At 47.9% G+C, this 71226-nt stretch overlaps 1 protein-coding gene across 2 annotated transcripts; it reads left to right on the forward strand.

The window, feature by feature from the left end:
• Positions 1-5414: 5414 nt before the first annotated feature.
• STX2 (syntaxin 2) lies at positions 5415-36188 on the forward strand. Of its 2 annotated transcripts, XM_075535060.1 has the most exons (11): positions 5415-5630; positions 12793-12867; positions 18193-18292; positions 19604-19678; positions 24739-24812; positions 25382-25490; positions 26334-26407; positions 26509-26646; positions 27920-28030; positions 30229-30342; positions 34137-36188. In XM_075535060.1, the coding sequence occupies exons 1-10, from the start codon at positions 5601-5603 to the stop codon at positions 30307-30309; spliced, it is 867 nt and encodes a 288-aa protein (XP_075391175.1). In that variant the 5' UTR covers positions 5415-5600; the 3' UTR covers positions 30310-30342; positions 34137-36188. The 2 variants fall into 2 exon arrangements, with proteins under 2 accessions (XP_075391175.1, XP_075391176.1); XM_075535061.1 differs by lacking the exon at positions 30229-30342 and having other exon boundaries at positions 5416-5630; positions 34137-36186.
• The last annotated feature ends 35038 nt before the right edge of the window (positions 36189-71226 follow it).

Raw genomic sequence — 71226 nt, forward strand, 5'->3', positions numbered from 1 at the left:
TGGCCTGATTGACAGCTGAATACCCCCCACTTTTGTATGTCTTCAAGTTGACATGAAATTATGTAACTACCACACTGCCGCTGTACAAACACAAAACCCTCACCTCAAACCCCGCAATTAAGGGGGTTTTTAGGACTCTAAATTGGTTCTGTTGTATCAATTACATTGTCTGGTAACCTAACACAGAGAAAATAATTACGATTATCTGTCTACCAACACCCCTCACCAATCCCACCACCAGAGTCCACTTGGGACATAAGAGTCCCACATAGATGAATCAAAATCCACATTACTTCAAAGCATTTCCCCTCTGATTTCAGTGTCCCTTGATGCAGTGGATAAGCGAGTGCTGGACCACTAATTGAAAGGTTGGTTGTTAGAAGCCATCGGTCACTGGCAGTTTGCTTCCATAAAGATCCCAGCCTTGGAAAACCTAGGGAAAGTTCTGCTGTGCCCTATAAAGTCACTATGAATTGGAATGGGCTCAACAGCAGTGGGCTTGGTGTGGGTTTTGATGAAATACATGGTGTCAACATAAAATTCACAGTAGAAAATAATTTGGTTGTGAAAGGGTTAAGAAGACTTGATTCTTTGTTGGCTTTTTAGACTAAGAGAACATTTTCAGCATGTATTTGTTGAAAAAATGAAAGTGCTGTTCAGCATATTTGTTGATGCTGTTAAGTTTTATTTTACCAATTGTTTCTCCTCAGTCTGATTTCCCTGGGGAATTTTGTTGTTGTTGCTGCTGTTTTCACTGTTAGGAGAATACGACTGTTCAATCTTTCAAACCATTTTTTCAGCAAATTTTACCATGTGTAATTTAGCTGGGATTTCCCTTTAATTGCATGCTAATTGTTCCAGAGAGACTCATTTCTTATAAATTGATTAAAGACTAGTGATTTGCACCTTTTGTTTGCAGGGAAGAGAATTAGGACAAATCATAGTTTCTACTGGCAGAGGCTGGATCACTGAGGCGTAGTGATGGATCATTTGGTTCAAAGTGACAGAGGCGGTAATAACAGATCTGGGGTTCAAAGTCACGTCTGAACGTCCATTCCTTTATGTTACAAATATGCACTGCATACCTACAATATGCCAGGAATGTTGTAGGCATCTGGGGTACAGCAGTGAACAAAACAGACCCAAATCCCTACTCATCTGGGGTTCATATACTTCAGAGTTTGTGATCTGTAATACTGTCCACTTTCCACTCATGGCAATGTATCAAGGCTTCTCCTTTCTAAGTGAAAAAAACAAGAAGACATCCAAGAACTCTAGGGTGATTTGTGTCAGGTACGGCTTGATCCAGGATCTCCAATGCTGGAGTAGGGCTTGATCCAGGATCTCCAGTGCTGGAGTAGGACCAAGTGTTTTTGCCACCCCCAATTCCATTCCTTTTTTATTAAGTTTCCACCGAGTCATACGTATGGGAGAACTAGCTAGTGAATAAAGGACATGAAAGAAGGACCAGAGAGTTTATGGTGTTGGTGAAGAATACTGGCTACCATGAACTGCCCAGAAAAATGAACAAATCTCTCTTGAAAGAAGTACAACCAGAATGCTCCTTAGAAGTGAGGATGGCAAGATTTTTATGCACTGTGTACATGTCAGGAAGGAGAGGAAAGTCCCTGGAGAAGGACATCATGCTTGGAAAAGTGGAGGGTTAGTGAGAAAGAGGAAGATCCTCAAGGAAATGGATTGACAGAGTGGCTGCAGCAATCGACCCAAACATATCAAAGTTGGTGACCATGGCTCGGGAGCAGGCAGTAGTACACGGGTTTCTGAGTCAGAATCAACAGCACCTAACAGCCACAGCAAGATATTTAACTCATTCTTAGATCAACTCTGCTATCATTGCCTCCTCTCCGCTCCTCTTTTGCCATCACTGGGTCAAAACAGAGAATCTTTGTTTTGCTCACATCCATCACATGATTGCTTTTGCTGTAAATTATGAAAAGTGTATCGAAGTCATAAATTAAGAAGACCCATGTGCATCCCTGGCATGTCCAAGTCTAGGTCACTAGCTCTTCTCTCTTCTGGCTGGCCTGGTCTCTGCTTCTCCTACTCCATTCCTAAATAGGAACCCACTCACACCCCAAACCCAATCCAGGAAAGCTTCAGCTCTCTTGCTTTTGTTTTTACTTTCTGTTGGACTCTTACTTCCTAAGTAGATTTACTATGGCTGCCTCCTCTTATCACTCAAATCATAGCTCAGAGCCAACCTCCGTGTGAAGACCCTGGGCCTAGTAAAGAGTCTAAGATTATACAAGAGGTCTGGCCTTTACCCTCTGCTCCTTGCAGGTGACCTCTGCTTGCAAGGTGGCTTTGGGCTGGCTAGGTAATAGCATTGAGCTGTAAGTGGGGGTTGGGTTTAGGGCAGGAGACCGAGATCAGCCACTTGGACAACCCACTGCTGTCAAGTTCATTCCAACTCAGAGAGACTGTATAGGACAGAATAGAACTGCCCCTTTGTGTTTATGAGACTGTGTATATCGATGGGTACAAAAAGCCTCATCTTTCTCCCATGGGGTGGCTGGTGGGTTTGAACCATCACCCTTATGATGAGCAGCCACAGTACCATCAGGGCTCCTTTCTGTACTGCACCTCAAGGAAAACTTTGGGCGCCTAGCTTTGTTCAGTGAGCATCCCTGGTTGGCAGGACCCCAGGTAGAACACAGCAGATGCTACACATTTTTGGCTCCTGGATCTGCCCCTTGTATTTCTTCTTTCGGCTAAGTTTAATCTGTATCCTTTCCATGTCATGAAGCATAATTTAAAGACAGGAGCCCTGCTGGTACAATGGGTTGAGTGCTTGGCTACGGACTGAAAGGTCAGCAGTTTGATACTCCCAGCTGCTGAGGAAAGTGTGGAAGTTTGTTTCTGTAAAGATTTACAGCAGTGGAAACCTCATGGGGGCAGTTCTCTGTCATACAAGGGTCGCTTTGAATCACATTCAACTAGACAGCAGTTCAAGTCTGGTCACGTTGGTGAGTAGGACAGTGTTCACTGAGCTGCGTGAGTCATCCTAGTGAATTCTGGAAGCTGAGGAGGACTTAGGGAACCCCTGCACATTGTAGTAAGTGTCAAATGTGGGTGTGGTCTTGGGAATGGTTCACTGTAACTGCAATTGGCCTCAACTCTTGGCATGTCCTGGACCACCCATCCACTTTCTTTCTCAGCACAGTCAGCCTCACCCCTTTTTCTTCTCTGACTAATCTGTGCCCCTCAGCTCCTGACCTGTTGTCCTTTGTGGCACCCCGGCCACTTGAGCATATGTGAGTTTATTCTGCTGCTTTATGTCTACCACTTCCTTACCTCTCTGGTATTCACTCCCGAGGCTGGATGTGGAGTCTTAAAAATAAGGCCATGTTCTGCACCTGTGCTGCACCCAGCCCATCTGTTGCTTAGTTAAATTTGTCAAAACTTATCACATGATTTTTTTAAACATGTGCAATTCAGGTAGATTAAAAAATAGACTTTACTTTTTAGGGAACTTTCAGGTTTACCAAAAGCAGAGAGTTCTCATCTCCACCTGTTGTGGCTTGAATTATTATTATGTCTGCCCCAAATCCAAGCTGACTCACAATGATTTGGCAATCATGCAATGACGTGATCATCCTCTGTGATGTGACCTGGTGTGATCAGGCTTGAATGTTAAGGGGACTGGGGTGGGATGCAATGCCCTTACTCAGGTCACAGCTTTGATCTGATATTGGGGGGGGGGGTTCCTTTCACCTTAAAGGAGAGAAAATAATGCAGAGAGAGGGGGACCTATTAACTATCACTGAGGAAGAAGAGCCAGGAGTGGAGGATGTCCCTTAAGCCCAGGGTCCCTGTACTGAGAACCTCCTAGACCCAGTGAAGATTGATGGCAGGGACAGAAAGCCTTTCCTCGGGCCTGGTGCCCTGAACTTGAGCTTCCAGCCTCCTAAACTGTGGGAGAATAAATCTGTTGGCCAAAGCCACCACTGTGGTATTTCTATGACAGCAGCCCTAGATCTCCAAGACTAGTCTGGAGATGCTACTCATTAACTCCAGGTTGTGCTAAGCTCACTGCCGTGGGTTCATTCTGACCCACAGCGCCCTTATGGGCAGGGTAGAACCGCCCCTGTGGGTTTTTGAGGCTGTAACTCTCTATAGGAGCAGACAGCCTCATCTTCCTCCCCAGAGTGACTGGTGGGTTTGCCTGAGGACCTTGTGACTGCACTCTAATGGCAGGGCTCCTTCCTGGTGCTGGAGCAGGGTGTGTGGTGTGTTATAAAGCAGAGAACAGGCTCAGGTGCACAGAGAGAGGGGTGTCTTGATGATGAGGCCCCGGATGGAGTCAGGCTGCACCAGCTAGCTAGGGGAAGCTGGGAAAGTCAGGGATGGGGGGATGGCCCACCCCTAGAGCTCTGGGTGGGAACATGGCTCTGCTAGCCCTGGGTTTGCCCCTCTGGCCTCCTGGACTATAAGAGAATGGTTTTCTGCTCTGAGCCACCCCCTTTGAGGGGCTTCGGCTTGGCACCCCAGGAGACCCCTTTGCCCTCAGCTTCCCCTGTTGTCCACAGTGGGTTTGGAGAAGTTGCCAGTTCACATCCATCAGTTGCTCCTAGAGGCTGTCTGCTCCCTCAAGGGTTTAGTCTCAGAAGCCCTAAGGGTTGGTTCTACCCCATCTTACAGGGTCACCGAGAGGAGGAGCCTCCTCCACGCAGTGGGTTTTGTTTTATATTTCTGCACCCCGTTGCTTACAATCCATGAGCCAATATGGCAAAATTATTGACTAACGTTCATAGTTGACATTGGGAGTGGCTGGTGGTTTAAAATTTCTGACCTCTTCGTGTTGCAGATGGCCTGTTTTCCCATAAATAAAACCAAGGGGCGTGTGTGTGAAAGAAACAGCACCCATCAAGAGGAATAAGTGGTATTTGGATCTGAGGGGGCAATTGGAGAGAGGTGGCAGCATAACTGGACCCACGCCGCCGGCAGGTCCGGGTTCTAAGCTGCCCAGGCCCTGGCCATTTACGCAGCCCCACCCCTCCCATCCCGCTCCCGCCCCGTTCTCTTCTCCTGGCCCCGCCCCTTACTTAAGGCCCCGCCCCATCCCTGCCCCTGCTTTTGCCCCCTTCACTCCAGGCTCCGCCCCGGCCTTGGACTTCTTCCCACTAAGACCACGCCCACCCACCCAGGGTCCCGTTATCTTCTAGGCCCCGCCCCTCACTCAAGGCCCCTCCCAATCCCAGACCCCGCCCCTATTCCCCAACTTTGCCTCCTTCACTCCTTGCCCCTGCCGGCTCACTTACTCCGGCAGAACCCATCCCGTCCCACTCGTGCCGCCGCTTCACTTCCAGCCACGACCTCCCACTTCAGGCTCCTCCCCTTCGTGCCAGGCCCCGCCTCCGGTCGCGGCATTCCCGCAGGGAGTTCGCGGGCGGCGGCCGCGCACGCGCACAGCAGCGGTCGGTTGCCGTGGCAGCGCCGCCCGGAGGGGAGGAGGGTGGCGGCCGGGCGGGCACTGACCGAGACTGCTGCGACTGAGGCGACGACGCGACTGAGTCCCTGCGTCCGGCTTGCCTCCGGGCGGGCAGCGTGAGCGGCGGGGCGCGCCGCCCGGCCGGGGAATGCGGGACCGGCTGCCGGACCTGACGGCGGTGAGCGAGCCGGCCCCAGCAGATAGCGGTTTGGGCTGGGCGGGTCCAGCGGGAGGCCCGAGGCAGGGAGGGGCCGGGCTGAGAGGAAAGGGGGCTCCAGTTCAAGGAAGAGGTGGCCTGGGTGGAAGAGGGGGGCCCCAGGACAGGGAAGGAGAGGTCGAATAGGGGGTCCCAGGACAGAGAGGGAGGGGCCCTGGAAGAGAGGGTCCCAGGCTAGGGAGGGAGGAGCTGAGGGGGAGATGGGCTTCCAGGCCAGGGCGGGAGGGGCCGAGTGAGAGGGGGTCCCAGACCAAGAAAGGAGGTGCCCTGGTGAGGGAGAACGGGTCAGAGGGAGGGGCCCAGATGGAAGGAGGGGTCTCAGATTAGGAAAGGAAGAGAGGGGTGCTCTAGACCTTGGAGGGAAGGGCTTGGTTGGGAGGGGGATCCCAGGTCAGGGATGTAGGGGCCGGAGTGGGTGGGTAGAGTCCCAGGGGGCTTCCCAGACCACAGCCCCTCTCCAGGCCCCACTCCCGCTCCCAGTGGGCACAGCTGGTGACCTCACTTCCTTGGCTGGTAAGGGGTAGGCTCATCTTGCTCCCATGCTTGCCCCTTTGACAGTACTACCCAGATCTCAGCACTAATCTCCTTTTTCCGGCAGGACCCCCCACTCCCTGCTCCACCCCCGTTGTGGGAGAGAACCCCCTCTTATGGGTGGGAGCACCCTTTTCTGTCAGCTTTACTGCCCTTATCAGGGCCAGAACTTGTGTGTGTGTAACTGCTGCAGGGCCCACCCTAGGGTGCTGGCAGGAGCGGGCGGCCTGCCCTCCACTCTGCCCCGGGTCTCCCTCGCCTATCTTGCGCTTTGTGGGGTGCTCAGTAGATGTGTGGGTGAGCAAGTGTGTGTGCTGGCTGCTGGGGGTTGGGGAGCAGCTTGTCTCTCATGAGCTCCCGGTGGGCAGTTTGCTCTGTGTATGTGTTTATAGGCGGACCTTAGTTATTGTATTTTGCAGATTCCATGTTTTTTTTTAAACACATGGAAGGTTTGGGACGACCCTACATCAGGAAGGTCTCTGGGCGCCCATTTTACGGCAGCGTGTGCTCACTCTATGTCTGTGCTCCTTTAAGGTTGTTTCCACATCTCTGTCACCATAAGGCTACCACATACTTCATAGACCGTGTCTATGCAACGTTCAGTTCCCCCGGGGAACCAAAAAGCGCAGGTGTCCGGCTCCATTGCCACCTTCGCCTCACTGCTGGACCTGACCTGGACTGCAGAACCTCTGAGGGCTGCCTGTAGCCACAGTCTCTTTTGGACATCTTTATTTAGTTGCCCCTTCCCTCTCAAGGGTCTGAGTTTTTGTACCAACACCCGTGCTTGACCCCCTTTTGCTGACTTCCTGGCCTGAAATGCTGGTTTTGGCATGTTCATTGGGGATGTTCTGCCCCCATTGCAGGCCACCGATCCACTCTGCTTGCAGATGCCGGTTCTGTGAGCCAGAAGTGCCAAATCCAGAGTGGAAGCTGCTCAAACACTCCAGACTGGGAATGTTTTCGCCCAAGGAGCTAATGATACCCCCCCACACACACCTAATTAAGATCATGGGTAGTAATTACTGCTGCACTTTCCCATTTTGTTAGGTCTTGTACACTTCTAGCCTCTGCCACCTTCAGCGGGGACTGGAAGCCCGCCTGCCCAAGGGCATCCCTGTTAAGAGCCTAGGATGCCCACTCAGGACCCTGCAGGACCCGCACCTGAGTGTTTCCCAGGCTGTAATCTTATAATGGAGCCCTGGTGGTGCAGTGGGCTACACTTTGTGCTGCTAACCTCAAGGCAGGCAGTTCAAACCCACCAAGTGTTCTGAGGGAGAAAGATGAGGCTCTCTGCTCCTGTAAAGATGAACGGTCTTGGAAATGCCAAGGAGCAGTTCTGCGCTGTCCTACAGGCTTGCCCTGAGTCAGAATCAACTGGACCGCAGTGGGTTCCCCCTTTGTGAATGGTCAGATGTGCCGAGCTTTGCTGTGGAACCCCGCAGGTGACTGAGTCCTGTGCTGTCTGACTGGGTGCCCCAGGATCGGAGCTCAGGTAATTGTGAAATGAAGAGATGTTGACGGGGCAGTAAGAAGTAAAATAAGTCTCAAAGTGGCTGAGTGTGTGTTCTAGAACTTCAGAAGTGGCCCACAGAGTCTGATACTGTCCTGTGTTAGGTGATAAGACTTAGCATATCAGTGGAGGTGTCTCATCCTGGGTTGATTTCAAAACTCCCAAGACCCACAATTCCCCGACTGTAAAGCAAGGATAGTAGCAGGGGGCTTGCCTTTGTCTTCAAGGCAGGGGGTGCACCTGAGGTGATCTGCCTGTGAAGTTTGGGAGGAGGTGGGAGGAAGCAAGTGATGGGTATTTATAAGAGCTCTGCTATTTACTGTCTTTGTGCATTCTCAGGAAGTTATTAAAACCAAAACCAAACGAAACCTTTTCCCGAGCATAGAATGTTAATTTGAAATGAAGTTTGAGATCTTTCTTAATAAATTTTGACTTTCAAAACCTATCTGAGTTGCTAGATAGGAACATTTCAGTGAGATCCCCCACGCCCTGCGGCCATCCAGAGTAAACCGTCTGCCCAGCAGCGTGTTTCTAAGGGTCTGCGGTTTTTCTGTAGGCGAAGTTCAGTGTTTCAGATCGATTAGTGAGCACACCTCATTTGCACTGTCAACACTCCCAGCTTTGTGACGCCTCCGAGACGTTCCCCTCCTTCGTTCCTGATGCTTCCTCCTCAGGAAAAGATTACTCACCACCTCACTCAAGGGGACCCACCACCTCCGGGGACTCCGGACTCTCCTCTACCCTGTAGGTCAGAGGCGAGGCTGTCAGCCTTTTTGGAGGGCGACAGCCTCATCTCGCTCTGAGGGCTACCAGCCTTTCCATTAGTACCTAAATACTTAACCACTGTGCCACTAGGGCTCCTTTAGGTTAGCCAGGGTCTCCCGGTCCCTTTGAGCTGACTCCGACAGTGACGGCATAGAGCTACCCTGTAGGGTTTACTAGGTGGTCGTCATCTTTATGGGGACAGATGCCAGCCTTTTCTCCTTCAGAGTCACTGGGCGGGTCCCAACTGCCAGTGCTGAACCACTGCACCACTAGGCCTCACTCTGAGTCAAAAACCAACACAACGGCCACATTCTAGGAGATGATGACCCCAGACGTGGTTCGGTTACTTCAGTTCCAGAATTCTTGTATGCAAAAGAATATGCTTGCTGTGCTTGAGACTAGAGGCGCTACAGGTCACAGCTGTGGGGCTTGTTTGCGTGATGAGAAACACAAGACTGAATAGACAGATTGTAAACTTACACAGCCCACACACAGAAACACAGGGCTGTACCCACAAATCTCATCCACTACCCCGAGTCCCGTTCTGAAATGGTAGATTTTTATGGGAGCAGACAGCCTCCTCTTTCTCCCTTGAAGTGGCTGGTGTTTGTGAACTGCCAACTTTGTGGTTAGCTTATCACCTAGCCCACAGCACCACCAAGAATCTCCAAACACAAACACAAACAAAACCCATTGCTATCAAGTTGATTTTGACTCTAATGGGATATAGGCACCTTATAGGACAGCACAGAGCAGCCTCTGTGGGTTTCTAAGCCTGCTAATGTGTACAGGAGGAGACAGCCTCGTCTTTCTCCCTTGGACTGGCTGGCGGGTTTGAACTGCTGACTTTGTGATTAGCAGTCCAATCCTTAACCCACAGCACCACTAGAGCTCCTTATAATAGCTGTGTGGTGTTCATTTCCAGATCTAAGGGCAATGAGACTATGACAGTACTCTAATCCTTGAGTGCAAGGCTTTGAATTTCAAGTTCAAAGCTTTATAGGGCAGGACAAACTCGACTCAGATATATTCAAGTTATTCCTTTGGCCACACAGTAGCTCATGTCCTTCGAGATGCTATGCAGTAAAGACTCAGTCCCTAATTTTAAAACAAGAATTCCTTTCTCCTTAAATTGTTCACTGAAACAAAATACAAAGTGCGTCTACCCTGCTTAGCATTTTGTGTGCAGCGCCATGGTGGTGGTAGTGGGTTACATGCTGGGCTGCTAAACATAAAGGAAGCGGTTTGAACCTGGAAAGGATGGCAGGCAGCTTCCATAAAGATTTGCAGTCTTAGAAACCCACAGGGGCAGTGGGACTTAGTGAATGACTTGACAGCAGACGGCTTTGGTTTGTTTTGTTTTGGGTAGGTGTCGTGTAGAATTTCACAGTGTACTCAGTCCTGCCAAGCTTTTACATTCCATTGATCCCCTGCAACAGTTTCCCACAGCGGGAACCTGGGTTTCTCTGCTTGCTTCCAGAGATGTATCCCTTTTGATCTCTGTAAGGCAGCAGTTCTCAACCTGTGGGCCCTGACCCCTTTGAGTCCCCCGATTCATAACAGTAGCAAACTTACAGTGATGAAGTAGCAACGAAAATAATTTTGTGGTTGGGGGTTCACCACAACATGAGGAACTGTATGAAAGGGCCGCGGCATTAGGAAGGTTGAGAACTCGATTTTAGCTTCCGGTCTCTGAGTTAACGAGTCAGAAATCGAAATGTCAGCCCTCCATCACACTGTCCGTCCTCCCTGGTGGCCTCCCCACATATACTGGGCTATAGCTCCAGGTCAGCACTGGGCTCCTGAAATGCCCTCGCCCCACTGCCTGCTCCCAGCCCCCTGCCCTGCCTGCATGGGGGCTCACATTTCTGGCAGTCCCTCAGAAAGCCTGGGCATTTCCTGCATGGTGTATGAACTCGAGCCCTGATAGGCTCACCCTGAGGTGGGGCTCTGGCCAGGCTGAAGCAATGTTCTCATAGTGGCCAGGTCAGAGATGCCCACCTTGGGGTGCTCCAGGCCACCTCTGGGTACTGGCCGACCCCAGGGAGGGCCTGAAGTTTGCTTTGTGTAGGGAGGCTCTGTGACAGCTTTGGCCACCAGCCCTGGCTGGTGCAGGGCACCACTCATTCCAGATCTTTTCCTGCACGTCGCCTTAGTGCCTCCTTGTTGGACCCGCCGTGAAGCTGTCTGCCGAGTACAACTGACCATTGAACTAAACAGGCACTGGAAACTGCCCCACACAGTCAAAAACCGACATGTAACTTCATTTCCACCAACTTAGCTGCTGATCGCCTCCTGTTTACTGGATGCCACACTGAGAACACACACAATCAGTGAACAAAGGTTCACCACCAACTCCATGAAATGCACTGCGGTCTAGCTGGCTGGGACTCAGAGTGGCCCTGCCTCGGCTTCCCAGCCCACCTCTTCCTCCTCTGGATGGAGAGAGCGAGCCAGCATTTCTCCCAGTGGCAGGTGCACTGGCCAAGAATCAAACCCAGACCCTCAGGGAAGGGGAGCATGCCACTATGGACACACCACTGCCCTGCACTTCTACTTGGGGCCCCAGAGGTGAGGGGGCAGAGCTGAATCTCAGTGCCGGGGGGCGGTGGCAATGGCGGGGGTTGGTGGTGGGCTGTTCTAGTAGAGTTGGTTCTTTGCCATGTCTGAGCCCATTGTTGCAGCCACAGTGTCTGCCCATCTCCTTGAGCGGCTTCCTCTTTCACTGACCCCCTACCATGCGTGGTGTCCTGCAGGGATTGACCACCTGGCAATCTTTATATTTGCATCATGTCATTGGGGAATTTGGGGTGGGTTCTGACTCACTGTTATGCCCCATGCCACAGTAAAGCTGCCCATTGGATTTCCTAGACTGTAGTCTTTACGGCAACAGATTATTGCTAGGTCTGTTTTCTGCAGAGTGCGGGGTGAGTTTGAACCACTGACCTATTGGTGAACTTTTGGCTGGCATCCCAGTGCTTAATCATTCTCTCTCTCTCTCTCTTTCACACACACACACACACACACACACACACACACACAGTGGGGGTCAGGATTGATCATGAGATGGATGGCCATGGTCCTGAGTGGACACAGGAGAGGTTTTGTAGTGCTTCCAAGACATGCTTATGTCCCAGGGATCCTCATTCCCAGACTCTTCCAGGCTCAGTGTTGGTGGATGTCTGTGTCCCAGTGATTCCCTCGTTGTGAGAGTGAAGCTGTCACCTCAGGCCTCTGATGGGCAAAGACTTTACTTGGTGTTTCTAAGAAGGGAGTGGAAATGCTGCGCCCCACTACCACCTCAGCTTCCCCCCACTACCACCTCAGCTTCCCTCAGGCTGGAGTCCCGCTGACTCACCGGGTATGGCCTCTGCTCCCCCATGCTGCCCAGCCTCACCAGCCCTCTGCCCATCTTCTCTCCAGCCTCTCTCCAGCCCTCTGCCCATCTTCTCTCCAGCCTCTCTCCAGCCCTCTGCCCAGCCTCACCAGCCCTCTACCCAGCCTCTCTCCAGCCCTCTGCCTATCTTCTCTCCAGCCTCTCTCCAGCCCTCTGCCCAGCCTCACCAGCCCTCTGCCCAGCCTCTCCAGCCCCTCTTGCTTCACTGGTCCTTACTGCTAGTCAGCGTCCATTTCCTCAGGTCTTCATTTATTGTCTCTTCTCCCCTGGTGCTGAGGACTTTTCTTTTTTCTCTTCTTTCTAATTGAGAATTTTTTTCAGTCCGTTTATTTGGTTCTGACTCCTGGAGACCCTGCCGGACAGTGCAGACTGCTCAGTAGGGTTTCTGAGGCTGAGTTTCTGTGGGTACAGACGATCTCATCTTTCTCCCACTGGTTGATGGGTTCAAAGCCCCGATCTTTTGGTTAGTAGCCCAGCCTCTCTGTCTGACCAGGGCTCTTATGGGATGTGCTGTGCTGACCTGTCAGGTGTGAGAAGGAAGGGTTCTAAAATGCACTCTGTGGAGAGCAAATGTTTTGAGAATGATGAGGGTGAGTGTACAAATGTGCTGTACACAATTGATGTAATGTATGGATTGTGATAAGAGTTGTATGAGCCCCCAATAAAATGATTTGAACAGAAATACAATGCATGCTGGGCTCCATAGCTTCACACCCTCTGTCCCTCTACAGTCTCTTCGGTGACAGTGCAGCTGAGTTCAGTGGCAGGCGTGGCAGTGACAGTTCCCGTTTAGTCGAAGAATGACTTGAGGTCTTGTAGGTATCGAGCAGCTGTTGTCTCTCCATGCACTGTTGAGGCTTGAATTTATAAAGGCTTTTTAAAAAGCACTGGAATCTTTCATGTTATATTTTCCATTTCAGTGTCGGAAAAATGACGATGGAGACACGAGTGTTGTGGTTGAAAAGGACCATTTTATGGATGAATTCTTCCATCAGGTAAGAGCTGTTCACTGATACACCCATCCCCGCTGTCAGCCTCCCTCTTTAGTGCTGATGTAATGGGGTTGGTGTAACTGCAGTTATCAAATGGGGCGCTGCTGTAATCATCAGTTAAGTGAAGCATCGTAGACATTGCTGTGTGAATCACATACATTCCTCTAGTCTTTTCAGTGCTCCGGAAACACTGAGGAGAAAAGCCAATTGTTGTTGCTGGTGATCGCCTTGGCAGGTGGGGCAGGAACAGTGGAACTGGGTAGGTGGCATGCAGCAGCCCACCCTCTTCCCGTGAGAGCTCTGCTCCAGCTCAGGGCCCGCTTGGCAAGGAGGGTCTGTCTGCTGGTGATGCTGGCCTTCTTCTTGGGGGTGTTTGGAGGTGCTGGTAGATAGTACTTGATCTTAGGGCCTTCCCCCAAGTCATCTCTGTACACAGAAGCAAGTGTGCGCTGTACTGCCAGGTTGTGTGGGTTGAGTTGGGTGATCCAGGCCACAATTCTCAGTATTGTACTCCAGTTATTCCTCTGATGTAAGCTTTATGGGTTGTAAATCATCACCTCTATGATGGTAATGAGGCAGTTATCTTAACGAGGCAGGATGCAATCAATCTACAGGATTAGATTATATCTAGCTGAGCTCCTTTGAGATATAAAAGAGATTAAACGAGTAAGCAGAGATGGGAGGGCTGGACTACCACCTAGGAAGAAGAGCTTGGAGCAGAGCACGCCTGTTGGACCCAGGGTCTTTGTTCTGGGAACCTCTTAGACCCAGAGGAAGGTTGATGAAAATGAACCCACAGAGAAAGGCTTTCCCTATATCTGGGCCCCTGACTTTGAACTTCTAATCTGTGATAGAATAAATTCCTATTTATTCTAAACTGCTGCCTTGAGTATGGATTACAACTTGGTGTAAAGAAAACCAAAATTCTTACAAGTGGACCCATAGACAACATCACGGTCATTGGAAAAAAAGATTGAATTTGTTTTTAAGGATTTCCTTTTCTTTGGATCAACAAGGGAAGCAATAGCCAAGAAAGCCAACAACTTATTGCAAATTTTTGCTTCTTAACATATGGGAGAGCAAGGGTATTGTGTTTGGGTACTTAGAGAAACAAATCCACAGAAATTCATGTATAAGAGAAATTTTTATATAAAGATTAAGTGCACATCAAGAAAACATCCCAACCCAGTGCTGCCCAAGCCCACAAGTCCAACATTAACCCATATGTCCGACACCAATCCACAAAGTCCTCCTCCATTTCACAAAACACACACAATGATGCCGACTGCAGGAGGAAAGCCAAGTCAGTGAGCGTATAAGCGTCTCAGCACTGGCAGGAGTCTCCACACGGCGCTCCAGTATCCAGGGCTGCATCAGGGTAGGTCCATGTGACTTCTCCTTGGGGATGTCTCACAGGAAGTGAGCCTTGCCTGCTGAAGCCGGGAACAGACTAAGGCAGCTGCACCTTGGTCCGACCATCACAAAGCAAGAGACCGGAGAATAGAAAGGCGAGGCTCACCAAGCCATTTATCTCTCCGCCCCTCTTCAATTAACCCCACATGTGTTTATCGGCCAGGTTGGCACAATAAACTTTAACTACATCAGGTATCATTTTGAGAACTAAGGTGCAGCTTCCCCGAGCCATGGTATTTCCAGTCACTTCATGGGCATGTAAAAGTTGGCAATGCATAAGGAAGGGTGAAGAAGAATCGAAGCATTTGAACGATGGTGCTGGAGGAGAATGTAAAAAGTACCATGAAAGCACAAACCTCTCTGTCTTGGAAGAAGTACAGCTAGGATGCTCCTCAGGAGTGAGGATGGCAGGACTCTGGCTCATTTACTCTGGACAGGCCATTAGCGGGGCCCCGTCCCTGGAAAAGGACGTCATGCTTGGCAAAGACCGTCCAGAAGATGGACCGACAGAAGATGCACCAGTGAGCTCATTCATGGCAATTGTGATGACATTGCAGGACTGGGCAGTGGCTTGTTTTGTTGGGCACAGGGCTGTCGCGAGTTGGAATTGCCTGGACAGCACCTAACGAGCAAACCAAGCCACTCTGCTGTTTTTGTTACATCGGCACTAGATAGCTGAGATGTGGTCACTGGTCAGTATGGCCATTGCCCTGAGTGAAGGGCTCAGGTCGCCACATCTGGAACAGCGGCTCTCAGATCTGACCTGCCTTCCCGGTGCCTTCCCTTGTTCCATGCCTCGCACCATCGGCAGACTCTTGGATCACATTCTGCAGGGGTTCTAGAGTCCCAGCACAGATCTCTTGCCTTTGTCACTCTGATGAAAAATAACGTGTCCCCAGCTTATGTTTTTAATGGTGGAAGCTTCACTTTCAGGATGGATCTTGTTCGTGCCTCAGCTAAAATGCACTGGTTTTGGCGTTTGTACTCCTGGAACGCATCCTGCTCGGTCTGCTGATGTAGGGCTTTGAACATACATAACATGCTGTCCTTGATGAAATAATACCCAGTGCCGGTGTGGTCAGCGGATGTCAAGGATTGCTTATAGTTCCTGGTTTTGATCTAGTGGGGAAAACACAAATGACATTGTGAGCTACAAGAATTGACTTTGGTGACAGTACTAGATGGGCATTGTGGCTGCAGCAGTGGGCTCAGACCTAACGACGATTGTGAGGGGGTTGCGGACCAGGCAGTGTTTACCTTTGTTACAAATCGAGTCACTACGAGTCAGAACCGGCTTGAAGGCACCTTACAAGGACCGCTAGATTTCTGCTGGTACTCCTTGGAAACGAGATGCTTTTTATTGTCTTTAAGACTCCCGCCCCCCTTTGCCACATCACTATGTTTCCATTCTCACCTCCTTTCCCTGGGTGCTCAGAGGCCACGTGCCATTGCGGATTCTCCGAGGTAGAAAGATGAGTCTGTCTGCACTTCTCAAGGTGGGCCGTCTCCGAAACCCTATGTGGGCTTGCTCTGAGTTGGCAGTGACATGATGGCAGTCGGTATAGCTTTTGGCTTTACCCAGACACAACTCTGTAAAAATGTATTCTTATTTTAAAGAACCTCCTAGCATTACATGTTGTTGCTGGATTCAGCACAGAGAGTATACAGCGTAATTCATTGAAACTAAACTGTAGTCGTTAAACGAGGACGGAGGCACCTTTGCTGTGGTGTGTAAGGAGCCCTCGTGGCCCCAGCAGTTCAGCCCTCAGCCACTGACCAAAATGTTAGTGGTTCACACATCTCTATGGAGAAAGAGCCGGCTAGAAAATCCAGGTGCGTTTCACGGTCACACGAGGTCACCATGAGTTGGACTGGACTGGACCACCGTCACTGGTGGTTCGTGGGTGTGTCAGGAAGGCAGGGGCCAGTTGGGACTAATGTGGATGGTCGGGTAAGTTCTAGTTTCTGCCTGCTGGGAGCCCAACCGATTCCACAGCCGGTGTCTAAAACAGCCTCTCCACAATGGATGTGTGCTGACAGCAACTCACTTCTAGAAAACGCCTTCAGCTCCGAAGACAAGGAGAGACCCTGTGTGAGGACTCCCGGTGCAGCGGGAGCTGGCACCATTGTGGCAGCGGGACGTCCCTGTGGGTGCTGAGGTCCACAGCTTCCTTTTCTTCTGGAGTCACAGCAGGCTGTTTATTGTCAGGGGCCCGATGTTGTCTCCGCGGCTGCTTTTGACACGTAGAATTCTCTTTAGAAACGGTCCTTCCAAGATGGCCGGAGGGACACACAGGCCTGTTTCCTGAAACCAAAGTATCTTTACTTGGGTGAGGCCCTCGTTGTGAAGCAGCAGATATTTTAAAAGACCTATTTTCAGTTTGAAGGTGTTGTGTTTACAGGATGACTGAAATGAAATTATACTGGAAGTGAAGGAGCATAAAATTCCACTACAATCACTGGGCTCTGGTGAAATAACGGCTGCAGGTTTTGATGGCTATGGGTTCCTGTCCCTGTTAGACTCTTTTGCAATGCTGTGATCTTTGTTGTATCTGGGCTTGGACCGGGGACCTTACGGGACCCTGAGCCCCTCACATAAGGTCCAGGTGGTCACACAACACCAGACCCTTGGACGGCAGGGCTTTGAGCTTCGTGGCCCACCTAGACATGGGTTTTGCCCTGTGATGAGCTCTGAGTGACAGGGTGAGCTCACACTTGAAGCACTTGAACTCACTGCCGCGGTGACAGGGCAGAGTCTACGGGCCCTCGCAGTCCCAGCTGTCTAGCTCAGGGATCAGCTGTTTGCCTCTCCACGCTCAGGTTCCTGACCCACAGGGAAGCCTGGGCGGGGGGGGGGGGGGGGCGGGGGCAGCAGGCCAGACACTGCAGTGGAGATGAGAATCTAGAAATGCACAATACTCTGTTCATGAATGGATTTCTATTTGGGAGACAAGTGTTCTCTCCATAAACACCTCTGTGGTGTTTTGTGAGTTGGCTTCCGACTGCTGCTGTAACAAATAGACACACCAGGTCTCACAGGGCCAGGATCCGATGTTGCCAGGTTGCTTCCTCCAGGAAACCCCAAGGACAGGCAGTCCGTGGCTGGTGTGTCCCGAGGCCCCGAGGCCTGTTGTTTAGGCCACACAGGCCTTTGAAGAGTGTGCCTTGCACCCCTTTGGCAATTGTGTGGCAAAGAACACCGGCTTGTTGAGACTGAGTGTCAGAGGACAGCTCTCAGCACCTCACTGAAAGCTGACCGTCAGCGAGCTCAGCGGGGCCTCTGCCTTGGAGTCCATCCTGCCCCACACTGCCCATAAGGCAGAGCAGAACTGTCCCAGAAGCAGACGGCTACCTCTTTCAACTGCTGCTTAGCAGCTGGTGGGTTAGAACCACCGAAGTCTACAGAGCAGATCATCAGTCGGACACCCAACAATTCGTACATTCATACACATTTGTTTCATCTCATTACTTGCACCAAGTCCAAGTCCCTTCAATGTAGCATCTCCCCACCCTGCCCCACGCCCCCATGGTTCCCATTGTCTCCACTGCCCCCACTTTTGGAACCCTCTCAGCATTGTCCGTGGGCAACTGTTGCTCCTTGGATCTCAGAGGGTTGTTGAAGCTAAGAGGTGTGCTCCTCCCTAGTGTCACTGTCCCCATGGACCTGACAATCCAGCCATGTCAGCTCCAGGCTGGAAAGATACCAAGGGCGGAGGTCTCAGCCTCCCACCAGTGTCTCTCTGATCAGGACTGGCTGAAGTGGGTCAGTCACAGAGACACAGAGATGGGGCAGGTCTCTCTGTGAGATGGGAGGCGCTACATCTTCATGTGGTACTTGTTCACCCCTCCCCCACCGGACACCCCTGCAGTGGTCTTGGATTTCCTGCTGTGGCCTTGACTTTCTCTGCCTTCCAGGTGGAGGAGATTAGAAACAGCATCGCCAAGATTGCCCAGTTTGTGGAAGAAGTCAAGAAGAACCACAGCATCATCCTTTCTGCACCCAATCCAGAAGGAAGTACGTTTGGGCCTTACACGTGTGTGCATGTACACCTGTGTGTGCGCATGTACACCCGCGTGCGTCTCTGTGTGTGTGCGCCCCCGAGGGTCTCTGAGAGCGTCTCTTTGTCTCTCTCTGGACACACAGCTGCTTCCTCCCTGACTGCCTGAACTACCCACGGGGGAGCAGTGACAGTCCTGGTACCTAGAGACGCACAGCCTTAGGGACTCTGACTCTTGGTGTGGCTCTCGGCCTCGTCAGAGCCTCACAAGACCCTGGTGTCCAGCTGTGGTCGCCCGGAGTCCCACAGCAGTGATGGTGCTGGGTGCTCAGAGTGGCCAGGGGCCAGGGACTGGAGGGAGCACATATGAGGGTGCTGCTGCAGCAGAAGCTCCACAGGTGGGTGGCCTTCACAAACAATACTCGGTTAGGAGGCCCTGTGCGAGGGCAGGACTTCTCCTCTACGGGCTCTGGGGAGTCTCTCTGTCTCCTTCCAGCACCCGTGGGCTCAGCATTCCTTGCAGAATGTCATGCATTGTGGCGTCAGCCGTCCCTTGGGTCTAGACGGCTTTCTTTATGGACCTGAAGGTCTGGGGCAGCCCTGTGTCCAGGATGTCTGTTGGTTTAGTTTTTTCAACAGCCTATGTTGATCATTGTCATGGCGTCCAGGTTTTTCCATACTGTGGCTGCCCACATCACAGACACACAGGGCTTGGGGAGTCCTAGCAGGTGTGGGACTCACGTTAGTCACCGTGGTGTTGAGTCAGCACAGAGGCTGCTGACTCTCAGCTGGACAACACCTCCCAGGGAATGGACATGGGTTTCCGCTGGCTGCCTTGGACTGGGCTCTGTGCCCTGTGTCCGCTGCCCCCCTCGGTCTCCCTCAAGGCCCTTGGAGCAGGCAAGCTCCCTCCAGCTTGGGCTCATACCCTGGGGGGGAGTGACTTTGTGGATCAGGCATCGATGTGCCTTGATTGGACAGTTGTTGGGAAAAGAGAAACCCTCAGCCTTCCCCAGCACAGGGCATCCCCAGTGGATCTGTCTGCTGTGCCCTCTGTGGGTCAGTGTGGGCAGGGATGTGCACCCTCAGGGCTGCACCAGAAAGGCCCCTCCCCATTGGCTTGTTAAGACAGAGGGCGGGACCTCCCCAGCAAGCTTCCACGAGCAAGTGTGCGTCACAGAGCACTCTCTGGTGTCCCAGGAGAGAGAGCCGGCGCGTCACTTGAGGCAGGGCAGTGCCCCTTGAATGTTGACCAGGGGTGTCCTGTCTCTGCTGTCCTCATGTTGGATGCCATCACTCAGATGCCATTGTGTTGTGTATTGTTATAGAAATAAAAGAAAACCTTGAAGATCTAAACAAAGAAATCAAGAAAACCGCCAATAAAGTCCGAGCCAAGCTCAAGTGTAAGTATGGGGGGGTGGGGGCGGGTAGATGGCCACTGCTGTCTTCTCCTTGGCAACTTTCCACTTACCACTCTCTGATTATCTTGCAAAATTCAGTTGGTGCCCACTTTAAAATGAATGCCCTGTCTGTACTTAGAGCCCTGTCGGCCTACATGTGATTCAGGGTTACGGCTGGCTTCAAGCCCGTAGATTTTGGAGTTTAGTAAGATTGATTAAGTGCTTGCTTATAAATCGTCAATCTCTTTATTGCTCTATGTTTCTATTGTGTTTTTGTCTAGCTTTCAGCTATTTGAGAAGGTGACATCACCTGAAAGATGAATAGCCAGTTTTCTTCTGGGCGGTTCTTTCTTTCTTTCTTTTTAAACATTTTATTAGGGGCTCATACAACTCTTATCACAATCCATACATATACATACATCAATTTATAAAGCACATCCGTACATTCTTTGCCCTAATCATTTTCTTTTTATCTTCTTTTTTTATATTTTATTAGGGGCTCATACAACTCTTTTTTTCTCTTTTTTTCATACAACTCTTATCACAATCCACACGTATACATACATCAATTGTATAAAGCACATCCGTACGTTCTTTGCCCTAATCACTCTCAAAGCATTTGCTCTCCACTTAAGCCCTCTGCATCAGGTCCTCTTTTTTTTCTTTCCCCTCTCTCCCCGCTCCGCCCTCCCTCATGAGCCCTTGATAATCCACAGATTGTTACTTTGTCATATCTTGCTGGGCGGTTCTTTCATGGGGTAGACTTTTGTAAGCCTTAGTTCTGGGGTGCTTGTTTCTCAGTTTTGAAGCAGTGCTTTCTGGGAGTGTGTAGATGGGGACATGGGACTGAAGCAGGTGCTGCTTTTTTGGATATTGTAGGAAGACACATTGCACTTCATTTTTACCAAGAAGCACAATGAGTACTTCATTTTTACGAAACAGAATGGTTTCTGTGCAGATTCAAACAACAACAGCTACAATAGCCCCCTATGGAAAAAAGGATCCCTGGTGGGGCTGCGGTTTGGGTGTTGTTCTGCTAAAGATTGAGCGTTCAAACCCACCAGCTGCTCTGCAGGAGAAATTTAAGGCTATCTTCTCTGAAAAGATTTACAGACCTGGAAACCCCTTGGTGGGTTTGGGTGTTTGGTTTTTATTGTGGAAAATGTCAAACAGAGAGTGTGACCCACACTCTGTCCACACCTCAGCTCTTGCTGTCGTCCAGGTGACAGGGACTGCTTTCCCCAGAAACCATAGTCTCTGTACTGTTACTAGACCTAAATAGAATTAGTTACAGCTATTTAATAGTATTACACCATTAACAAACAATTAATGTAGAAGGCGTCCCTGTTGTTACTGATTCAATTCCAATTCATAGTGACTCTGTAAGACAAGTAGAACAGCCCACTGGGAGTCCGAGACTGTAGCCTCTGTGGAAACACACCATCACATCTTTCTCCCGCAGAGTGACTGGTGGGTTTGAACCGCCACCTTGGTTAGCAGCGAACACTGGAACTACTATGATGCTGTTGTTGTTAGGTGCTGTTCAGTCTCACATACTTTTGACTGTGATACTAGGGCTCCTGTAACATATATAGTATGTGGGATCTTCAGAAAGTTCACGGAAGATTCATATAATAAAAAAAACTATGCGTGGATTTCAATTTTTTTCTTTGCACAAAAAATCAGCTTATTAAAGCATATCTGAACAGGCTCTCGTTTGAGGCACTAAGAAAGATAAGACATCTGTTTGAAAAGAGCCCCTTTGAGAGCAACATCGAAACGAGCAAACCTCAAATGTATGGTGAAGCTAGGGTGGAAGAATGGTGAAATGGTTGAGGCTCTACAGTCTACGGGGACAATGCCCCAAAGCAGTCAGCGGTTTACAAATGGACAGCTCCTTTTAAGAAGGACGCTGCAGCTGCGTTGGCAGGCCGTCCATGTCCATGGAACTTGTTCATGCCCGAGTTGGAACAACAGCCAGCACCACAGACATCCCGATTGGGCTGCATGACCCAGTTCTGACTGAGAAGTTAAATGGAGCAACTGCTTAGCTCGATGGGGATGCCAAAACTGTTGCTCCCAGACCAGCTGCAGACAAGCAGAGCAGTCAATGGAAATTTTAAACAAATAGCATTTCTTGGAAGACTTGTAACAGGTGATAAATAATGGCTTCCCCAACATGATCTTGAAGACAAATCACAGTGAAAGCGAAGACTACAACACCATGGAAGTGGTCCAGAGACTGGTCAAATGCAGAGGTCATGGCAGTAGTTTTGGGGATGTTTAAGGCATTCTGCTTGTTGGCCACCAAAGAGTGGTAACCACTCATTTTGAAAGCGTTTTGAGCAAGCTAGCCATTGCTTTAGCAGAAAGTGCCCAGGAAATCTTTCCCAGAGAGCCCTTCACCACAACCAGGCTCCTGCTCGCTCTTCTCATCAGCACAGGCAGGCTGGGAGAGTTTGGGTGGAAAATCATTAGACCCCTGCCTTGCAGTCCTGATTTGGCTCCTTCTGACTTTGTGTTTCCTAACCTTAAAAATATTTAAAGGGTACCCATTTTTCGTAAGCGAGTAGTGTAAAAAATACTGCACCGACATTGCTGAGTTCCAGGACCCTCAGCTCTTTAGGGGTGGGCTAAATGACTGGTGTCATTGTCTTATAATAGTGCCTTCACCTCAGTGGAGTATAGCTTGAGGGATACAACCCATTTGTCTTTTAATTCTGTTTTTGCACAAACTCTTTGAAGCTTCCTTGTGTCTAATATTTTTACTACTAGCCAGTCAGAGTTTACGTTTCCCTGTGGTTTCATAATTGTTATTATTGTATTTATCGTTTTGTACAGTTACTTTGTGTTGGGTTCCAGATAAGAGCCACGCTTTCTGACTGTTTGATACAGTATATTGCTATATATGCAGTGTCTTGGCCATTGTTTCAAGGCCTTCTCAGTGGCTAAAGCAAGAACATTTTAATATTTTTTCTTTTTAAAGAGAAAGTGAATCATGAATTCCCCCTGGTACTTCCAAGTCAAATGAAAGACTGAGGGTTTTTACGTAACTTGAAGGGATTACATCTGTATCTCCTTTCAGCCATGCCCCAATCCTGGTTCTTAGTGACACTTACATAGCTCCCCTTTGTGTTATCCTGTAGTGCACATATGATGAGCACTGGTGGTGCTGTGAATTAGGCCTGTGGCTGCTAACCACAAGGCTGGCAGTTCAAACCCATCAAACAGTCTGAGGGAGAAAGATGAGGCAGTCTGCTCCTGTAAAGACGAGTTGTCTCAAACCCTGAGGGGCAGTTCTGTAGGGTCAGTACGATTGGAATCAACCAGATGGCAGAGGGTTTACAGTGTCCACACAGTGGACTCAGCATAATCATGACAACACCCACCACAGAGAATAAACCAAGAAGCCATGCCCACTGCCATCACCTCAACTCCAGTTCACTGAGGCTCGATGCAGATTTTCTGGGACTTTCAGTCTTCACCACAAAGAATCACTCAGCCCATCGAGGCAATCCAACTCACAGTGACCCTCCAGGACAGGGTAGAGCTGTCTATGGGTTTCCTAAGGAGCACAAAGCCTCATCTTCCTCTCTCAGAGCAGCTGGGGGGTTCAAACTACTGACCTTGTACTTCTCAGCTTGTGGAATTATAAAGAGACTTTTCTCCAGCTTTGTCTCCCCCAAAGACATGCCAAGCCTTAGGGGCCTTTTGCTAGCATATGAGGGGAGGCCCGATGCTTACAGACATCCTCCATAAAGACAATCAGTCGCCAGACTATGGTAGACCCCACTCCCTGCTGTTATGGAGGATGGACAGACCTGCAGTTATCCATTTGGTCCCTGTAGGTGGAGTTCACACCCTACTGATAATGGTCTCTGTCAGTTGAGCCAGGGAACAGGTCAAACCGGCTCTGTGACATCCAAAGTTAGGCTGCCATCCTGTATCTAGGATCCGCCCATCTTGCCACATGTATACCCCCAATCCCTCCTCTTCCTATTGCGTGGATACCCCTTGATCACCCCCTCCCATTACTGTATTACCTATAGCACAAGATCTATGTCTTCACCTGTAATTAAGGGATTGCATGTCCCCAGGGGATATAAAGACCTTGGTTAGCATTAACTCTCTCTCTCTCCACGTGGACCACCAAGTGAGGCTGAGGTGAGCATTGCTACTATGAATTGTGTCTGACTCCATTATTTCAATCTCTCTTCTAACTCTCATGCTCTTTATGATTTTACTATAGTCTTTACTTATTGTCGCTGTACAATTGCGCCTACCAGACCTGTGATAATGTGTTAGGGCAGGTACCCTGACATCAGCTGAGCCCCTTAACTGCTGTGCCACCATCCAACAAGCCTGGTATGATTTGCTCTTGCTAACTTGTCTGCAGGTGTAGCCCAGGGGGAGCCACAATCAGTGCAAATTGGGGTCAGAAGCCAGCACCACTGGGGCTCATTCCAAGTCAAATCTGTAAGACCAGGTAGTCAGAGCGCTCTGCCTTCTCTCCCTGTGCCCTCGACCCTCCAGGTTATGGCAGTCACTCGGGCCACTCACCATTCCTGGTGTCCCGTGGATAGAAAAGCTATGCTGATGCTATCTCGTGGTCTGTGATAGGCAAAGTAACGTTATGACAAAGTGTGACACGGATCTGGAAAGTGTGGCTTGAGTTACAGTGGCACTTGCTTTACTGTGGTGGTCTGGAGCCAGACCCACCTGCACATACATATCGTATCTGAGAGGCTTCAAAAGGTGCACGGAGAAATAAAGTTAGAAGATGATGGATTGTTCCATGAACTCTTTGAAGGCCCCTGTCCTCCCCCGTGTGTATGCACATGTGTGCGCACGTGCACATGTGCGTGTAGAGAGAGGAGAGAGAAAGCACAGTTTCTTCTTGGTAGGTAGATACATCTTGGTGGATTATTTTGAAGGGTCACCTGTCCACCCAGTCTATGAAGGGACACATTTCAAAGACCAGACAGCCAGTTTGAGGCTTGGGCTGTAGAGCGTTTGTCTGTCAGTCAGCTACGTAAAAGGCACTCCCTTCTGTTTGCTTCTAGCCATTGAACAGAGCTTTGACCAGGATGAGGGCGGGAACAGGACATCCGTGGACCTTCGGATACGACGGACCCAGGTTTGCTGAGGCCCCTCCAGACTGAGGTCGTTAGTGCTTCAGGTTGAGTAGCAGGCTGAGGATACGGCTTTAGACTGCTGTCTTCTGGTGACCCCTGGGACACATGAATGGCCCCCTAGGGTTTTCTAGCCTGTCGTCATTGTGGCAGAAGAGCACCAGATGGCTACAGTGTACGTGCCTGCATTACAAAGAAAACCCCTGCTTCCAGCCCACCGGCAGAGTTGTGTTCTGAAGAGCAGAGAATTCCCCAGGTCTTGCCAGTGTTGGGGGTCAGGCCCTCATGGGGAGAGTGGTTGGAGGTGAGACTTGGACTCTCCCTGACAAAGTGACCAGGGAGTTCTAAGCATGATCCCCATTTTCTTTGTAGAGCCTGTGGCCCCCGGCCCCCAAGCTGTGGCTTGCCCTCCTTTACACACAGCGGGGCTGTCTGGTGAGAGTACCCGCTGTGTGAAATGTGGCAACCCACAGGGAGAGAAGCCCTTTGAAGTCTGAGCTTCTGAGCTGTAATGTCCTTGAGTAGAAGACATGACCACCTTGTACGTCTCATCCTGATGTTTCTCTGTTGGTAGCATTCAGTGCTGTCCCGGAAGTTTGTGGACGTCATGACAGAGTACAACGAGGCTCAGACCCTGTTTCGGGAGCGGAGCAAAGGGCGCATACAGCGTCAGCTGGAGATAAGTGAGTGGAGGGGAGCTTTCCCTGACTTAACACACACACTTCAGAGTACTTAACATAAAAAAAAAAAAGTAGGACCACTCTTGCTTTTACCAATATTATAAAACCAAAAGACCTTGCATAACTTCCTGCCGTTTGAGTCACGCCAGACTGCTTAAGTCATCTCAAGCTATTGATTATTTAGGTCTTGCAGGAAATTCCAGATGATTGGGTCTAAGTGGCCATTACTGTTCGAGTTCTTAGAGCCCTGGTGGTACAGTGGCTAAGTACGTAGCCTCTAACTGGAAGACCGGTAGTTGAAGCCCACCAGCAGCCGCTCTGTGAGGCCAACAGGGTCGTTCTCCTCTGTGCTGTGGCGGTGGGTGTTAGATGATGGGTTTGAACTGCTGACCTTGCGGTGAGCAGCCCGTTTATCCCACAGTGTCACCAGGGCTGCCTTTTCTCATTAGGGGTTTGTGTTTTTCTGCTTCTTCCTGTGCTTGATAATTTTTGCATGCCAGACATTGTGAATTTTACCTTGTTTAGTGCTAGATATTCTTGTATTTCCTGAAAACATATTTGGGTTTTGTTTTGGAATGCAGTGAAACCACCACAGTCAAAATCCTTTGAGGTCCGGGCAAAAACTCTGTAGTTTTTCGTGAATATTTTCCAGTTTTTCCTAATTCTTAAGTCATAGGTTAATTTTCCCCATCATTAGTACTTGCCCCAGAAGGTATATTTGAAAGGATAGAAAACCATTATTTGACAATTGTAACAACTCAGTTAGATTTTAGTTGGGGCTTTGTGGTTGAAAAAGTCCTCATTATAGAACACACTCTGCGGATGTTTCCATTGTCCGTCTTTCAGCTGGAAAGACCATGACCGATGATGAGCTTGAGGAGATGCTGGAGAGCGGGAACCCTTCCATTTTCACCTCAGATGTGAGTGCACCCTGTGTCTTCCTCTCTCTCCTGTTTGCTGTCAGCGTCCAACCGTCACAACCTCATCACACACTCTCTCTCTCCTGTGCTTGCTTTCCAAGATTATCTCAGATTCACAGATCACAAGACAGGCTCTCAATGAAATCGAGTCACGTCACAAAGATATTATGAAATTGGAAACCAGTATCCGAGAGCTGCATGAGATGTTCATGGACATGGCTATGTTTGTTGAGACTCAGGTAATCATGGGAAGCCTAATCCTCTCACGTAGAGATCTCTCCTGGGTGAAACCTCCTACTCGACTCCGCTGTATACCTGGCAGAGTGATTGTATTGGAGCCCTGCAACAGTGGAAGCAAGGAGAGCTCGTTGGAGACGGTCTGCTGAATTAAGCGGAGCCATGTCCGGAGGGCAGTCTGCGAGGCAGCTGCGTGCACAGGCCTCAGTCTCTACATGCATTGCCAGCCTTTAGAAGAGCACTATTTATTCTGGGGAGTTTTATCATAAAACGGTGTAAGTTTGCAGGATACAGCCAACAGTCACACAGAGGCGGGGGCGGGGGTGGGAATGGAAAATTGGTTATTTCTTTTTATTTTTGGTGGGACCCTTGCCATCCATGCTGTGAGAAATGGGGGAGTCAGGTGATACTTCGACCCGCTTTTTATTTTCAGGAAGTGTTCCAAATGAAAGCAAATTAGACAGCCAGACTCTTAAGCCTGTGGTTGCAGTTCCAGAGACTTTATTATCTCATAGACCTTCATTTACCAAATGCATTGCTTTAAACTCCATGAGGAAAATCCTGTCCATGTGGTGTTGCCTCATGGTTTGCGATTAGACATACCAATATTGTTTTCAGTCAGTTCATCTACTTCCAAATACATGTGTAGTTGAAACTTAGCAGTACATTTGCCTTTGTGAATGAACAGTTTGACTGTGCGTTACTCTCCAATGCTTTGCTGTGCACTGCTGCAGAGTATGTCTGCCGTGGACGGAAAACCAGGTAATGTGTCTCCTCCCTACCATTTCACTGGGATCACCCGTTTACATTCTTGCCCATTCATGCAGTCACCTCATGCCAAATATAGGCTACATTTAGTTTGCTGATATTTTAAAGAAATAGCAACAATGGTTTACCCCTTAGAAAAGACATTGTATGTTTGTGCATAATCCTAAATTGTTAGTTTAACATGCATATGCTTACTACCTGTCTCTGTGCTCGTCTGGAAAGAGAATTTTCACACTTTAAGGCATTTATCAGTGTCTAACTGAGATGCCTCAAATACCAGCATTGCACCCCACCCTCTCTGAGGTCCTTTAAAAATAGAAAATAAATTTTGAGTAATGTGTGTTGTGATGAGCCTCACCCTTTACCTCTCGTCAGTGTGGAAGTGAACATAGTATCCATCACATGTACCTCATGTTTGTCGACAAATCTCCTGTTTTATGGTTATCTTCAGATACCTAATCAAGTCCTTTGAAAATGTCTCCTGAGTTTGGAACTTTTTATTTTAAGGGTGAAATGATCAACAACATAGAAAAAAACGTTATGAATGCTGCAGACTATGTAGAACATGCTAAAGAAGAAACTAAAAAGGCTATTAAATATCAGAGCAAAGCAAGAAGGGTGAGTTTGGTTTTAAGAATGATAACGTTTCCCCCTTATGTCTGGTGTCACGTTGTAATGCAGTGTAAACCTGGTAGTTTGAAGAAATAAAAGCTTTCTCATGAAAAGCTTCACGGTAAATCAAAAACTGTTATTTTTACTACCAGTTTTAAAAGTCTGTTAGACACATTACGGTGACTATCAACCCTTTTGTGTGCTCTAAGTAATTAATCCTTCCCACCCAATTTCCCCCCTCGTCTAGCTTGGCCAAGCTTAAAGCTTTAGTGCTCTCGGTTTCTTGTGCAGGATTTGGAGGAAGGCACAAAACCAAGAGGATTGGAAATTCTCCTTTAAAATTATTGGCTGCGCCATATATATATATACACACACACATATATAAACTCTTATTTTTTTTAGATAGGCTATTTGCTAATTCATTTGTTTGGATACTATTTTTCTTGAGGCTGTGTAGTTGAGAGACCACCCACATAAAAGGCCCTCAAAAGAAAAGGGGTCCCTTTCTGCTTAGGATCCGCATAGTTTACCTTTAATAAGGGTTAGGTGAGTCCAATTGAAGTTTTTTGTTATTGGGACTAAAATCCAAGACTTTTTTGTTTAAACTGATTTAGATATTTTGCTGTCATTCCTTTAAAACTTGAGATAGGTTTTCACATAGTCACCCCTCTTTGCTTAGCATACAGAGAAGCTCTGAATGACTTAAGCTTTATAAATGCATTTTAATATTCCCTGAATCTCAAGTGTGTTGTGTGCGAATATAAGATCTTGTAAGTACAAAAAAATTCTTCTAAGAAAATAACTAAACTAAAATTGTGTTTTGGTTCTGAGAAAGAATCTCCTGTGTCTCCTGGCCCTCAGCCCTTGTTTCTTTCTCTCCTGTGTGGGGCAAATCCCACCTCTGACCCCAGTCCCAGAGTTTGTCATTGCATGTCTTCCTGGGGTGTGGTGGGTCTGTATTTCTACCTTGCTGAGTAGACCTGAAGCTTGTATGTCATTCAGAGTGGAAAGTGGTAAAAAATATGATGCCTGCTTTCAGGAATTATAAAAGCTGATTTACTAATTACTAATTAGAGGCTTTGATGCTTCACTGCTAATTCTGTTCTAGATGTTGGTGGTCCCCTGGCCGACTGCCCCATTTTTACCACCTCAGGCAGGTGGTGGAAGCCTGGGGCTTGTGTAGAGAAACTTGTTCAACCTGGCGAGGTGGGCAAACAAATAAGCACATGCTGGGCACAGAGTGCAGGACTGGTTACACAGATAACTGCTTTCTCAGTTTACTGAGCTGGCTACATAGCTCCGTGTACATGAAAATCATGTTATACTCCTTTGTCTCATTCCATCAGCAATTTATCCAAGTAACATGACCATATTTCCCTCCTCTCTGTCAAAGAAATCTAATTTCTCCGCATTCTCCTGCCGTGTTATGGGCTGAATTGTGTCCTCCCAAAATATGTGTTTGAAATCTTAATACCAATGCCTGTGGTTATAATTCCTTTTGGGAATGAGTCTTCTGTTGTGTTAGTGGGGCAGGACTAGTGTGGGGTGTGTTTTGAGTTACTAATCTATTACAAGAGATCCAAAGAGCCCATTAGGCAGCAGAGATGGGAGGTGGGGTGGAAGATAGATCTTCAAGGAACCAAGAAACAGAAGCTGCAGAGATAAAGACATTCTTCGAGAGCAGCGGTTCCCAAACTGTGGGTTGCGACCACTTTGAGGGGGCGAATGACCCTTTCACAGGGGTCACCTGATTCATAGCAGTAGCAAACTTACAATTATGAAGTAGCAACGAAATACTTTTATGGTTGGGGGTCACCACCACATGAGGAACTGTGTGAAAGGGTCGCAGCATTAGGAAGGTTGAGAACCACTGCTCTAGAGCCCACAGAGAAAGCCTTTCCCCCCAGAGCGGGAGCCTTGCATGAAGACTTCTCACTTCCTTGACTCTGAGAAAACACTTGTTTGTTGAAATTACCCACTTGGGTATGTCTATGATAGCGGCACTAGAAAACTAACTGACCTTAAATTAAGTCTTTTATTACTTAATTTTGGATAACCAAAAAATGCCCTATAGGGTTGAGCTGAAGCCCTTTGATGTAGACGGAGAAACAAGTCCTACTGGGTCATTTTTCAATAAATGATGTCCTTTAAGGTGGCACGATGGGTGAATGTATGACATAATCGGTTTGCATTTTCTTTGACAGAAAAAGTGGATAATTGTTGCTGTGTCAGTGGTTCTGGTGGCCGTAATTGCTCTAATTATCGGGTTGTCAGTTGGCAAGTGATGATGCAGATGATGGCAGTATGCATGCGTGGCAGTAAGTAACTAATCGCCTCATTTACTCATTAACACTTTCAACTAGCCAGACTTGGCCTATTAATTGACTGAATACTAAAAAGCCTGGCTGCCCCCCTGCGTGTTGGGTGGCGCCCTCTGGTGGTGTCTGCATCACAAGCTTAACTCGGGTCCACACCAAGGCTGCCTTTTGCGTAAGTTTCCTTTTAAAGTTTCTTTTGGGTGTACTCACCTTGCCTCAGTGGGATAGCTAGCTCTTTATAATTTTGATTTTAATTTCAGAAGATCGTTTCTCTCTCTGCATAGTTACTGACAGGGAAGGGCCACAACCATGATAATTAATGCTTAATTAGAAAACTAACACTTTAAAATATATCTTAGATGTTAACATTTTGAATAGTTGCAACTACTCCAACTTACTTTGTGAAACATATTTGTTCAAAAATAAAATGGTATCCAAATAAAACCATTTAAAAATGAAGGAAAAAGAAAAACTGTGGCTTTGCTCATTTTACTGTGGAATTGGGGGGGTTGGAAGTAAAGCTCTGTTACACTTTCCATGGCGTTAAAATCCGTTGTCTAATTTGTTTCTATTTGGCAGCATATCTTTTATTTGGGAATGTCTTCTGCATTAAAATGGAAACTACTTGTTATTTTGTTAGCATGCCTGTTATTAATTCTAAGATTTGGAATAGAAAAGATACTTACCATGATTGATTGATTTAGAATATCAGTATTTTCCCTCTGTTAGTGTGACCAGTAGCCTGAGTCTTTGCTCTCTGACTCCCCTTTGTATTAGCGCTTCTGCGTTGAGTGAATGCTGGCTGGCATGGTAAGGGCGGGTAAGCTGGCTGTTTCTCTGAAGGCATTGGTCTGGCATCACCACCGGGGAGATGAGGACACTGTGGGGCGACCCTCCAGGTCTCTAGATTGTAACACCAATCCCAGGTGAACTCATCACTTCGCTGCCAAATTGACAGTCCCTGGGCACTTGGAAAGACTATCATACACAGAAGAGTCATCGGACAGTCAGGTGTCACTACTGCTTTTCAGTCTGGGGGTGTATTCCTCAGCGTGCATGCCTGCTACGCTTAGGGTCTGTGGTGAGTAACCACAGGTTACATGCGTAACCACCGTTCGCTTGTGTTCTGATGCTGTTCAAGCCTCACCATTGCACTTGAAATTGCTTCCGTAGTGAGCTTGGGGATTTCACCCGGGTTAGCACCCGTTCTTGAGACAGATAAAAGAGCTTCTCGGAAACTCTGCTGTCATTAGGCAATATGCTGATGTGTCTTTTTTTTTTTTTAAACCATTTTCCTCTTGGCCCCACTCAGGAAAAATGGTACTTAAGCTTTTCCTTCACCAATATAAGGGCATTTTTTGTTGTTTGAAATCACTTTTGATAAACTATTTTCATAATGTTTCCTACAAGCCATAAAGTGGCTAAGTGACTGTGGATGCACCAGAGAGAGAATTAGACCATTTTCACTTAGGTCCGGAGGGACGAGTGGCTTTTCACTGATGCTGTTGGATTCTGATGTGGAGGCGGAGAAGGCCTGTGTGTCCTGTGCCCTAGCCCGGGCTTGCCAGTCTCCTTGGACCTGCAAAAGCAAACAAGTCTAGCAGGATCCTCAGGCACAAGAACAGATGGGGGTGCAAACAATTGATATTTTTGCACACAAGGCAGTCAGTGATTGGTGCCTTTTGGACAGTGGCTTCTGAGAGGTTGCATTACCCCTGCACCCTTCAGCATATACTTGTTGAACGCCTTCCTCGGGGGCTGCACGCTCTGCACCTGATAATCCCATGGCCTTAGCTCACAGACTGGGGGCCTTCAAAAAATGTGTGCAAAGTACAATATCTTTGAAATCTATTTGTCCATACACCTTTTGAGGTCCCTTAGATATGGAGACCAGTGAGGGAGGAACCTGCCCATGCTTTAATACAGAGTACCCTACATACTCAAGTATAAGCTGAGTTTTTCAGCACATTGTTGATGCAGTTTTTGTGGTAAAGTTAGGTGCCTTGGTGGAGATTCGGGTCAGCTTATACTCAAGTATCTATGGTAAATGCTGAGATTGGAACTTGGAACTGGACTGACTCCCAAGGGTGTACATTTTCCCTAAGGAGAATCTCAAGTATTTGAGCTATGAAGGTAAGTAAAAAAAAGTATTGCTCCAGAATCATAGAAATCTCTAAGAAACAAAGAAAGTGAAAATGGGCAGGCATGCTTTCTCAGCACAGCCTCCATCCAGGTGCACACCCTTCGGGAGGCAGTGTTTCCATCTCCTCCTTCCCTGAAGGACTCCGTACCCTTTGACCGCCTGCACGTCCACATGGCCGTCATGCTCCTTTTCAGTCTTCTTGAAGTCAGTCTGGGGGCAAAGAGGAGGATGGAGGGGCAGCGTCAGTTCTGTAGGGTGCATGGGTTCAGGTGTCCTAAAGAAATTCCCATAGGTCAGGTCTTGCTCCCCTCAAAGAGTGTGCAGGTTCATTGCTGTGATGGAAAAAAGTTGCTCTCATTGCAAATTTACTGGCATTTTCCTTCCAGTGTTCCTTGAAAGTTCTTCACCATCATAGTCCTGGGTCCTCTGAGACAGTCTATCAAAATTTCCCGTGCGGAATCCCCCAAATGGTCACCATACCTTCTGATCTGACCTCTCTGCTTACAATGTAACTGGTCCAGCAGCTCTCCTTGGAAACCTGTGTTCTGACTGAACATCTATTGTAAGGCACCCTAGCAAGACTAAGATGGTTGTTTTACAGGGAGAACTTGTCTGTAGCTATACTGTTAGAATGTATACATGCATGTTTAAACACATTTTGTTGGGAATAAGCATGAACTGGAACCCCAGCAGTACTTTTGACTTACTCTCATATTATCAGGATCATTAGCAAGGTTGGTAAACATATGCCTTTAGGGCACAGCGTTTCAGATCCGAAGGAACTGAGAAGAGCACACTCAGGCAGCCCCCCAGGAACTCAGCAGGGACGTAGTGGAGAGGCAGCTCTCTGGGGTGCGTGCACAGTGGACGGCAGTTGTGTGCTGAGCAAGGGACATGGTTAGTTCTGACAGTGCGGTGGGGTGAGGGCCTGGAAGGAAAAGGACCTCTCTGGAAAGGTGTGAGAGAAAGAAGATGCTGGAAAGGAGGGGTGCACCTGCACTGTTCAGCGAATGGCCTCAGGGTCTTCTCACTTTCATCTTTGAGTTGGATACAGGTTTCTTTGATTTTATAGCAATACGTTTTGACTCACCCTCGTCTACAGGTGCACCTCTTTATTGCACATAGCTTCATTGCTGTGCAGACTATGTGCTTTTGTTTTTTAAACAAATGGGAGGTTTGCAGCAGTCCTGTGCGCAGAAAGGCCCCGTTTTTCCAAAGCAGGTGCTCACCTCATGCCTGTGTGGCCCGAGTCAACATATTTCTGTGTACTGGGAAAGCAAACAGTGCATGTGCCTGGCTTTCCTGCGGGCTCGGCGCCTGTGATAGCCCCAGTGTCTGCTGATATTAAGAGGCTTCAAAAGGCTTGTGGGAAAATATCACTGGCTGGTGGTACAGGTCGATTTTTAAATCCTCGAAAGGCGTTGAGCCTTTCATTAAAGTCAGGCTACCTAAGAACTATCTGCACCTGTTCCCACTCACTTACAGGTGCCACTTAAAGGCACACTCTTGAGTGTACTCTGTTCTGAAACCTGGGATGACCCATTGCTTCAATTCTGGGAGGATTTTGTTGGGAACTGACACTAAATGATACTGGTGATTTCTTTCCTGTGGTGTGCTGCAAAATGAATTAATCTTTTTCTTTGTCTTGCAGAAAATGATGTTCATTATTATTTGTGTAATTGTTTTGCTTGTGATCCTTGGAATTATCCTAGCAACGACGTTGTCATAGCAGCCACATCCCAAGAGCTGTTCACCCTTGGTGACTCAGGCTACATCTGCGGCAAACCCACATCCTATCATTTCACGAGCGAGTCCTCAGTGTTGTGACGCACTCTGCATGGGCTGCGACTCCTTTCTGTTACAATTGCAAAGAGAACACACAGCCCGGGAAGCGTTGGAGGCGGAGTGTCAGGGTTAAGTCGGTGCCCTTGGGCTTTGTAACACGCCACCCAAATGTATCAATGTGGAGCTGGCTTCAATGGCCTTACAATAAGGAATTACTGAAGATCTTAATTTTCATTTTCATACTTCAGTGTTAAAATTTTTCATGTGAAGCTTAATAAGGAGTACTTTCTATTATGAAACTATTGGGTGTCAAGTATAAACCTTGACTCCCTCCCCTGCTCCCAGCAAGCAAGCTAATTAAGAGCTGTTTTGTACTGTTTAATCTATGTCTCTTTCTCGTTTGCAAAGATGATCTCTATCATCCCAAAAGCTGTTTTGTAAGATACTTATAGTTTTAAATGTTTACAAATTGTTTAATATATTAACATCTTAATTGGCTCTGTTTTATATACTAAAAAAATACCTTTTGAATAAAACAGGAAGTCTCATCATCCCAGAGCCATCTCTGTACAGTTGTTTACCAGGCTTGCCTTTGCCATTAAAAAAAAATGCACTGGTTGCCATTAAAAAAAATGCAAAGCATCCCCCAAAAGCGTTTCAAGTGCCTTCTGTTAACATGAGCCCACCCACACCTTCAAATTCCCCTTTCTGGTCCCTGCAGAAAAGTCTAGATGTTGTACTGAGCTCCTTGGCTACCTGCTCCATTGCCCAGGATAATAAATTGTCAGTTTAACACACAGTAAAGACAGTGGTCTCTTTTTTGTTCACTAAACAAATAAACAGGTTTTCCTGTTTATACCTCTAGACTCTGAAATTAAGTCTGATGATGAAACCCAGATTTAGGACTCAAAGAACAGAGTCTTAGACATTAAGTAATTTTAAAAAAAGTACACTCTAGTTCATTTCAATGATCTTGTTATGTACCTGATAATTCTGATGTTCAAAAGTTAACTGGCAAAGTTTCTAGATGTTTCTGATAAACATCTTATTGTTCATTATTTTTTTTCTGTAAAACAATATAATTTGTTTCCAGTCTGATAAAAATGTATGAATCTTACCAGTGAGTGGACGTTTGTGAAGATAGCAACTTGTTAGCATTTAGTTGAATAGGTAAAGGATATCCAAAACATATTCTGTACCCTTGTAAATTACTCTATGTGCATTCAGCTGTATGTTAACATGCTTAGGTCTGAAAACTAACCTCAGGGATATATGTACGCTTGGAAGTGTGGATAATAGCGAACAGTTTAGAGGTGTCCCTTCCTTAACAGCACCATGTTTTCCCACCTCCTCAACCCCCCAGCCAAATTGAGTGGCATCACTTAGAGTCACGCCTGTAGGCACATGCCTCATTTACTTGCTGGTTATCCCTGTGCACTCAGAACTTCTGTAGGAAGATGCCAGCTCACATATGTCTCGTGTCTTTAAAAGGCCTGTTAGGAATATGGTTAAGTTGAATATATAACTTGTCTCGAAGGGTATTTAAGTATTTAGAGATCATGACTGTATTGCTGTAACTTTTATACATTTGCATAATTATGTCTACATGTAGAAGCGGCACCCCTCTATACACTTCTGCTTTTTCTTCACCTTCAGTCTTAGCAAGATCCTAACTTTCTTAACAATTCTTAAATTATGGAAATGCTCTTTGGTTTCACTAATGATACACAAGTCAGTTGTCAGATGCCACGTTTGTATGTCCAGACTTCATGTATCTTTTTGAAATCCAATTTAAAAAATAGTTGCAGATCCATTTGTTACAGTTTCCATATTTTGTTATTAAAAAAAATTCTCTGAGAACTGAAAATCAAATGCTTTCTGGCTTGTCATTTCTGGAAAGACTTTTAGAGATATTTAATTGTATATCTATTAATAAACTGTTCTAAGAAAATTACCTGTGCTTGTTATTGTGTATAACAGTATAACTTAATAACTATAGGTGTTTTGATAATTGTGCTATCATTGTCCACATTACAAGTATGTGCTGGCCATGTCTCAGAGGTCAGCCACCAGGTAGGAAGGAAGCCTCCTGAGCTCTGCTATGTACAATCAAGGCTGATCCAGCTCCTTTGAGCACCATCCGAAGACCACGGGCTCTGACAGATTCTAGAGTAGCATTTATTTGGGGAGTCTCCCCCCACCCCCATATTCTGGGTTTCCATCTTTTTATTTTCCTTATTAAATACAATGTTCTTAATTTCTTAGCCCTCACATAAGCCTAACCATATTGGAAGGTGATGTTCCTAAACCAACATTTATGAAGTCTGGGAGAAAAGGGCGTAGGGCTGCTCACCAGCAGCGGGGCTGGCTGTGTCACCAGGTTCGCGGGCGGAGTCCCCACGTGCACGGACCCCTCGTCCGTCCCAGATCGCTTCCTCAGTGAATCCAATGCCCCTCCGGATATACGTCCAACGGCGTGGTGGGATGTTTCTGGAAAAAAAAGGAAACACTGGTCAAGAGTCTCCCCTGAAGGGCGAAGGGTGGGAGGTCTGCGGACCCGGAGCGCGAGGCGGAGCGAGGGATGCCTAGAGCCGGAAGGGGGGTGGGCGCCACGGGGAGAACTTCCGGATCGCCAGGCGCTGACCCCGGGACGCGTGGGAAACGTGCGTGCGTCCGCGTTGAGGCCCTCTATTTCCACACATGTGCCTTGGGGGCGCTGCGAGCTCCACGGGAGCTGCCCCCTGACCTTTCCGCTGGGCGTCTCGGGTGGAGTCGAACCCACCCGCTTGCTCCACGGGCCTCCGGCCCTGGTGCTCGGACCAAGGAGCAGGGGCGGTGAGGCGCCGCACAAGGCCGGCGAGGCCGTGACCGGCCCTCACAACGACGACAATGTCCGCCCGCGGCCTCCTCACAGACCGCTCCGGTGAGTTCTAGGACGTCCCCACAGACCACTCCCAGTGAGTTCTAGGACGCCCCCACAGACCGCTCCCAGTGAGTTCTAGGACGCCCCCACAGACCGCTCACAGAGAGTTCTAGGACGCCCCCTCAGACCGCTCCCAGTGAGTTCTAGGACGCCCCCACAGACCGCTCACAGAGAGTTCTAGAATGTCCCCCAAACTGCTCACCCCACAGACCGCTCCCAGTGAGTTCTAGAATGTCCTCCAGACCCCTCACCCCACAGACCGCTCCCAGTGAGTTCTAGGACGCCCCCACAGACCGCTCACAGAGAGTTCTAGGACGCCCCCACAGACCTCTCACAGAGAGTTCTAGGACGCCCCCACAGACCGCTCACAGAGAGTTCTAGGACGCCCCCACAGACCTCTCCCAGTGAGTTCTAGGACGTCCCCACAGACCGCTCACAGAGAGTTCTAGGACGCCCCCACAGACCGCTCACAGTGAGTTCTAGAATGTCCCCCAAACTGCTCACCCCACAGACCGCTCCCAGTGAGTTCTAGAATGTCCTCCAGACCCCTCACCCCACAGACCGCTCACGGCGAGTTCCAGAACGTCCCCACAGACCGCTCACGGAGAGTTCTAGAAAGTCCCCACGGACCGCTCCCAGTGAGTTCTAGGACGCCCCCACAGACCGCTCACAGAGAGTTGTAGAATGTCCCCACAGACCGCTCACCCCACAGACCGCTCATGGAGCGTTCTAGAACGCTCCCCAAGACTGCTCCCAGTGAGTTCTAGGACGCCCCCCAGACTGCTCCCAGTGAGTTCTAGGATGCCCCCCAGACTGCTCCCAGTGAGTTCTAGGACGTCCCCACAGACCGCTCACGGAGAGTTCTAGAACGCCCCCAAGACGGTTCACAGTGAGTTCTAGGACGCCCCCACAGTGCTGGGCTTGGGAAGCCCATGGCCGCGTTTGCGCGAGGACCCAGGTTCGCCGGCCCCATTGGGTGGAGTGGTGGGCTGGACGCCAAGAGCGTGCCTCGACCTGCCTGGGGCTGTGTTTTCCCTCTATGTTAGCCTGAAAGGCAGCAAGAAAACGTGCTTGCGCTATGTGGGATGACTGCTGGCCGAGCAAATCCGTTTTTCCTTCCGCGGTTCGCACGTGGTTTGAGGCAGTGGTTGCCGTCCGTCCGTCCCCACGGGGTGACTGCGCCCGTCCCACTCCCCCACGTGCTTCGCGCCCTTCCTGCTGGCCTCCCTCGTGCTCCCCGTGAGCGTGCGGGCGGGCGGGCGGCTCGTCTCCCCTGTGGGTCACCGGGCCCTCGGGCACATCTCTTTCGGAGGACACTGGCTCTGACCTCCCGGGGAGGTGGTGTGGGCCTCCTCCGGAAGGACCCGGGCTGAAGTGCTCGGTTGGGAAGCGAGGTCAGCAGTTGGAACGGGCCAGTTCCCAGAAAGATAACAGCCTGGGAAACTACTCCCACCTAGAGGGCCTGTGCCAGGCGGAATCCACTCATGACAAGTGGCTCTGTTGGTTTTTGCTTAAAGCTATTCATTGCTAACTGCAAGGTCAATGGCTTGAACCCACCAGCCACTCTATGGGGGAAAATGAGGTCTGCTTCCTTAAAGATTCAAAACCCCCAAACCCCACTGCCACGGAGTCAGTTTCAACTCACAGTGCCCCTATCTAGGGTTTCCAGGGCTGTCAGTTTTACAGGAGCGGAACGGACAGCCTCATCTTTTTCTCGAGCAGTTGCTGGTGGGTTTGAACCAATGTCCCTATGGTTAGCAGCCCAGCTCCTCTAGGACAGTAAAGATGACAGCCTTGGAAGCCCTCTGGGGACAAAGCAGTGGACTGGATGTAGCTCAGCAGCATGCCCTACATTTGGCTTTCTCTTCCCCTCCTTCTCCACAGGCCCCCCCACCCCCTCCAGCTCTTCCTGAGCCTGGAGACTTGGGGTGGAGTTGAGGGGAGACCATGCCCCCACAATTGATCCTGGCTCCAGCCTGCCCCTCCTAGGGTCTGTGTGAATTGGGAAGGAGGGCAGGAGGTTCATAGCGGTGGGAGTGTGTGTGGCGTCACCTGTGCTGGAGTGCTGCATGAAATGAGCGTGAGCGGGTTTTGCTTCATACCCGCCCATAGGTGTTGCCATGACCACCTTATTCCACAAACCCAGGGCAGCCGCACAGGGGATGTCTCTGCGTTCTGAAGCGAGGCTAACAGAAAGAGCCTGAGAGACCTTATTGTGATTTTATTTTTAATCATTTTAATGAGAGCACTTAAAGATATCATAACATTTCAGAGCTCAATCACATCAAGCAGTTTTGTACAATTGCTACCACAGTCAGTTTCAAAACATTTTCTTCCTTCTTGAACTCTTTGATATCAGCTCCCCACCTCCCCTCCCTCCCTCCCCTTATACTCCAGGAACCCTTATGATTATTATTATTTTCCCTGTGGTAGTCCCCCCCCATATCTTACATAATCCAATATATCTATTCACATCCAATTCTGTTGTTCGAGCCCATCCAGTGGGGTTATACAGTCATCAATGCTATCAGCTCCCTATTCCCCTCCCCCTTCCCTTGCCCTCAGGGAACCATTGCTCCTGTGGTTTTATAGGAGAGGAAAATCTAATATGAACTGCAGTAAATGCCTTTCTGTCGTCTTTTACTTTTATTTCATTATTTAACTTTATTGTGAATTAGGTGAGGGTTTACATTTCAGGTAATAATTTTTGTACTAACAATTTAAACAAGTTATCTAACCTCACAATACCTCTTCTTGCCCCTTCTATTTTTTCTTCCCCTTCCAGTGTAAAATTTTATCTTCCCCATCACCTTAGCTAATAAAACTTGTCTACCTTCTAGCCTATTGCTTCCTCTTCTCTCCTTTTCCCTCCTGCCTCTAGTCCCCATGAAAGTTTGTTTCTGTTCATATGAGGAACCTGTACTTGCTCTTTACTCTTAGAACAGTGGTCTCTACAGTATTTGTCCTTTTGTAATTGACTAATGTCACACTGAGGCATAAGTCACTCCATATCCATTCTTGTCATAGGTGTTTCAGAGTTTAATCATTCTTTGTTCTTTTCCCATATGTTTGAAATGAACACTCCAATGTCACTAAACACTCCAATGTCACTAAACACTCCAATGTCACTAAACACTCCATTTTTACTCTTCTTCCTATTTTTAGCCACTCAGACCAATATTTAGAACCAAGGAATAAAGAATTAGAAAGTTGTTTTGATTTGTTTTAAGGCTGTGAGCCTTCACTTGCAGGTTAAAAAAATTTTTTTAAAGAAGCATATTCTATGTAAGCTACACAACTCATTTCAGTAAATGAAATCAGTAATAATATCCTGCTAGCCCAAATAAATGTGGCCCTCTATCTTTTCCCCCCTGCCACCCTTCTTCTACCTATAATTCCCTAACTCGCCTGTTTCCCTGTTCTCATCTCCATCCCTGGCCTCTGTATAGTCTTAAAGTTTTATCTTTAGGTGTAGACATCACATTTATTTTTCTTTGTTTTTCCTTATAATAATGGTGTAATTAACTATTTGCCTTTATAAGACTAACTTTGCCAAGCATAATGTTTACTAGTTTTGTCCATGTCTTGCAGTGTTTGAGAGAGTTATCATTGTTCTTTATTGATGCATAAGATTCCATTGTATTAATGTACCGGTTTGTTGATCCATTCCTTTATAATCAGTTCTTGGTTGTTCCATGTTTTTGCTACTGTGGAAATTCTTGCAATAAACATATGTATGCATTATGTTCATGTTGTATTCTTTAAGGTATATATCTAATGGAGAGATTGTTGGATCATAGAGTAATTGTGTTTGTTTTTGCTTAAGGAAATGCCATACTGATTTCCGTCGTCGTGGTACAAGTCTACAGTCTCACCAGCAATGTAAGAGCGTCTCAATCTCTTCACATCCTTGCCAGCACTTGTTATTTTTTGTTTTATTGAATTTTGCTAAAAGTGCCTGTGGGAGGTGATATCTCATTGTTGTGTTGATCTGTATTTCTTTATTGCCAATGAACGTGAGCATTTCTTCATATGTTTGTTGTTGCCTGTAAATTATCTAATCATGGCTGTACCCTTTTTTATTGAGTTGTTTGTACTTTTCTTGTTAAGATGTTGTAGTTTTTTTATTGGCTTTAGAGATTAGTCCTTTATCTGATGTATAATTACTAAGTATTTTCCTTAGTGTGTGGGTTTTCTTTGAACTCTTTAACTGAAATCTTCTGAAATGCTTAAGTGTCATATTTTTAGAAGGTTGCAGTCCGTCTACACTTCTACAGTGTTCTGTAGTGTGGATATTTTTCATTTTGTTTGGTAGTGTGTTTCTGTCTTGTATTAGGGCCCTTAAGTTTGTTCCCGCTTTTCACTGATGGTATTTACGGTTGTGTGGTTTATATTTAAACCAGCTTGATCCATCTTGAGTTCATTTTTGTACATGGTGTGAGGTATGGGTCCCGTTTCATCTTTTGCAGGTGAAGATCCAGTTTTTCCAGGACCATTTATTGAAAAGGCTACGTCTTTCCCAGTTTCATCATTTTTCTTTAGCGATGTGTAGCGTTCCATCATCATAACTCTGGTGGTGTAGTGGATTACAGACTGGACTGCTAATCACAAGGTTAGCAGTTCAAAACCACCAGTCACTCAACAGGAGCAAGATATGCCTTTCTATGCCCAGAAAGAGATACAGCTTTGGAAACCCACAGGCACAGTTCTACTCTGCCCTACAGGTTTGTGATGAGTCAGAATTGGCTTGATGGCAGTGAGTTTATTTATTTTTTATTTTATTATTCCATTGTAATGAAGACCCGGTCTTGTACTAGTAGCTGTTCCATCAGCCTTGCCTCAGTGACCTCTGTACCTCAGGGCCTGAAATTACCTTTTCCATCCAGCTTTGGCATGAGTGAGCCCATTGCTTTGTCCGTTGTTTGTCCACTGCATGGATGGTCTCCCTCCCCTCCCGCTGGCCCTCCATGTTGGCAAATTCAGAGGCCCTCTCTAGTGATCGGTCCCTACAGAGAGCATATCCTATATAAGCACGTCCATATCAGGGGCAGTGTTTGGTGAGCCACAGGGTTCTCTTAGGCTTTTCAAAATCAGAACTAGGTTTCCAGGCCTTTCTCCCTAGTCTATCACAGTGTGAAAACTCTGCTAAAACCACTGTAGGTGGTTCTGTTGGGATTTGAAATTCCGGTGATAGAGCTTCCAGCATCCTTGCAGTATGCAAGCCAGTATAGGACCACACACTGATAGAGGGATTTGTCCAACTGGATGTTTATCTGACAGTCATCGATAAATAAGATGTCCGGCTATGGGACCAGGGATACCAGGAAGCATCTCTGAGGCTTGAGATTCCAAAGGTCTCTATTCCAATGGGGAGCCCCTACCCACAGCCAGGAGTGGACGATTTTACTGCCGCCTCAGTGGCTTTATTCAACAGAAGTTGAGGCAAGTGTTCCATCCCCTCCCTGCCCAAAGGGCTCTGTCCTTGGGCAGTTTGGGGAGTGGGGTGAGAGCTGGGAGTCTGGATAGTGTTTCAACATCAGTAATGGCACCAGCCATGCAGCCATTTCTGCTTCCAGGCAAGGAGTCACCTGACTGAAGTGGAGTCAGCCACAAAGTGGAACTTCCCTCTTTGGTCCTGGTGGCAGTGGGGGACAGGCTTCTTGGTCTGACCCTTGGCCTTAAACTCGCTGGTGGCTCCTTCGTGGGAGCAGACACACTTGCTAAATGTCTGTATCCAGTTGCCCTGGCATACACCCTGGCCCACACAGAGAGCAGGGCTTTCACTTCTCTGGCTTCCTGTAGTGGGAACGGGGTCCAGACTGGTCCTACTTCAGTGATGCTGCCGCATTGAGTCTGGGCAAGTAGCGGGAGAGGGAGAGAAGGTCAAGGCCAGCTCTGTTTCTTATCGGAGTGAAAGCTGCAGCGCACGTTCATGATCCATCGGGCGGTCCATGCACAGCTTCTGTTTCATTGCTGGCAATGAACAAGGAGGGCTTCAGAAGACTCAGTCTGTGTGAATTAGGGTGTTGATAAGGAATATGGAATATACCATGGGCTGCCAAAAGAACCAAGGAATCTGCCTCTGAAGAGGTACAGCCAGAGTGCTTCAAGCAGACTATTGGCACCTAACAAGAACAAGAACAGCAACAGACATTAGCTATAGCCCCTCAGTGTAGTAAACACGCTTCCTGCTTGCTGGGCTCCTCAATCCCACTGGTCCTTTCCTGTCTCCCAAACTTTGTGTGGGACAAACACTGCCCTTTGTGTGTGTGTGTGTGTGTGTGTGTGTGTGTGTGTGTGTGGTTGATGGTGGTTAGCACCACACTCCTCCTGAGTGTCACCATTCCCTTGACTGCTTCCTGGGGGCTTGCGGGGTGGGGTGGGGTGGGGGGTGGGGCCTTAGTCAGTGAAAAGTCAATGGGACTGATTGCAAAGCATGACAGAACTAGAGGAGACAGGAAACAAAAATCTAAAATAGATGATAACAGTGTAGAACAACAACAAACAAAACAAAGCCAATGCCATGAGTCCATTCTGACCCCTGGTGACCTTGAACTGCCCCGGAGGGTTTCTCCGCTGCTGTCTCTGCACAGGCAGATTCATCAGGTCTCTCATCCACTGACAGCACCATTGGGTGGTCTTAAACCGCCAATCTGTGGGTCGACAGCAAACCATTTGCACCTCCTGGATTTAAAATACATATATATATATTAAACATGATTTCTGTGATGATGGATTCCCAAAACTCACTGCCATCGAGTTGGTTACCACTCAGGACAGAGCAGAACTGCCCCAGTGGGTCTCTGAGGCTGTCGGTTTTTGTGGGAGCGGCCGATTTGTCTCTCTCCCTCAGGTCGACTGGTGGGTTTCAATTGCTGACCTTGTACTTGGCAACCCAACACATAAGCCACTGATCGGCAGCCAGGGCTCTTTGGATTATGAAGTAGAGACTATACACTTTTTTGGGGGGTGGGAAGCACAACTAGAGATTGGGTTGTTTGTGTTCATGGGTAGCATAACTTTCTATTTACATCCACAGAAGGCCCTGGCTTGAGCCTCGGTTACACAAAAATTTTCTAATTGATATCAAGGCACATGGAGATCTCCAGAGAATACTGAGCCCACAGATGTTGGGAGAAGACAGAGAACAAAAACTTTCCTTGGTGCCTCGATTCAGACCTCTGGGCCTCTACACTGTGAGACAACTGATTTCTGAGTTGCAGATGTGTTGTGTGTCTGTGATGGAGGACGAAGACAAAGGGGGTTGTGCTTGGTCTGTCATTTTCTAGGCCTTAATTGGGGAGGGAAACTCCCATGTTGCTTAAACCAACTTCGCGTTCTCTTGTAATTTCTCAGTACGATTTTAGAAAAATTCCAAGTGTGGGCCCCTCAGTTGAGGGGGAGTCCGGGTTTGGCACCGTAGACATTTAGCCCCAGTGTCAGTGACACAATGGGCTGTGCTGAGTAAATGCAGTCATTGCAGCAGCCCGGCTCAGCTCAGGGCATCTGGCCAAAGCACACTGAAACACAGCATGTAGCAATTTAATCTCTTCCCGCCCGTCCGCCCTCCCTCCCAGGCAGGCCAATTCAGAAAGCGTTTTCTCAATTAAAAATTGGCTGCCCAGGCTCTATTAGCAGGGACGGGACTCAATTTCCTGTGAGTTGGAAAGGAATAATTGTCACAACCCACAGGGACTCCCTGGGCCGGAAAATCCTCTCTCCGGAGGTTTCCAGACCCTGTGAGTGTGGAGGCTCCCACAGCTATTAGAGAAGGCCTGGCCCAGCTTGCGATTGTCCTCCAAGCTGCCCACAAAGGGCCTGGACACCTCTTTCCATCACTATGGTATTTTTGCTTGGTACACCGAAAATGACAAAAACCTAATCAGTTGCTGTCACGTCAATACTAACTCCTGGTGGCCCCACATGTGTCAGAGTGGAACTGCACTCCAGGTGGGGGTTTTCAGTGACTTGATTTTTCAGAAAGGTTTTCATCTCTGTGTGGATTGTGGTGTGGTATAAGGTTGTGTATCAGCTTGCCTGGGCCATGGTACTCAGTGCTTTGGCAATTAGGATATGGTCATCACCCCATAATGAGATACAGTGCAGTCATTTGGGGGATGGGATCTATGATGTAATCATCTCCATGATGTGACCTGATATAATGTAACTACCTCCATGATGAGATGTGGCATAAGATAGACACATCCATGAAGAGATTGCTGTAAGTAGCCGCTTGGTTGGAAAAGAGGCCCCCCTCATCTGGCCTCTTGTTCTTTGGACTGGAGCCAGTGACATTTTAATGCTTGCTAATCTTGGGAGACTTTAACCTTTGCAACCTATGAGTCAGCAGCCTGGACTTAACCCCTGCTTATAAATGTTAATATACAGTCTGCCATCTTGAGCTCATCAGCTCATGGAGTTAATGTGAGGTAGGAGAAGCCTGGTCTGATGTTTGGGCCACAGATGCAGGGCTTGCCCACCTCAACCCCTGTTTTAGCCATTGGGATAAACTGGGATAAATCTCTGTGTATTAACATTTATAAGCATCGATGGTTTTGCTGCTTTAGAGAACCCAGCCAGAAACAGAATGGAACCTAGAGCCTTCTGTGGAACACAAAAGAGCATGAACCATTAGCACCAGGAGGGCCTCCAGCTGTCAGCAGAAACCCAGTAAAAAGTTGATGGTCTTTGAGTGCTCACCTCTACCTCTGTCCCTGTGACCTGAGGCAGCTAGACGGGCGACCAGGCCTACTCGCAGTGTCTCCCCCACTGAAGTGTGCCATGTTGAGTCCATAACTCCGGGGACCTTCAAGAGTTGGGCAGGTGAGCTAATGAAGCCCAGGGATGGCCATCAAGAGCTGCTGGCCTCAAGGCTCATCTTCAACTGTGACCCACTTCCCCTATCATTCCAGAGCTGAAATCATGTCCCTGAGTCTAGTTGACTCAGTTTCCCTGGCACCTTCCCTGAGCCCCGTGCCCAGAGAGAAACAGGCTTAGCATGGAGTTCTGTGTAGAGCCACCTGCCCTTACCTATCAGCATCTGGAGGGTCTGTTTCTGGGGAGCTTGTCTCTGAGGGAGGGGGTGTGGTGGAAGGGTGGGCCTAATGAGACTCGACGGGAAGGGGCTCACACCTGAAACCGGGATTTCCATTTTCTCTGTGAAATGTGAGTTCAAGTCAGCTTTGTCTGAGATGTAAGGAGAGGGGGTGGTTTCCTTCACTGTCACCCAACCTGCCATGTCCCAGTGGAACCCACACATGGACCCCTTTTTCTCCTGTCCAGCCAGTAATTGTCCCTGCCCCTGGGCTGACCTCTCACTGGTTCAGGGCTTGGCTTCTGCCAGAAGTCCACCTCTCTCTTTTATCTCTGTCTATCTAACTGCCATTTGGATATTCATAACATAATTTCCAAGCCACACTGGTCAAACAGAAAGACAAGGCTTTCTACTCCCGTAAAGAGCTCAGGTCTCGGGAACTTTCAAGGGCAGGTCTACCCTGTGAGTTGCATCAACTCGATGGCAATGAGTTGTTGGAATGTGATGGCTAGAGGGACTTCTCTCTGGTGAGGTGTGTGACACTAGCTGGCACTGATGCCTTTGCTGGCCTGTACGGCCCAAGGGTCAGATGTTCCTTACTGCCTGGTCTATGAGGTTGTGGGTTCCTCATTGAGGTGTCAGTTGCAAGGTCAGCAGTGAGAAACCACCAGTGCTCTCTGGGAGAAAGATGAGGCTTTCTACTCCCATAAAGCTTTATGATTTCAGAAACTCAAGGGAGCAGTTAGTTCTACTCTGTCATTACAGGGTCTCTATGAGTAGTAATGGTCTCAAAAGCAGTGAGTTTTGTAATTTTTTAGAATCTGTCTATCTGAAATCCCCTCACCCTCCCTATCTTCCATACCCACTCCTACATCCCCTACAAACCCTTGAATCAGTTATTATCTCTATGCACCCACTCCTTCTGTGCGTCACAAACTGCAAGACCCAATAGAAACAATAAAAAACAAAATTGAAATACAGTGGTAAGGATAAGTACCATATATACTCATGTATAAACTGAGTTTCTCAGCACATTTTTATGCTGCTGAAAAAGCCCCCCTCGGCTTATACTCAAGTGAGGGGTGGAAGTCCAACTTACCTGTTCTCCGGTCTCTCCTGCTCATCTGCTCGCCTGCAGCCTCTGTGGGTGATCCGATGACCGCTGTGATCACTACTCTTCTTTTCTCCTGCACACTGACAGCCTCTGTGCTGTACCGTGCAAGAACAACGTACCTGCTTCTGTGTGCTGGTACCTGGGGCACACCACATCTTGTCAGATGAATGTCGGATGTGGCCGCTCTTCTTCTCCAGGTCTGTGACCAATGACATAGCCTTTACAGTCTTACCTGTGCTTGGTCACACTCCCTTGCTCCGCCAAGCATTGCTGAATACAAGTACCAGTATATCTCTGGTCTTGGATATACAGTATATTTATTTACAGTACTTTGTTATATATTTAAAAATTTTTCTTATTAACCCCTGTCGATACCCAGTGTTGACTATGCTTGCATAGAGCAGCCTGTGTTAGGGCTCGTCATATACATGCTGCGTTGTTTACGCACTGTGGTACTGCATGTGTTGTGTTAGCACTTCCCATACATATTGCGGTAACACTGGGTATGCAGTAATGCAGCACATGCAGTAACAGTGCGTTCACAATGCAGCATGTATGTTAAGAGCCCTAACAGGCTGCTCTATGCAAACGTTGTCATGTCAACACATTCTGGAATATTATCACACCAAACTCTCCAAACCCTGAATTACTGTCAGCTCCCTTGGTGATCCAGCATGTTTTGGGTTGCATGGTGTCTTTTGAGTGTGATTCATTTGGGGGGGTCTCTGTTTTCCTTGGTGAAGTCTATCTGTCTTGCTGCATTCTATTGCCAATTGATTTTACTTCTTTATATGTGTAGTTGCCTGGACACCACCACTTTTACTGTAAATTGACCTCTTTTAAGAACTACAACGAGGACTTATTTTTGGAGTCAGGCTTACGCGACATGTTTTGAGAATTCAATTGCTATGGCACAGCATTCTTTTTGAAAGTCTTTTTTTTTTTTACCAACAGATAAATCAATTTATTAAAATAGTTGATTTAAGCATCTGCAATGGTGACTTCAACCTCTACTCCAGGCTCAATACTGATGGAAGTGATCTGCTTCACTATCTCAGACGGACTGTGCAAGTCAATGAGACGCTTGTGGATCCTCATCTGGAATCGATCCCAGGTCTTAGAACCTTCCCCACAGGGAGTTTTCCTGGTCGTAATTCTCACAGTCTTGGTAGGCATCCTAACTGGTCCCTTCACTTTCAGGTTTTTCTCCTTAGCCCCTCTGATCAAGTCAGCACACACTTTCTCCAAGGATTTCACGTTGCGGCTGGTCAGAGTAATTCTAATTCGGTGAATGGGCCACCTCTGGTTCCACAGGTGTCTTTCTGGTGTCCTTAAATGCCATGGCGGGCGCGGGGGGCGGGGGGGGGGCGCTTCCTGACCGACTTGTTCCTCGGCGAGAGCGAACAGCAGTGAGTCAGGAATGGGAGCGGGGGACGGAGCACGACGGGACGACGGCCGCGTCTTCCTCAAAGAGAGCGAAAGTCTTTTTTTAAATTCTGTTAGAAATACATCCCAACACTTCTAATCCTGGACCAAAACAAAAACGCAGGTCATATGAAGCTGGTGTCAAACTTAAGGTTGTGTTAAGAGCAGAAGAAAGCAATAACAGTATTGCAAGTAGGGAATTTTGTGTTGATGAAAAACTAGTGAGGGAGCGGCAGAAAATGAAAGCTGACTTGGAAAAGATTCCAAAAGCAAAGAAAGCTCGACGTGGTTCAACAACTTCATATGGGACTCTAGAGACTGAATAGCATAAATGGGTTATGAAGTGTCGTCAAAATGCTTACTGTGTAACACGCGTGGGAATTTGCTTACATGTCCTTCAAATGGCTAAAGACGACAAAGTAAAAGCACCAGGCATTGAACATTGTGTTGCGTCAGCAGAATGGTGTACATGCTTCATGAATGGGTTTGCCCTGTGTTTGTGGCAAAGAACAAAGATTTCACAGAAGTTGCCAAAAGACGAAACACCTATGACCTTTGATCTGCCAAGCAACAGAACTGTGTCAAGTTTGGGAGACAAAACTATTTTACTCAGAATCACAGGAAATGAAAAGAAACATTTCACAGTCCTTCTGTCATGTTTGGCTAATGGAACTAAGCTGAGGCCTGTCACTATTTTTAAAAGAAAGACCTTTCCTAAAAAGGTCAAAATCCCATCACAAATTACAGTGCTCACACATATTAAAGACTGGATGGAGGAAGATAGAACTAAAAAATGGCTGGAAGAAAATTGGAACGGATGACCAGGAGCAGCCTTAAAGAAAAAAAAAATCATTGCTAGTTTGGGATGTGTTCAGAGCCCACACATCTGATGACATGAAAAACTTGGCAAAGTCTTCTCAAGTTACTTTGGCCATTATTCCAGGTGGTCTTACATCTGTATTGCAGCCCCTAGATGTGCGTTTTAAATAAACCTTTCAAAGACTGTGTGTGAAAGATATGGCAAGAATGGATGCTATCTGGTCAAGCCCAACGGACAAAAGTTGGAAATCTGATGAAGCCCGGCATAGAATTGATAGTAAAATGGGTTCATGATGCATGGGAAGCGATTCCAGAGGACATGGTGCACCGCGCCTTCAAGAAAAATGTGGCCCCAGTAATGCTGTGGATGACAGTGCTTTGTATGAGAACGACAGCAGAGATGGTGATGACTGCGAACTCAGTGATGAGGAAGGACAGTGTCTATGCTGATCGCCTCACACCAGCTCAAGCTGAAGCTCTGTTTGGACATACGGATGAAGATGAGGAATCCAGTTTTGAAGGATTTTAACTCTTGTGTTTTGGCTTGGTTGCTGAGTGAGCTAAGGTTTTTGTTCTTTTAAAGTTATTGTTGATATCATGTTGTTTTTGTTGGCCCTCATTTCCACTTACAGAGCTAGTTTACTGCTTTTCTTTGAAATAAATTTTCAAAAACATTTAACTTACTGATGCCTCAATTAATGTAATTTTATTGGTATTTATCTGTTTGTTTGGTATCTGTTTTTATTTTGAAATTTACCAGTAACTGCTGCATTTCTGACCCTAGGCTTATACTCAATAAGTTTTCCCCAGTTTTTGTGGTAAAATTAGGTTCCTCGGGTTATATTCCGGTTGGCTTATACTCAAGTATATAGGTAATATAAAGATAAAAATACAAACAATTATTAAGAAAGAAAAGGCCACCCTCAATATTTAAAAATCCAGGGAAGGAATTTTTGTCTGGGAACATGCAAGAGATACTTGGCACTTAGGACAAATTCAGATTGGATCAATAGAGAGGTCAACTGACCAAGTATCAAGTTGGATCCAGCATATTCAAGGTTACAATGATCTCTGACTGATAGTAAGGCTGTTTGAGACCCTTGCCTGTGGCTAGTGAAGAGTCTGCCAGTGGCTTAATCTAACTAGTTACTCTGCAGATGGATTTTGGGCTCCCACTGTCCTCCGTAGCCTTTTATCAATTGGGTGTTCATAATTGTAGCTCTGATACTTCTCCCTTCATAATATTTGAATTTTGTTTTTTATTTTTGGATCACACAAGCTGGTGTGCATCTTTCATGTGGACTTAGTTTGTTCCTCACTTAGATGGCTGCTTATTTGAATACAAGCCTTTAAGACCCCAGACAATATTCCGATTGATAGTGGGGCACCATCTGTTCTTTTCACTGTAGCACCCTTATTTTCAGTGAGCATTTCATGAAGGTGAGTATCCAGCAGGGTCATGTTATCAGAACCATCTGTTCTTGGATTGGGGCTAGAGTAGGAGCCCAAAATCCATCTGCATGTCCATGGGATATGCATGATTCAGGTTTACTTTGGTGGCTATAATATGACAAAATCAAAACCCCATAAAACCAACTACACTAATAACAGCAACAAACCAACCAGCAAACAAGCAAACAGAAAACAAAACAAAAAACCCCTACAGGCAGGATAACAAAAACCCATAGAAACAGAAATGTAGAACATTGTCCATCATCCCCCTGGGGTATAAGGTGATTGTACTGATAACACAGTATGACACAGCCCTATGACACAGTCCTTTGCACGCTATCGGTATGGGGTACATTTCCACCTTAGCCACAACTCATGAGTGGTTGACCTACACAGTTTTATCTCCCATTCGATTGTGCTCTGTGTGCTCTAAGTGAGGGGACTGGTGCCAGGGGGCCTTCTTGGATCAATTCTTCCAAGTGCAGATCCCTGCCCAGCAGACCAAAACCTGCCCTGACACTGCGAGGGGGGCTTTGAGGTACTACATAAGTGGTGATTCTAGTCCCTTTCCACTGGACACCAAGTCTGGGGTTCCCCCCAAGGTCCAATGACCACCACTTCCATAGTCCCGGTTGGCCACTCTACTTCCTCTGTCATCCAAGTACCACAGTCCCCGGTCCAAGGGTGCAGGCAGCTTTGAGGCAGGGCTCGGTTCATTCAGCCGAGCCTTTATATTAAGTCCTTCTGGTGTAGCCCCTGTGTTATGTTATGCCATGCTGCCTGCATGGCCAGCTTCCACGATCATCATGGTGCTTAGCCCATGGCGTGGTTCACCGGACGGTGGGTGGAAACATACTTGTAGTGTCTACCCAGGAACGTAAAATCTGGCCTATTGTCCCTTTAGGGTCTCTATACTTACCGTTTAGCATCTCTTCCCGATGTGAGGATACTTCTCCCCAATCACCCACTATACTCACTAACAGAACTATCAGCGTCTTCTCCACAGTGTAGCTGGTCCCTTCTCTTGTCTTAGCTTGATTTTCCGGCAATATGCTCTTTCCATTTCCATGGGGCAACCACTGACCTACCCCATCCTTGTCTCCATGCTGTGTAGCCTCAAGTGTATGGTCTTCTCCCATTTCCCCCTCTTGAGGCAGTGACCCACAGACAATGTGAGGTCTCTTCCTTCAAGCTGGCTCTTGTGAAGTGTGCAAAAGGGAGGTGATATATGGTTCATGGCCAGTAGGTAGCCTTCTCTCGTTTTGTTCAGGACTTGATCCCTAAGAATTGTTTAGTTAGTGTTTCTTCTTAGGTAGTGGACTCCTACAGTACTTGTTCTTTTGTGATTGACTTTCTTCACTCAGCATAATGGTTTCCAGATTCTTCCATGTCATGCAGTGTTTCATCACTGTTTTTTAGGGATGCATAGTCCTTCATTGTGTGTATGTACCATTGTTTCTTTGTCCATTCTTCCACTGTTGGGCATTTGGACTGCTTCCAGTTTTTTGCTATTGTGAACTGTGCTGCTATGAGTAGAGCAGACCCCCGCTCATGTTTTGTCTCATTTCTCTAGTGTATATGCCTAATAGTGGTATCACTGGGTCATATGGGATTTCAATTTCCAGTTATTTTACATATCACCATATCATTTTCCACAGTGGCTGTATGGATTTACAAGTCCACCACAGTGTGCATGAGTTCCAGTCTCTCCACATCTTCTCCAGCATTTGTTGTTTCCTGTGCTTTTGATTTGGGCTAGCATTGTGAGTGTGAAATGGTATCTCATTGTGGTTTTAATTTACATCTCCATGATGGCTAGTGATAGTGAGAATTTTCTCATGTCATTGTTAGCCATTTTGGTGAACTATCTGTTCCTATCTTTTTCCAATTTCTTAATTGGGTCTCTTGTGGTTTGCTTTTTAAAAAAAAATCATTTTATTAGGGACTCACACAACTCTTATCACAATCCATACATACACCAGTTGTGTAAAGCACATTTGTACATTCATTGCCCTCATCATTCTCAAAACATTTGCTCTCCACCTAAGCCCCTGGCATCAGCTCCTCATTTTTCCCCTCCTTCCCCGCTCTCCCCTCCCTCATGAACCCTTGTTAATTTATAAATTATTATTTTGTCATATCTTGCACTGCCAATGTCTTTCTCTACCCACTTTTCTGTTGTCTGTCCCCCAGGGAGGAGGTTGTATGTAGATCCTTGTAATCAGTTCCCCCTTTCCAACTCACCCTCCCTCCATCCTCCCAGTAGCGCCACTCACACCACTGGTCCTAAAGGGATCATCCGTCCCAGATTCCCTGTGTTTCCAGTTCCTATTTGTACCAGTGTACATCCTCTGGTCTAGCCAGATTTGTAAGATAGAATTAGGATCATGGTGAGGGGAGGGAGCATTTAGGAACTAGAGGAAAGTTGTATGCTTCATTGTTGCTACATTGCACCCTCACTAGCTCGCCTCCTCCCTGAGACCCTTCTGTAAGAGGATGTCCAGAGGCCTACAAATGGGCTTTTGGTCCTCACTCTGCACTCCCTCCCCCCCATTCACAATGATATGACTTTTTGTTCTGATGGTGCCTGATGCCTGATCCCTTCGATGCCTCGTGATCTCACGGGCTGGTGTGCTTCTTCCATGTGGGCTTTGTTGCTTCTGAGCTAGATGGCCTCTTGTTTACCTTCAAGCCTTTAAGACCCCCAGATGCTATATCTTTTTGATAGCTGGGTACCATCACTTTTCTTCACCACATTTGCTTATTCACTTGCTTTTTCTTCAGCGATTGTGTCGGGAAGGTGAGCATCCATGGAATGCCACTTTAATAGAACAAAGTATTCTTGCATTGAGGGAGTACTTGCGTGGAGGCCCAATGTCCTTCTGCTACCTTAACACTAAACCTATAATTATATGCACATAGATCTATTTCCCCATCCTCATATATAAATATATTTACATATATACATGCCTTTATTTAGACCTCTATAAATGCCCTTTGCCTCCTAGCTCTTTCCTCTATTTCCTTTGACTTTCCTCTTGTCCCACTATCTTGCTCAGTCTTCATTTGGGTTTCCGTAATTCTTCTTGGTTACATTACCCTTGATCACGCCCTACCAGGCCTCCTACACCCTCCTCACCACTGATTTGGATCAGTTGTTGTTCCTTTGTCCCTGGTTTGTTAACACCACTACCTTTCCCCCAATCTCCCCCTCTCCCTCCCCCCCCGGAAATCTCAGTCCCGTTGTTTTCCCTCCAGATTGTTCATTCAGCCTGTCTCATTTAGACAGACTTGCAGAGACAACAACATGCACAAAAACAAGACAGAGCAAAACCGAGCAACAATATAAAACAAAGCAACAACAAACCAATAACAGAAAACAAAACAAAACACAAGAAAGAAAAGCTTGTTGTTAGTTCAGCGACTGTTTGTTGGCCTTTAGGAGTGTTTTCCAGTCCAGTCTGTTGGGGCACCATGCCCTGACCCCAAAGTCCACCTTCGTCATTCCCTGGGGACCCCACTGCTCCATTCCCTTGCTATTCTGTTTCTTGTTATTTTCTTATTGAGCTGTTGTAGAGTTTTGTATATTATGGCAATTGTCCCTTTGTTGGTAAATTCCCCCCCCCCCCCAACCTGTGGGCTCTCCTTTCACTGTCCCGATGAAGTCTTTTGATGTGCATAAGTGATGTAATGTCAGCATGTCCCAGTCACTGGTCTTGTCTTCTGCTGTGTGTGCCTCTTCCATTATGCTTGCTAGTCTATGTATGCCCTGCATTAGGGCCCTTAAGTTTTCTCCAACCTTCTCGATGATCCTGAGAGCTTTGGGGTTTACATTTAGGTCTTTCATCCATCTTGAGTTCGTTTTTGTGCATGGGGAAAGGTATGTGTCTTGTTTCATTCTTGTGCATATGGACTTCAGTTTGTCCAACACCATTTGTTGAAGAGGCTTTCTCCCATTGGATACTTCCAAGTCCTTTGTCGAAGATTAGATGGCTGCAGGCTGATACATTTACATCTGGGTTTTCTGTTCTTTTCCATTGGTCTACATTGTATATTGATTTTTTTCCTCATTTGCTAACCAGAGCATGCTTAATTTTCTTCCAGTCTTTTTAAATAAAGGGTAGATTTTTAAAGTGTCTTGAAATTAGTTGCAATAGTATTGTAGATGTTTAAACAATTTTAAAATTTTTATTTTTAAATCTCTTTCTTTTGTCTGTCCCAGTTGTGTCAGCAACAATGCTAGCATGGGAGGCTGAGACCCCGATGTGTGTCCATTTTCTCATCTGATTCTCATTTATTGCATCAGATGAAAAAGAAATCCTGTCTCCCTCAGCCTCTGTTTCCTTGTCTGTTTTGTGAATAGTTCCAGTTTGATGATCTCTGGTGATATATTGATTTCTTTAATATATATATATATCAGCTATTGAATCTACCATATCTACTTATATTCATCACATATATCTGTCTATCAGTCCCCATCTCTCTCTTCTCGTTGGAGTAGCTGCATTTCTCATGACCACACATACACACACACACACACACAAACCCACATGTCCAAATGTGCGATGGGTCCTGTGGCTTTGCCCATGCCAAGCTGCGGCTCCTTGGGCCATCTTTCGGTCGGTCTCTGCTTCCTCAAGGAGCACCTGTCCCACTTGCTCCGTGCTGGGCCTGGCCCGGGTGTGACTCCAGTTTGGACCCAAAACCCTCTTTCCTTGGGCTTAGGTTCCATCCAGGGAGACAGAGCAGACCAGATCGCAAAGGAAGCTACAGTGAGGAAGCTGAGGGAAGCAATAGTCCTGGGTTGTGGCCATTGGGGTGTTGGGGATCTCGTCAAACAGAGAGGAGAGGCAGCACTGGGACATGACTGTCTGGGGTGTGGGCAACCTCGGCTATGGCAGCAGGGGTTCTCCAGAGAGAGGCAGTCATGGGCAAAAGAGGGGAGAACATTCAGGGGAGAGAGAGCAGCAGGGGCAAGGAGCAGGGCTCTACCTCTGTGTGGACTTCATCCTGTCTTATGACTCCTGCCCTTGTCCCTAAGCTGCTGTGGAGATGGCTCCTGACCCTGCAGGCTTTTTTCTGGCTTATTTTCACAAGTTGGTGGTGGCCAGCCTTTTCTTCCTAGTCTGCTCTTAGTTTGGAAGTGACGCTGAAACCGACCTCTCTGTGGGTGACCCTGCTGGGACTGAAATGGAAAGCCCACAGCACAGAGCCGAGCTGCCCCACAGGGTTTCTGAGACTGGAAATCATTATGGGAGCAGACAGTCCCATCTTTCTCCTGAGAAGGGGCTGGTGGGTTCAAACTGCTGACCCTGAGGTTAGCCACAGCCCAGTGCTTAACCACTGCACCACCAGGGCTCCTCAGTCTCCGCTTAGGACCCCTAAAAATGTATAGCTATTCATGCCCTCTTCCCTCCCGATCTCATGACTTGTTTGTAGATGCTTGTTCATGTCAAGTCTTGTTTTCTCCATATACGTGCTATTCTGAGGGACCTTGGAATGAACACGAGGAGCTCTGGGCTCAGTGGGTAAAGCGTTGGGTTACTCACCACACGGTCCAGCCCCTCCGAGGGAGAAAGTTGAGGCTTTCTGCTCTTGTAAAGATGGACAGCCTTGGAAACCCTGGGGCCCACCCTACTCGGCCCTGCAGGCTGCTGTGAGTTGGCATCCACTGGATGGCAGTGAGTTTGGGTTTTGGTGTTTTGGAATACACAAGTGGGACTCGGCCTGCCTGTGTGAAGGGGAACCAAGAGATGTAACAAGGGGTATGAATGAACTCTCGCTTATTCATCTCTCCCTTTCTCCCCCCCCCCCCCCCCCCCCGCCCCTCTCTCTGTGAGCCATGGAGCAGATGGGTTTCCCATTCCACAGCAAGCACTGTTTTTTTTCACTGGTTGCAGCCCTGGCAGTGTAATGAGGCCCATCCCACTTCCTCCCTGGGTTTCCCATTTCCTTCCCTCCCCCTTTCCTAATCCTCTGAACTTTGCCCTTGGGTCAATGCTGCCCTTCAATCCATCTCAAAGGGCTGACTGTTCTGAGTGCACACTCCTCCCTCCTGTTGCTGTGGCCTTGTTAGACCTACCTGCTGCTGCCGCTGCAAATTGTGCTGAGTGAGCGGTGAGTTCATTTCCAGACCTGCAGGATGTGCCTGAGGGCCCTAACCTGGGGGCTCACCAGTTTCTGACTGGAAAGCACAGCCTTTCTCATGGTTCTGAGTTGGAATGCACTTTTATTTTTTAACCTTGTTATTGGTATCATAAAGCTCAATAGCTTGATCATATTAAAAAGAATCATCTAGCTATCACCACAATCAATTTTAGATGACCAAACTTCTCAATAAGAAGGTATAAATACCACAGTTCTTGGGAAAACTTGATCTGTTAAGAACCAGCCGTTCCATATTTAAACAAATGCCACCACTGGTGCTGAAATCCACCTGGCCTCTTTTTATGAGGCCCCTCGGGTGGGTGACACACAGGTCCTTTTAGCTGGTAGTCGAGCGCTTTGCTGCCTGTGGTAGCAGCCCCCAGAGAATAGACTGACAACCAAATCAAGCGATGACCACGTAGAGTAGCGTTCTCAACCTGTGGGTCTCTACCCCATTGGGGGGGGGTTGAACGACCCTTTCGCAGGGGTGGCCTAATACAACCTGCATATCAGATATTTACATGATGATTCATAGCAGCAAACTGACAGTGATGAAGTAGCATAGAAAATAATGTTATGGTTGGGGGGGTCACACCACATGAGGAGCTGTATTTAAGGGTCGCAGCATGAGGAAGGTTGAGGACCACTGACGTAGCGTGACCCCACGGGGCAGGGTAGAACTGCGCCTGTGGGTTTCTGAGGCAGACAGTTTTTACAAGAGCAGAAAGGCACATCTTTCTCCTCGGAGGTGCCGGTGGTTTTTGAATTGCTGACCTCCTGCAGTGAGCACCCCAAAACACCACCCACTGAGCCACGGGGGATCCCAGAGACCAGCGAGCTATAATCAAATCCCTTTGGAGGAAAAGGTGGAAAGAGTTGCCTTAGTGAGCGGTGGGGTTGGTGTGTGTGGGGTGGTGGTGGTGTAGGTGGTGTGTGTGTTGGGTGTGTGTGTGTGGGTGGTGAAGATGGTGTGTGTGTGTGTGTTCTCAGCCATGCTCTAGCCAACACTGCCATCTAGTGGCCGCTGGCGGACTTGTCTGCTGGACCAGGCTCTAAGAGTGCTCGTCTGTGCTACACCATCTTCCCGCCTCCACCTCCCCCAATTCCCCCAGTGTGCACGTGAGGGGAGGCCTAGGGCTTACTATCCAGGAACAACCCCCATGTCCACACAGAGTTACCGGGCCCTGCTCTGTGCCAGGCTGGGAGAGCCCACTCTGTGCACCTGGGGGCTCCATGGGCAGAGTTGCTTTCCTGCTGAGAGGCTCAGAAGTGCCTCCCTGCCCAGTGTCTAGCCGTTAGGTGTCTGTGGAAGGTCCTGTGGGAATAGAATTCCGCAGGCCGCCGGAAACAGGAGCTGCACCTTTAATTCAATCTTGCCGTGCTGGCTTCTTGTTTGGAGTCCCCAGCCAGGGCCACACACTCAGCCCTCCACGGACTGACCCAGTCACCCCAATTGGTTGTCACTCAGGAGAAAGCTCAGGGACTCACTTTCTCCTGAGGAGAAAGTTCATGTGCTGTTGGAGTTGCCCCCGAGGCGAACTAGGAACCCCCCTGAGCCTGCCCTGCAGGACTTACTCCAAAATTTACCTCTTCAGGGAAACTCCACCATGGACTACTGCAGCAATATGCACCTGGTCCACACTGTCCACCTCATCTTTATCTGGATGGGGTGAGTCACTCTGGGAGTTATTGCAGACACCCGCCCCCTGTCTGCATTCCAGACCTTGTCCTTTAGCTGAACAGCGGATCTGTGTCCTTCATGCTGTGCTCAAATGTCAGCTCTTCACAAAGACCTCTCCTGGGTGCCCCCCCATCTAAAGGAGCTCCCCACTCTGGTGCCTTCTCCCCACCTGGCTCTCACCTGTCTGAAGCGCCTTCCTCCCCCTGGAGTATTCCAGCACAGGCAGGAGCTGTGCATGAGCTATGGCTACATTCCCAGCACTGATAGATTTTTCTGTCCCTAGAGCTCTGCTCACTGCCATCGAGTCCATGCCGACTCAGCGACCCTGAGGACAGGGTAGAATTTCCCCTGTGGCTTTCTGAGACTGTGGCTCTTTATGGGTGTAGAAAGTCTTGTCTTTCTCCCTTGGAGTGGCTGGTGGTTTTAAACTGCTGACCTTCAGGTTAGTAGCCTAACATGTAGCTACTGGGATACCAGGGCTCAGTCATTACAGGCATCTGGTACACGTTTGTTATAAAACAGCACTGAACTTGGTTCAGATGATGTCAGCGGAGAAGACAGCAGGTGGATGGAACAGTGACTGATCACTCAGACCAACCTTTACTTCCACAGGGGCCTTGCCTTTATTCCAGTGCGTTCATCTTGATGCCGGGGTGCTCTCCCAATCCCATATAGTATCAATCCATCGTCTGTCTAGACATCCCTGTAGCAGCCCTGGTGGTGGAGTGGTTATGCATTGGGTGCCACCCAATGCATAACCACGAGGTCAGCAGTTCAAAGCCACTAGCTGCTCTGAGGGAGAAAGAAAGCTAGGCTTTTTACTCCCATAAAGACTTACAGTCTCAGAAAGGCACAGGGACAGTGCCACCATGAGTCAGAATCAACTTGGTGGCCATGAGGTTTTGGAGTTTATTTATGTATTTATCATGTGTCTATTATCGCTCCATCTATATCTGTCCTTCTATATCTACCTGTGCATCTATCTACCTAGCTCCTGATCACCTTTCTTTCCCATCAGTCTACCTCCCCTCCCCATCATCTGTCCTACATGAGAGTTGCAGTGGTTGGCTACACTCATCCTACCGATTCAGGATCTGAGAGGGAAGGGGTGGGGTTTGTGGTTGTCCAAGGAGGGGGTGCTGGGTGGCTGCCCTGCTCTTGAGGGCTCTCCATTATAGGTCTGAGGGAGGCTTTTGTGGAATGCACCTCCCAGTTCTGCCTGGCAACTGTTTCCTTTTTACTTATTTTATTGGTTGGGATTTAATATATATAACATCATTCTATATTTCAAACACACCACGTAGAATTGTACAAATGTAACTGTTTTCTTGCATTTGCACCCATTTCTTGCATTGAACTGTTTCCATTCTGTGGAGTCCTACTGCCTCCTGACCCGCTCAGTGACCCCTGGGAGCTGTTTCTCATTGCTCCTGTACCCGCCAGGTGCTTCAGGGCCCCTGCACTGTGGTTCCCTGGAGGGCTTGCTTCCTGCCTGAAAGCTGGGTGGGGGACCCCAGGCTGGTAGGGGCTGCCTTCAACAGGCGGATCAACCTCAGGGTGCAGCTCTCAGAAGCAGCCCCCCAGAAGGGACTGTGAGGGATTGTCCCACAATGCTCAGTGGTTTGTGTAATCCAAGGGGATGGGAGAGGGAGACAGGGGAACAGGTATGTCTAGAAGCACTGGGGGAGTTGGGGCCACTCTGGTGGAGCAGTAAGATGAAAAGATAACAGCAACCAAAGACCAGTGGGGGGGGGGGAGAAAGAACAGGCATTCTAGACAGATGTTGACGAGCTCTGGTGGTGTCGTGGTTACACATCAGGCTGTGATCTACATTACTGGCGGTTTAAAACCACCAGCAGCTCCGCAGGAGAAGGACTGGGCTTTCTACTCCTGTAAACAGTGATTGTCTCAGAAACCGACAGGGGTAGCTGTGAGTCAGCATTGACTTGATGGAAGTGAGTTAGATATTTGTTTGCCAAGGTGAAGGGGCAGCTAACACCCAACAAGAGGGAGATAGGTGTGGGAAACAAAGATTTCTCCCAAGTTGTCTCCCCCAAATATATGCCAAACTTAGCTACTTAGCTTGCTACACGTAGCAGATGACTATACACTTGGAAGTCAACAGAAGTAGGTCAGGGGTTATTCTCCCTAAGGGTTAACCCATCAGCCATCCAGAGCAAGCAGACACCACTGTGTATCCCACAACAAGTAGGGCCCACTCCCTTCTGATGAGGATAGTAGTAAATTGTTTCCCTGAAGGAGAACCCAGGGAGGTCATGCCAACTCAAGGGTGACCAAGGTTAGGCCGTCATCATGAATCTAGGGTCTGCCCTTCTTGTCACAAGTATATCTTTAGTCCCTCCCCTTCCTGTCATGTATACACCTCTAGCTCATCCCCTTCCTGTTAAGCCTATGCCCATTGTATAACCCTCCTATTGTTTGTACAGCCCCTTCTTGTGATGGGTGGTTACTTGTAATCATGCCCCCTAAGTAGATATAAATCTTGATTAGCAAGAAAGTTCTTGCCTGCACCCTCCTGCCATCTGTCCACGCTGTGCATGGACCTGGCTGGTAAGAAGATCATGGCCATCCAGGAGGTGAGCATGCTACCATGAAATGTGTCTGACTGCATTATTTCAATCTCTTCTATCCCTCATGCACTCTATGACTTTATTATAATCTTTATGTATATATTTAACTGTACAATTGCACCTATCAAACCTGAGATTAGTTGTGGGGGGCTGGCCTTTCCCTCACAGACGGGGAAGGAACAAGAGATGGAAACAGGACAGGTCTGTGGGAGGTTGGATAATTTGTTGGTATAGAAATGAGGATCTAATTTGTAAGCCTCACCTAATACACAATAAAAAGGGTGACAAGAGAAAGGAAAAAACATGCTGCTCACAAACAGACAATGTCATTCTGAGAGAGTAACCCTGGGCTCCCGGTACAGTAGAACTGGCCAGTGTCCCGCTTCAGTGGGTGGGGTCCCAAGACAGTGGCCCTTGGCTGCCTTGCAGGCCTGGAATTGAACTCACCCTCTGGGCCCAACTTTCAGTCAGATGCCAGCCAGGCCTGTAAGAGGGCAGTCACACCAGGGAGGTGGCACCTTGTATAACAGTCAGAGTCAGCCAGGCGACACCTGACAGGCAGCATTGTCCCTGTGATCAAGCTCAAACACAGGAGAAGGGCAACAACAAAGAGGCTGCAAACCCACCAGCTGCTCTGTCTGCCCTGGAAAGATGTACCCTCTCAGGAACCCTAGAGGGGGTCGCTGTGAGTCAGAATTGACAGGGTGCAGTGAGCTTGGCTCTTTCGGGTTTAGGGATTCAAATGGCTAACTGTTCAACAAACAACTGAAATAGTGGTGGTTTTACCCCACTTTGTTAGGCTGGGTTGACTAGAGAAACAAATCCAGTGACAATCATATACAAGGGGGTACCTCCCCCCCAAACTAATTCCCCTTCCCAAAGCTATGTATTTAAATATTTTTATAAAACAACCTTATTACCTTCAAAGTACTCTCCATTACATTTAATACAGTTGTCCAATCTGAGATTCCATTCTTGGAAACATTTGTCAAACTCGTCTGTTTGGATGGCTGACAGCACCTCCGTCATTTTTTTCTTCACCTCCCTATACCAACAAATGGATGTTCTTTTATGTCCCTGTGCATTCAAGGTAGCAAAAAGAAGGTGCATGGAGGGAGGTCATGTGATTAAGGTGCGTGGGGCAAGAGAGGCATGCTGTTTTTTGCCAAAAACTGGCACACTGAGATGGCTGCATGAGCACTGTGCATTGTTGTGGTGGCAAAACCAGTCCCCTGATGGCCACAAATCAGATCTTTTTGGTCAGACACTGTTATGCAATCTTTTCAGACCTCTAAATAGAAAGCTGATTAACAGTCTGACCTGGTGGAACAAACTTCAAATGCACTCTCCCTTTCACATAAAAAAATAAAAAACAAATGAGCATTGTTTTTCTTGGGGGGGTACCCCTTATATGTGAGAGAGCTTTATATCAAGAAGTAATTATGTATCAAGAAGGCATCTCCTCCCAGTCCAACTCAAGTCTGTTAGTCCAATGCTGGTCCATAATTCCCTCTTCTTCCTCATGTAGCTGCGGGCTGGTGATGCATATAAGTGAAACAGGGAACAGGAAGATCACAGGCTGGTGGGTGCACAGTCACATGGATTCAAGGTCTGTGGGAACATGCCTGTCCCCCAATAGCTTTCAGGGTCAGGTAGCTCACATGAGGCCATCCTGGAGGCAGAGTCCCAGCAGGCAGGAAGACAGGGGCAGAGAGAGAAAGAGAGGGAGGTTCCCAGTCTGTTCTAATAAGTAGGTCACATCCCCAAAGAGACATCATCAGGCTGTGACCTGATTGACAGATTGGACTCTACCATTACCCTTTCATAAAAATCCAAGTTGATATAAAATCACCTAACTACCACACCCACCCAGAGGTGCCCTGGAAGACAGACCTGGCTTTCTGCTTCTGAAAGGGCATGGTCTTGATGGCCGTTGGAGCACAGTTCTGTCCCAGCACAGATGGGGTCACCATGAGTCTATGAAGGGTAGCAGGTAGTTGAATGTGTTTGAATTTCTAAGAGATGGTGTGGAAAATAGAACCACCAGGGTTGGTGGAGGACACAGTGCTGGTCACTGCCCAATTATGCTCACAGCCTGTGATCACCCGTTTGATCACAAGCCACTGAGCCCTCAACTCCCAACCAGAGTGCTGGAGATTTGCGTCCATGCACAGGCGTCCGAGAAGGGAGGCCTGCCAGCCAGCTCCTTGAGGGTCTCATGGGTCAGTTCCACTCGGACACCTGGGGAGGCCCTGAGTCAGAGTCAACTGGATGGCAGCTAGCCACTGAATCACAGTGAAGCCAAGGCCGGTGTCCGCAGGCTTTCTCCTTCCTGGCTCTTTGTCAGTGCGGAGCCGGTGAGTACCAAGCACATGGGGCACTATCAACACGTATGGCTGCTCCTAGAACAATCACCGCCAGGTGCCACAGTTGGGAAGAAGGAAGTGGTCAAGTGGTTGGAAAATGTATACTACTGGGTAGAGCAGATCAGCTTACAGATGAGAATTCAGGAGGCAGAGTCACAACAGCAACCCCCCCACCCCAAGATGTCTTGTCAAATATTTATAGAATATGTAGGTCAAAACACAGGCCATCGGGGGCTGAGTTCATACATGTACAGCCTGTGTTTTCACGGGGTGGAGACAGGTGACTGCCCCAGTCTCCATGGGCTTTCATCAAAGATCCTTTGGATGTGAGCAGCCCTGCTTCCATTCAGATGGCATTGGAAAGTGGATTCTGCTGCTGCTCCTGTCGTCGTTGGTTGCCATCGAGTTGGTTCTGACCCATAGCGACCCTGTGCACAATAGAATGAAACACTGCCGGGTCCTGCACTTCCTCACCACTGTTCCTCTGCCTGAGCCCATTGTTGCAGCCACATGCCAATCCACCTCCTTAAGGGACTTTCCCTTGCTGCCCCTCTGCTTTACCAAGCATGATGCCTTCCTCCAGGGACTGGTATCGCCTGGTAACATGTGCAAAGTTCACGAGGCAAAGTCTTGCCATCCTTGCTTCTAAGGAATACTCTGGCTATACTTCAAGACATATTTGTTTGTATTTTAGATATTCTTTGCCAGCATCACAATTTGAATGTATTGATTCTTTTTGGGGGATTCCTTATTTAATGTCTAACTTTCACATGCATATGAGGCTATTGAAGATACCATGGCTTGGATCAGGCACACCTTAGTCATTTCTTTTCAGTGCTCTAAAGAGGTCTTATGCAGCAGATTGACCTAATATCATGTGTCTTTTAATGTCTTGACTGCTGCTTTCATGAGCATTCATTGTGGATCCCAGCAAGACAAAGTCCTTGACAACTCCAATCTTCATTTATAATGATGTTACCTTCTGGTCCAATTGTGAGGATTTGAGTCATCTTTACATTGAGTTGAAGTTCATACTGAAGGCTGCAGTCCTTGATCGTCATCAGCAAGTGCTTCAGGTCCTCCTCACTTTGAGCAAGCAAGGTGTGTCATCTCTGTATGGAAGGTTATTAATCAGCCTTCCTCCAATCCTGGTGCCACATTCTCCATATAATTCAGATTGTCTGTTGATTTGCTTCACATATAGATTGAATACAACTTTGAATTTTATCTTGAGGTGTTTTTTTTTTCAGTTTCAGATAATACTGAGCATATTCTTCCATTTTGATTTTCTATCTCTAGGTCTTTGCATGTTTCTTTATAATATTTTACTCTGTTTTCTTGAGCTTCCCTTTTACATTTTCTGTTCTGCACTTTGACGTCATCATTTCCATGCGCCTTAGCTGCTCTATGATTAAGAGCAAGTTGCAGAGTCTCTTCTGACATCTGTTTTGGCCTTTTTTCCCTTTCCCGTCTTTTTAATAGCCTTTTGCTTTCATCATGTATGATTTTTTTGATGTTCTCCCTCAGCTCATCAGGTCTGTCAATGCATCAAATCTATTGTTGAGATGCTCTCCAAGTTTAAAGGAAATATACCACGGGGTTGGGGGGGGGTAGGTTCTAAGATAGATGTGGTGGTAATTGTACAACTCCCCTCGATGTGATGGAGTGATTGAACTGTTCGATTGTGTTTGATATGTAAATTATGTGCCAATAAAACTGTTGGAAAGAAAATTAGGTGGGATAGGCTCAAGGTCATACTTTGGCTGTCATGGACTTGTTTTAATTTTCTTCAGCTTCCACTTGAACTTACATATGAGCACTTGATGGTTTGTTCTATAGTCAGCTCCTGGCCTGACTTTAGCTGTTCATATTGAGCTTCTCTAGTCTCTCCCCACAGATGTCGTCAGGTTGATTTCTGTGTATTCTATCTGGAGAAGTCCACGGTAATGCCAGCTGTCATTGTGTTGTTGAATAAAGGTATTTGAGATGAAGAAGTCATGATCATGCAAAGTTCTTTCATGTGATCTCCTGCTTTGTTCCTCTCACCAAGACCATGTTTTCCAACCACGGTTCCTTTCTCTATGTTTCTAACTTTTGCATTCCAATCGCCATTGACTATCAGTGCATGCTCATTGTGTGTTTACTCAATTTCAGATTGAAGACCGGTAGAATTCTTCAGTTTCCTCATCACTAGCTTTGGTGGTGGGTGCAGAAATGTGAATAGTTGGACTGGTTACCTTTCCTTGAACTCAGATAGATATAATCCTGTCACAGACAGAATTTTACGTCAAGACAGATCTTGAAATGTTGTCTTTGACTATGAATGCAGTGCCATCCCTCTGATTGTGCCATTCCCCGCCTAGCCAACCATATGATCTGATTCAGAATGGCCAGTGCCAGGCCAGATCAGTTCTCCTGGAATGCCAGTGTTTGTGTGCTCCATTTCATTTCTCACAGCTTCCAATTTCCTAGGTGCATACTTGGTACATTCCAAAATATGATTATTAATGGATATTTGCAGCTGTTTCTTTTCCTTTTGCGTCCTGCCCATCAGCAAATGAAGGTCTCGGAAGCTTTCTTCTATTTGTGTTGTGGACTTGACTCTACTTTGAGAAGGCAGCTGCTCCTCGGTCATATGTTGAGTGTCTTCCGGCACAAGTCTCCAACAGCGTTCTTCTTTTCACGAGATTTTCAGTATCTGGCAGTGTTGCGATTCTGTCCAGAAGGTTTTCCGTGGCTAGTTCCTCACAAGTGGACAAACCTGTTCCCTCTTCCTAGTCTGTTCTGGGTTTGGAAGCTCTGCTGAAACCTGTTCACGTTGGGTGACCCTGCCGGAACTTGAAGTTCTGGGGACATAGCTTCCAGCATCACAGCAACAGACAAGCTACCACAGCACGAGGACGCACTGGCAGACAGATGGTGGACAAGTTCATGGAGGCAAGGTAAATTCCAGAGTCGGTCACAGAATGCCTTTGCCCCCACAGTCACAGGGCCATACTGTCATAGTTATATGTGACGATGACAGAGCACAGTGACACTTGCTGTGGTAATTGCCATGGAAATGAAGACAAGGAGTCTGGGGCGGTGGTTAGGCTCACTGCAGCTCCCTGCCCAGCATTCAGCAGCTCTGAGAGAGAGAAAAAGGAGGGGGGCTCGCTTGTGCTGGCCACCCCCATCAAGTTAAGATGACAGCCCAATGTGGCTCTTGTCCTGCCAGGTCACAAGGACATCGTCCTAGCTTTGATTGTAACAGTATTTGTCCACCTTCTTACTGAGCTAAGTAAGGACCCCTGGTGGCTTAGGGGTTACATGTTGGGCTGTGACCCGAAGGTCAGCAGTTTGAAACCAGCTGTCTCTTCATGGGAGAAAGATCAGGCTTTCTACTCCTGTAAAGAGTAACTGTCCCAGAAACCCACTGGGGCAGTTCTACTCTGTCTTATAGGTGTGCTATGAGCTGGCATTGACTCCATGGCAGTGAGTCGTGTTTATTGGGCTAAGGTGGAGCCTGGTGTTGCTAACAGCAAGGCCAGCAGTTCAGATCCCCAGCGGTAATGAGGAGAGATGAGGCCATCTGTCCAATCAGGTCGACAGCCTTGGGGAAGCTCCCCTCTGTCCTGCCGAGTCACCTGATGGCTGTGGCTCCTTGGTGTGTGCTAAGGAGGTGCTGGGGTGCAAGTGGTTATCAAGCTCAGCTACTGACTGACGTGGGAGGTTCAAGCCCACCCAAAGGAACCTTGGAAGAAAGGGCTAGAGACATGTTGGAGAACCCAGCTGTCTAAACCCTTCAGCGTGTAGCTGCCATCTGATATGCTGCCAGGGTGTTTTCTGGACAGCAGCCTGCTCAGCGTCAGCCCAGAGGTCAGCCGATCTCCACCTTCATGTCCTGCAGGGTCTACGCTGGGTGCAGAGCTGCTGCTGTGGGCATCTCTCAGATCTCAGAGGTGGAGGGCACCAGCAGCCAGCACCACGGTGGCTTGGGCGAAAGCCTTACAGCACCTTGGGCTCCCATTCAGCGGTCTGTCCACACTGTATGTTCTGCCGTGGCTTGGGGTCCCTAGGGACAGCCTCCCCCCGCTCCCTGCCCACTTGTGGCTACCTTTCCAATCCCCTTCCTTTTGGCTTCCCCATCGTGCCTTCCCAGCAAAAGCCCCTCTGGGCTTCTGTGGCTGAGGACCTGCAGGCTGGCAGCCCACTCTGCCACACTGAGGTCTTTTCTCAGAGTGGGTGCAGTCCATGTTTGAAGGATGTTCTGAGTGCCACACCAGTCTCCATCAGATTGGTAAGTTAGGCCTTGGATTTTTGTGTTTGTTCTGTTTCCCTCTCCCGTCTTGCTGTACACTGAACCTGTTTTGATAAACAACGTTCCGGCAGAGCTTCTAGGCATACCATAAAGGTAACTTCTCCCGGTTTTGCATGTGGGCGCACTGATGGCTGTCTTGAGCTCACCGTGGCAGCCATTGTGTGAACCAGTCTTGTTGGTAGAGCCTTCAAGCTCCTTTCTGCTGACTCCCTTTGACAAGCAGGAGGATGCACACTGAACACCTGGTGTTCCCCACTGGGGCAGTGGTGCGCCTGCGGTGAAATTCCTGCCCCGCTGGTGGGGGGGCAGGGATCCCTGGTGGCGCAGTGGGTTACACATTGGACTGTTAACCTCAAGCTCAGCAGTTAGAAATCCCCAATCACTCTTTGGGAGAAAGCTGAGGCTGTCTGCTTCTGTAAAGAGTCACAGTCAGTGCTCATGGAAGCAGCAGTCAAGAGATCAAAATACATATTGCATTAGGTAAATCAGCTGCACAAGACCTCTTTAGAATGTTGGAAAGCAAAGATCTTACTTTGAGGACTAAGGTGCGTCTGATCCAAGCCATGGTATTCTCCACTGCATCGTGTGCATGTGAAACTGCACATTGAATAAGGAAGAGCAAGAAGAATCGATGCATTTGAATTGTGGTGCCGGTGAAGTATATTGAAAGTACCATGGGCTGCTATAAGGATTGATCTGTCTTGGAAGAAGTACGGCCAGAGGGCTTCTCAGAGGCAAGGATGGCAAGACTTCATCTTACATACTTGGGCATGTTGTCAGGAGAGACCAGTCCCTGGAGAAGGACAGCATGCTTGGTAAAGTGAAGGGTCAGAGAGAAAGAGGAAGGCTCCTGATGAGATGGATTGACACAGTGACCCATCAATGGACTCTGGCATAGAAACCATTGTGAGGATGGGGCAAGACTGGGTGGTGTTTTGTTCTGTTATGCAGAGGGCTGTTGTGGGTCGGAAGCAATTCAATGGCACCTAACAACAACAATGACAACAAAGGACAGAGGCCACCAGGCTGTGTGGCTCTAAAGCCAGAGACCAAAGTCAGTCCTGTCAGTGAAGAGGCTGTCCTGTCCAAATAATTGTGTCCAGAACATTTGTAACTCGTTACTTTTCCTAATAAACCCCACATTATGAGTCCTGTGTGCTCCCTGTGGTCCCTGTCATGAAGTATTGAGCTGAACTGAAGAGTAGAGAGCGTGGTGGGAGGGACAGTTGGTGTCCCAAGAGGGTGAGAAAGATGGAGGAGGAAGGGGGATGATGTCCTTTTCCAGGGACTAGTCTCTTCTGATAAAAAGCCCATGGTACATAGTTCAGACCTATAAAACATAAACGGACGTGTTCCCTCATAGACCGGCCTATTGCTTAGCTTAGAATTGAGCCATGGGGGCAAGTTCAGCCCAGACCTGAGGGGCTCCCATCCCTGTTGAAGTCCTCCTGACTAGGGCATCGCCGTCTAGCATCTCTGAGCTCTCGTAGCTGCTGGACGTTACACTACCGAAGGAGCATCAGCCCTGTCAGGCAGTTGCCATCAGTGCCAAATTAGCCACAATAGTCCAAGCAGAGAATCTCCGCTGCTGTAAAGCTCACTCTTGGGAATGCAAAAGAGGTGGCAGGGTATCTTAATTTGTTTAGCTGTTTGGTTCTACAAATTGGATGGCTTGACTCCAAGCAGGTAAGTCTGCTCTGGATCAAGGATTGCTAGGGTAGCTGACTCCTGGTGGGACAAGAGCCCCCAGCTTCTAGCTCCGAGCTGGGTGGGGATGGACTTCAGGAAGTCAACCACTATGTCAAAGAGCCCTGGTGGTGGACTGTTAATGTGCTGGGCTGTGTGATACACGTGGTCAGCAGTTTGAAACCACTAGTAGTTCTAAAGGAGAATGACTGGGCTTTCTGTGAATGTGAACAATTAAACAGTCTTGGAAACCCACTGGGGGGTGGGGGTGGGGGGGTCGCTTTGAGCCGGCATCGACTCGATGGCAGTGGGTGTGTTAGTCTGGGTATTTTAGAGAAACAAATTCACAGAAACTCATGTATAAGAGAGAGTTTTATATAAAGGTTAAGTGCACATCAAGAAAACATCCCAACCCAGTGCTGCCCAAGCCCACAAGTCCAACATTAACCCGTATGTCCAACACCAGTCCACAAAGCACACACTATGACGCCAACTGCAGGAGGAAAGCCTAGTCAGTGAGTGTGTAAGCATCTCAGCACTGGCAGGGATCTCCACACGGCTGCTCCAGCACCCAGGCCTGCATTGGGTGCCTCTTCTCAGGGATGTCTTGCAGGAAGTGAGCCTTTCCAGCTGAAGCAGGGAACTGGCTAAGGCAACTGCACCCTGGTCTGACCATCAGAAAGCAAAAGACCCGAGAACTTTCACCACATGAACATGAACATGTAATCAGGAGAGACCAGTCCCCAGAGGAGGAGGACATCATATTTGGTCAAGTAGAGGGTCTGCGAAAAAGAGAAAGACCACCAACAAGCTAGGCTGATGCAGTGGCTGCATCAATTAGCTCAAACAGGACAGCCATTGTGAGGGTGGTGGCACTGGGTGAAGCAGCAGCTCATCCTCTTGTACACAGGGGTCTCTACAGGTCAGAACCGACGACGGGACGGCATCTAGCAGCAGCAGTGTTTTCTCGTCTTTTCTTATGGTGGACTCAAGTAGACAGTGAAACCTTAGTGCCTGTGTTTCTGGGGAAAGCTAGATTCTCAGGAGGGACACACGCGCATCACCTTCATTCTGCTTGTCATTGCAGCGACGATGTCATGGGAGGTGGTGGGGGTGGCATCCGACCTCATGTCACAGCATGGAGAGAAGCACCAACAGCAACAGGTCACTTTCTGGAGGCCGAGGTCAGCTATGCCTCCACCCTCCAGTCTTCTTTGCCAGTTCTGACGCCAGCTCCCCTCCAGGGGCACTCCCTGCTTCCCTGGTGGGCCCAGTCATCCATTACAATGGCCACAGAGCTCACAGACAATGCTCGTGAGCATGGGGTTGACTAGGAAATAAGATGCTACAACTCAGGATCAGGAACCTTCAGGATACAGTTCTTTGGTTGGAACAGCCTCCTCCCAGCTGTGCTGCGG

The sequence above is a fragment of the Tenrec ecaudatus genome, chromosome 16, assembly GCF_050624435.1.
Source record: "Tenrec ecaudatus isolate mTenEca1 chromosome 16, mTenEca1.hap1, whole genome shotgun sequence".
Taxonomy (NCBI): Eukaryota; Metazoa; Chordata; class Mammalia; order Afrosoricida; family Tenrecidae; genus Tenrec; species Tenrec ecaudatus.

What these genes read in the sequence shown, in the direction of transcription:
- STX2 (XM_075535060.1), top strand. Translation starts at nt 5,601, where the DNA reads ATGCGGGACCGGCTGCCGGACCTGACGGCG. An exon ending in TGCACCCAATCCAGAAGGAA is followed by an intron (nt 18,293 to 19,603) that starts GTACGTTTGGGC and finishes GTATTGTTATAG; the next exon opens with AAATAAAAGAAAACCTTGAA. An exon ending in CTATGTTTGTTGAGACTCAG is followed by an intron (nt 26,647 to 27,919) that starts GTAATCATGGGA and finishes TTTTATTTTAAG; the next exon opens with GGTGAAATGATCAACAACAT.